This window comes from Triticum aestivum, chromosome 3A (assembly GCF_018294505.1).
Source record: "Triticum aestivum cultivar Chinese Spring chromosome 3A, IWGSC CS RefSeq v2.1, whole genome shotgun sequence".
NCBI classification, from domain to species: Eukaryota; Viridiplantae; Streptophyta; class Magnoliopsida; order Poales; family Poaceae; genus Triticum; species Triticum aestivum.
Genome location: NC_057800.1, coordinates 746,346,157 through 746,414,093, shown reverse-complemented (window position 1 = coordinate 746,414,093; position 67,937 = coordinate 746,346,157). Strand labels below are relative to the sequence as shown.

Sequence of the window (67,937 nt, the reverse complement as noted above, 5' to 3'; positions counted from 1 at the left end):
CGAGTGGGAGGGTCGCTCTCCACTTGGTAGGATTTTTCAAACTTAGGTGAGTACTGGACTGCAGCTAAGCCCCCGAGTGGGAGGCTGGCTCCCCACTCGGTAGGATTTTCAAATACTTAGGCGAGTACTGGACTGTAGCTAAGCCCCCGAGTGGGAGGCAGGCTCACCACTCGGTAGGATTTTCAAATACTTAGGCGAGTACTGGACTGCAGCTAAGCCCCCGAGTGGGAGGCTGGCTCACCACTCGGTAGGATTTTCAAATACTTAGGCAAGTACTGGACTGCAGCTAAGCCCCCGAGTGGGAGGCTGGCTCACCACTCGGTAGGATTTTCAAATACTTAGGCGAGTACTTGACTACAGCTAAGCCCCCGAGAGTGAGGCTGGCTCACCACTCGGTAGGATTTTCAAACACTTAGGCGAAACGGGTTCGCAGCTAAGCCCCCGAGTGGGAGGCTGGCTCACCACTCGGTAGGAAATTATTTTTACAAACTTAAGCGAAACGGATTCGCAGCTAAGCCACCCACTGGGGGATTTCTCATGCAAACAAAAACAATATCAATCACTGGGAAAATTATAACGCTCTTGTCTTTGATAAATAAACTTCAGAAGTTTTTCTTATTACATCTCATCTGAGTAAGAATTCAAGTATAAAAGGGGTAGAGCAGCTCCGCATTCCAGGCTCGTGGCTCATCAATCTGGCGATCGACATTATAAAGGTGGTACGCTCCATTGTGGAGGACTCTGGTAAATATGAAGGGACCTTCCCAAGTAGGAGCGAGTTTGTGTGGTTTCTGTTGATCCACTCGGAGGACCAAGTCTCCTTCTTGGGAGGCTCGACTCTTCACATTTCTGGCATGGAATCGATGCAAGTCTTGCTGATAGATGGTCGATCGGATCATGGCAATTTCTCTTTCTTCTTCTAGGAGGTCGACTGCGTCCTGCGGGCTTGTTCTGCTTCATCTTCAGAGTAGAGCTCGACTCGGGGTGCGTTGTGAAGCAGGTCACTCGGCAGAACTGCTTCGGCTCCGTAGACTAGAAAGAATGGGGTTCTTCCAGTCGATCGGTTCGGGGTTGTCCTCAATCCGCAAAGAACTGATGGAAGCTCGTCGACCCATGCACCTGCTGTGTGCTTGAGATCGCGCATCAGTCAGGGTTTCAGTCCTTTGAGAATTAAGCCGTTTGCTCTTTTCGCTTGTCCATTCGACTGGGGGTGAGCGACTGAAGCATAGTCGACTCGTGTGCCTTGAGAGGCGCAAAAGGCTCTGAATTTGTCGGAATCGAAGTTTGACCCATTGTCAGTGATGATGCTGTGCGAAACTCCATATCTGAATATCAACTCTCTGATGAAACTGATAGCAGTGCAAGCATCAAGATTCTTGATAGGCTTAGCTTCAATCCATTTGGTGAACTTGTGGACTGCTACTAGCACATGAGTGAAGCCGCTCCTGCCCGTTCTCAGTGGTCCAACCATCTCCAGTCCCCAAACAGCGAAGGGCCAGACAAGTGTAATGGTTTTCAGGGCTGACGCGGGTTTGTGCGACATATTGGAGTAAAACTGACATCCTTCACATTTGTCGACTATCTCTTTCGCCATTTCATTCGCTCTTGGCCAGTAGAATCCCGCTCGGTATGCTTTAGCCACAATGGTCCGAGAGGACGCATGATGACCATAGGTCCCCGAGTGGATATCATCAAGGATTATTTGACCTTCTTCTGGTGTTATACACCTCTGACTGACTCCAGTCGCGCTTTCTCTATACAACTGTCCCTTTATGACTGTAAAGGCCTTGGATCGACGGACGATCTATCGATCCTCTTCTTCGTCCTCTGGGAGTTCTTTCCTTAGGATGTACGCGATGTACGGTACTGTCCAGTCGGGAGTGATGACCAAAACTTCCATGATCAGGTCGACCACAGCTGGAACTTCAACTTCAATCGGATCCGTGGCACTTTTTAGCTGCGGGGCTTCTTCAGTGAAGGGATCCTCCTGAACTGATGGTGTGTGGATGTGTTCCAAAAACACGTTGCTGGGAATGGCTTCTCTTTTGGAACCAATTTTTGCCAAATCATCAGCTGCTTGATTTTTCAGTCGGGGTATGTGATGAAGTTCTAACCCCTCGAATTTCTTCTCCAACTTTCTCACTGCATTGCAATAACCAGTCATGGCCGGACTTCTGACGTCCCACTCTTTCATAACTTGATTAAGCACCAAATCTGAGTCGCCATAGACCATGAGGCGACGGACGCCGAGTGAAATGGCCATGCGCAACCCATATAAAAGTGCTTCGTATTCTGCTTCGTTATTGGAGGAATCAAAGTGGATTTGAAGAACATATCTGAGCTTATCTCCTCGGGGGGAGACCAATACTACTCCGGCACTGGAACCATTCAGCATTTTGGAACTGTCGAAGAACATGGTCCAATGCTCCGAGTGAACCTGAGTCGGCAGTTGTTGTTCAATCCACTTGACGACGAAATCTGCTATTGCTTGGGACTTGATAGCTTTCTTTGCCTCAAACTTGATATCTAGAGGAAGGAGTTCAATTGCCCATTTTTCCACTCGACCAGTTGCATCTCTGTTGTGCAGGATCTCTGACAATGGAGCGTCGCTGACGACCGTAATGGAATGACCAGAGAAGTAGTGAGCAACCTTCTTTGTGGTCATATAAATCCCATATACAAGCTTCTGATAATGAGGATATCTTTTCTTTGACGGGGTCAAAACTTCAGAAACATAATATACTGGGCGCTGAACTTTGGAGGCTTTTCCTTTTTCTTCCCGCTCGACCGTAAGTACCGTACTAACGACTTGTCCCGTGGCTGTGATGTAAAGCAACAAAGGCTCTTTGCTGATTGGAGCAGCAAGCACCGGCTGGATGGAGGGCAGAGCTTTGAGCTCTGCAAACGTTGCATCAGCTTCAGGAGTCCACTCGAACTTGTCTGACTTCTTCATCAATCGATAAAGAGGCAATGCCTTTTCACCGAGACGAGAGATGAATCGACTTAAAGCGGCCAAGCAACCAGTAAGCTTCTGGACGTCGTGCACTCGCACGGGACGTTTCATCCGGAGTATAGTACCGACTTTTTCTAGATTGGCGTCGATTCCCCGTTCGAAAATGAGAAAACCGAGTAACTTTCCGCCAGGAACTCCGAATGTTTACTTTGATGGATTAAGCTTGATATCATACCTCCTGAGGTTGGCAAAGGTTTCAGCAAGGTCAGTCAGCAGGTCGGAACCCTTCCGTGACTTGACCACAATATCATCCATGTATGCTTCCACATTCCGACTGATTTGAGTGAGCAAACACTTCTGAATCATCCTCATGAATGTGGCTCCGGCATTCTTGAGGCCGAATGGCATGGTAACGTAACGGAAGCACCCGAATGGAGTGATGAAAGCTGATTTGATCTCGTCAGGTCCATACAGACGGATCTGATGGTACTCGGAATAGGCGTCTAAAAAAGACAGTCGCTCACATCCCGCAGTCAAGTCGACTATTTGGTCGATGCGAGGGAGAGGAAAATGATCTTTCGGGCAGGCCCGATTGATATGTTTAAAGTCAATGCACATGCGAAGTGACTTGTCCTTCTTGGGGACCATGACAACGTTGGCGAGCCACTCAGAGTGGTAAATCTCTCGGATGAACTCCGCTGCTAAGAGCCGAGCCACCTCCTCACCAATAGCCTTTCTCTTCTAGACGGCGGACCGTCGGAGATGTTCTTTGACGGGTTTCACTTTTGAGTCGACTCGTAGGCGGTGCTCAGCCAGCCCCCTGGGAACACCCGGCATGTCAGAAGGCTTCCATGCGAAGATGTCCCAGTTCTCACGGAGGAACTAGATGAGCGCTTCTTCCTATTTGGAGTCGAGTGTTGCTGAGATATGAGTCGGTGCAGCACTGGGATCAGTCGGGTGAATGTGAACCGGCTTCGTTTCACCAGACGACTGAAAAGCTGATTCTGTAGCGGGCTTCTTGGCTCGCAACAAATCACTCGGGTCTGTAGTCTTCTGGTACTCCTGCAGCCCCACCACTGCCATCTGAGCATCAGCGATCTTTGAGCCTTTCTGAAAACACTCTTCTACTTTCTTCCGATTGCCCGTAACAGTGATCACACCTTTGGGACCAGGCATCTTCAATTTGAGATACACATAACATGGTCGAGCCATGAAGCGTGCGTAAGCTGGCCTGCCCAAAATAGCATGATAAGCACTCTGGAAATCCACAACTTCGAATGTCAACTTTTCTTTGCGGCAATTCTTGGAATCACCAAAAACCACATCAAGAGCAATTTGGCCGAGTGACTCAGCCTTCTTCCTAGGAATGACTCCATGGAAACTCATGTTTGCTGGTACTGAGTCTGGACATCGGAATGCACATCCCTTTCAACGTCTCAGCATACAGTATGTTCAAACCACTGCCACCATCCATCAAGACTTTGGTCAGTCGAGTGCCTTCAACAACTGGGTCGACCACCAAAGCTTGCCTCCCAGGGGTGGCAATGTGCGTTGGGTGATCGGACTGGTCGAATGTGATGGCAGTCTAAGACCACTTCAGATAACTGGGTGTCACCGGAGCAACCATATTCACCTCACGGTTGATAACTTTCAGTCAACTTTTGCTTTCAACATCAGCAAAAATCATCAAGGTGGAATTGACCTGGGGGGTATCCATCATCACTGTCTTCCTTGTACTCAACTTTGTCCGACTCCTTTTCCTTATCTTTGGGTTGTTTGCCCTGGAACTGCTGGATCAAGAGCCGACACTGTCGAGTGGTATGTTTCGGGTAAATGAGCTTACCCTCTTCATCTTTCTTGGTGTGGATGTGACATGGCAAATCCAACACATCATTTCCGTCTTGATCTTTAACTTTCTTGGGGTTCCAAGGCTTTTTGGGTTTCCCCTTAAACTTTCCTTGAGTTACAGCCAAGGCTTCCCCAGGAGTAGCTGGCTCGGCTTTCCGCTTCTGTTTCCGATTGGAATTTCCTCCTTCGGTTTCTTGGGCGACTGACTTGTGCTTGCCACTCCGGAGTTGATCCTCATCTTCACCATTAGCGTACTTGGTGGCAATCTCCATCATCCGATTCAGAGACATGTCTCCGGTTAGACCGAATTTCAGATTCAGTTCTCTCTACTTGACGCCTTCTTTGAAGGCACAGACTACTTGGTGATCAGGCACATTCTCTACCGTGTGATGTAACGTGATCCATCTCTGGATGTAATCCCTCAAGGTTTCATTCGGCTTCTGCATGCAAGACCGCAGTTCCGTCAGTCCTGCCGATCGCTTGCATGTTCCTTGAAATGTAGTGACAAACACTCGGGCGAGATCTTCCCAAGTGTAAATGCTGCTGGGTGCTAACTGATTCAGCCACGCTCTGGCCGAGCCCTCCAACATGAGAGGCAGGTGCTTCATGGCCACTTCATCATTGCCACCGCCAATCTGGACAGCCACTCGGTAGTCTTCAAGCCAAGTATCGGGTTTGGACTCACCAGTGAACTTACTGACTCCAGTCGCCAACCTGAAGTTGGGAGGAATCACAGCGGCCCTGATGGCTCTACTAAAGCACTCTGGCCCTGAAACATGTACTCTGCTGCTGGTAGGTGCATCTCTGTCGTGACCTTCTCGGCGAGCTCTGTTCCTGTCGACCAAACCTTGAACGAGAATGGATCTCGCATCAAAGCCTGGTTCCCTGGGGTCGACTGGAATCCTTCGCCCAACACTATGAGGGCGCCTGTCATCCTGCTGTCGAGGCACATACGATCCACTCCTCGGGGAAGGGGTGGGCACTCAACGTCGGTCGTCACGATCGAATCGGTGATCATACTGCTCACGGTTTCCGTACTGATCACGCCGGTCCCCACGTCCCTCACGCCTCGGGGGCGATCTTGGACTATGAGCCGACTGGACTGTGTCTGCAGCAATGGATCTGCTATGAATCCTGTTCCGCGACTGAGAAACAGCGGAATTCTGGTCTCCTGCTGCCCGGAGTAACGCTCTTTTCTGCAGCAAGCCTCTGCCAGCCTCTGATTGGGAAGGCTTGATCGACTCTGCTATACGGGCTGCAGCTGCTAAATTCTGAATCGGAGTTCGATATACCTGCGAGGGCGGAAAGAGCTGACGTCGACTGGATTCTGGAACCCGTTGTCGCGCACGCTCGTCAAGTGCTCGCTGGAGGTTCTCCAGTCGAGTGCGCTCAGCCAAGTTTGCCAGGCGCGCGTCCTCCAAGGCACGAGCTTCGGGTGTTTCTCCAACGATAAGAGTGTGTAGTGCATCCATGTTCCGGCGACGAAGTTCTTCTCTCTGCAGCGACGTGAAAGGCTCGGGGAGATATTCCTCATGGGGATGCGACGGGTCGCCTCCACCTGCGCCTCCGTCGGTGCGGGGAAATCTCCGGAGGACTGCGCGGTCCATCGACCATCAGAACCTTCGCCGCCAGATCACTGTTGTCGCACTCGGATGCGGTCTCTGCAGAGCCAGTCGATAGGTCGAGCAGGCCGTAGAGGGATTCGTCGGGCTCGATCGCCGTGACTTGAGGGGTGGCCGACTGGCGTGCCACCACGTGTCTCACCCACCGCCGAAGTCTCGACCGACCGGAGCGCTTGCGCCGGCGGGAAACAGGGAGGGAGGACAACACAGGGGCCGACCGATAACGGGTCGACGGTTGACGCAAGAGAACGCCGCGAACGCACCCGCGAAAGTGTGTTTCCCCACGGACAAGGAGTGCGTCGACGTTGAGCGGAGCCTCCTGAAGCCAAGCGGAGTCGTCGGCGATGAACGTGAGCGCGCCGAGACGGATCTCGCGGCCCTCCACCAAAACTCCGCCAGAAACCATGATGATTTGGATCGGAAAAGATCGCAACTCCTCCAACAAATCGCCAAGACACCTTCCCCAAGGTGGGCGCCAACTGTCGTGGTTCTAAGTCTGACAGTAATGTAGGGGGGGTAGGTATGGAGAGGCAAGATCTTAGCTATGGAGTAGTTGTAAGCACACGAGGTTTACGAGTTCAGGCCCTTCTCGGAGGAAGTAATAGCCATACGTCTCGGAGCCCGGAGGCGGTCGACTGGATTATGTGTGTATGAATTACAGGGGTGCGAACCCTTTACACTGAGGAGGGGGTGGCTTATATAGAGTTCGCCAGACCCCTCTGGCCCTTAGTTATGCAGGGTTTCAAATACATTAAGGTCGGGCGTTACTGGTAACGCCCCTAATAAAGTGCTATGATGACCATAAAAGCTACTTAATGACCGACCGTTAGCGTGCGGAGTGACTTTAGGTCTCCTGGCCGTCGAGTGGTTGGATCTTGGTCGAGTGATTGCTTCTTGGTCGAGTGTCTTCGAGTCTGTCGAGTGGAACACCTCCAAGTCGATTGAAAGGTGACTTCTTCTAGAGATGTCCTTGGGTGGGGCAGTTAGGACAGGTGCATGACCCTACCCTAGGTACATAGCTTCATCACATACCCCCTCCCACTAGGCACACATTTTGGGCCGGCCCAAGTACCTCATTTTCGGTTTTGGGAACGTTCTAGAACCTTTCCAGACCAGTTTTTTTCCTTTCGGGTTATTTTTGTTTCTTCATTTTGATTATTTCATTTCTATTTTTCTTTTTTGTTTTTACCTTATTTATATTTTTCCTATTTTCATGTCATTTTTTATTTTCTTTTTTCACTCTTTCTTTTTTTGAACTTCTTTTCAAATTTATGAACTTTTTAAGGATTTTTTAACATTATTTGAAATTCTGAGCATTTTCCAATTTCATGAACCTTGTTTTATTGTGATTATCTTTCAAATTCACGAACATGTTTAAAAGTTCATGAATTTAATTTAATCTTGAATATTTTTTGAATTCACAAATATTTTTTTATATCTGAGAACAATTTTTTAAAATTGTAAACACTCTTTTGAAACTCATGGACATTTGAATCGCTGAATAATTTTTGAATATAAATATTTTTTGAAATCTGGGAACAATTTTTGACACTCATGAATACTATTTGTTTGACAAATATTTTTCGAAATTAATTAACATTTTTTGAATCAACAAACATTTTTTGATTTATGAATATTTTCGTAATTGAGAATCATTTATTTAGTTTTTTGAACAGTTGTTTTAATTTGTGAACATTTTGTTCAAATTCTTGAACATTTTTGGAATATGCGAACATGTCTTTGGAAATCAAGATCTTTTTTGAATACATGAACATTTTATGATTTCTTTGTTTATTTCTTTCAAAATTGACGTTTTTTGAAATTTGAAATTTTTTGAAATCCTGAATTATTTAAAAAAGAAATAAACGAAAAATAAAAATAAATAAATAAAAAAGGCGTGTCCCGCCCCGCGCATGGGCCGACTCAAATGGGTGTGCAAGGGAAGGGGATGCGCACTGGCTTGACCGCTAGCGCTTAGCGTGCCAAATAGGAGCTCCGGGGGTAGGGTGGGGTGTTGTAGAGCACACCTCAAATTTTATATCAAGGAAATCATCAGCGAATCCTTTTAAATATTGTTTTACTGGTACAACATACATGAGGTTCACTCCCTCCGTTTCCATTTAACCTCCGAAAATGATAATTTGTTTCTTTGACATCACAAAAGAGCGTGCGATATAGGCACCACGGCATAAGTCACCAGGCCACCAATTTCATCAAGTTTTAATTGTTCATGATATAGTTGTCGCCGCTAGGGCACTGCTGCACTATTAGTAGAGGGGAACACACCCATCGTCAACCATGGCAATCTAGTTATGAAGTAGCTGGTGCAAATAGTACATCAAACTAAGACACGGTAATTTAGACACAACAGCACGTGTCTGTCTTTCCTCCTTCTCAAGAAAAGTTTCCTTTCTCATCCCGCTGCCGCCGGCGCCGATTCCCCGGAATGCGGAGGATCTTGGCCCCCCGGCAGTGGGAGGGACCCGTTCTCGTTTTTGTTAGGTTTAACGTCTTGGTTGGGGCTGTGTGACGGTAGCGATGTCCCTGGGTAGGAATAATGTCTCCCACATCCGATCCTCGTCCCGGTGGTGCGAATAACATTGGAGGAGGACATGTGGAGGTGCGTCCCTGCCGGATCTCACATGATTCTGTCGTGCTGGACTTTGGTGGATCTATTGGATCCATTTTTGTTTGTCTTCGTTTGTGTGGTTATAGGTTTGATCTTTCCAATCTACAACTCTTTTCATCGGCGATGGTTGCTACACTAGTGCGATGGTCTTTTAGAGTCTTAGCACGATGACTTACCGACTGTCTACTACAATAAGGTTTGCCTGACTCCGGTAAGGGAGGGGCGATAACGGTGACGCACGTTCGGCTCGCTCCAGTGAGTGTAGTCGTCGATAGGTGGTTCATGGACCTGGTTATAATTTTTGTACGGCCATGATTGATGAATAGATTAAAAAAAATTCTTGAAAAAAAAACTAAGGCGCGCAAAATAAGTTTTTTTTAGGGTTTAACCAAATTTTATTCATCGAAAACCACAAAGAGTGGGATACATATCGGATCATGGGGTTGGCCAAACCAGACGTGAGTACGTGACACCCTTTGACAAAGATTAAGCGAGAATTTGGCTAAACTATGTGTCTCATGATTGATAGCACGACTTTCAAAAGTGTCAAGTTTGTATTGTATGTATCTCATACTCAACTTCGGCCAGTAATATTCACACGTATCAAACACCCTTACGACCCTGATTCGACCCTCGTTTCACAGAGCAATACCCCTGTAAATTTACCCTTCTCCATCCATCGTTTTTCCCAGGTGTGGCCGATGATATACACCTGTAAAATAAATACATGTGTATAAAGAAAGATACACCGATTCCAAGCGGTGCATACGTTGCTTTAAGAGAGCATTCAGCTGGTCTATTAGCAACCCAGGCACCTCGCAAGTTGATAGTAAACATGGGCCAGAAGCTGGTCTATAACACAAACACATGTATAGGTTAAACCACGGGAGATTTTATTTAGGGGTCGGTTTACATGCATGGGAGTGCACCTGCTCTGCTCATGCTGGCAGGTGCTTACATACATACAAAGACCCTCGATCAGGTAGCGTTACATGGTACTAGATGGATGGATGGATCGATCATAGATATGATGCATGCGCGCGGTGCATGCATGATCGATGATCAATGATCTAGCAGCTGCAGCAGGAGCAGCCGCAGCTGGTGCCGCACTTGCACTGGGTGCAGCCGCAGCCGCCATTCTCCGCCGCCATCTCCATCCCGCCGGAGCTCCTGCACCCATCCATCCATCCTTAGTCCCATAGCAAGATCAACATATATAGTCATATTACAGCGAGGCGCATGATGTATGAGGAAAGAGAAGGGACGTACGCCTTGTGGGTGGCGGTGGCGGCGACGAGGAGGGTGGCGCCGGCGGCCTCGACCTCGGGGTACATGTTGCAGCCGCCGCAGCCGTTGCCGCACTTGCAGGCGCTGCCGCAGCTTCCTCCGCAGCAAGACATCTTCGAGGTTGCTTGGGATTGGATGGAGGCCTTGATTGGTGTTGGCTTCTTTTGTGCTTCTTGCTTGCTAGCTTGAGTAACAATGGCAGGCAGCGAGAGCTATTTATAGGCGAGTGAGCATCAAGAAAGGAGGAGGAGGAGAAGATGAAGAAGGAAATGAGAGATGCTCCACTTTTGGCAAAGGATGGACGGGAGCTACCGCTTGGAGAAGAGGAATATAGATAGGGCCGCCTCCTCCCATAATTTGATTCCCTTTGTCTCTAGTCACTACTAGCATCTTTCTTACATCAAAGGAGCCATGAAAGGAACTAGAGCCAGCATTTTGTGGGTATATCGAATTATTGGTGTACCTACTAACTCCCGTTTCAAAATACTAGCACGAATGCCCGTGCGTTGCAGCGGGAGAAATATACCAGTTCCTATGAACCATGGTTGGCCAGGTCGAGGAACTGTGTCATGTCACAACGGTTGATGATGAGAAAATAAAAAGATGCATGATTTGAGGATCACGACGTGAAGCTTAGGACATGAGTTATGATCTGGAGTAAATGCATCTGACTGACAATGTTTTCTTGGAAACTCTCGATCCGGTGTGTTGCAACGGTAGAGAAAAATTGGCCCATAGTAAGATTTAGTGAGAATTATTTGTCTAAACTACATCCAAAATTCAAGTAAAATTTAGCTTTATCAAAATATGTAGCAATAATCTTGTTATTTGATTTTGAGCATTGAATTGGATTCCTATCGAGTAAAAAGACACCCCAAAAAATAGACACATACTATGAGAACTTTAAATATACGTTCAATCTTTAAATTCGAAATCTCATATCTGCAGTTCAAACCTAAATTTTAACGTAATTGGAGTTTAGGTTGATAGAAATAAAAATATGGACTAAATACTAATGAAATATAGATTTGATGTAGGCTTGCTTTTAAGTTGCTGGTATTCTTCCATCGTGATGTGTGTTCGTACCACCATGTGTCATGTATTTGTATTGACAATTATGTTTCACATGTGTGATCATTTTCTTCTTCTTACGGATTGTTTCGGTCGATGGCGAGAAAGTTTATCCCTTCTTGAAGAGATGTTGCAGCAGAAGTCGACTTAGTTGTAGATGTCTATTTGATATCTAATGGTTCGACCCATGGCTAACTTTGCTAAAAATATTTGTGTGCATCATAATGAATGATGCAGAGGCCGAGGGTCTAATATCCTTTTAAAAAATTATTTATTGACTCAGTCGATTTCGTCCCAAGACCCAAGCGAACATGCCCCTGCACAATGCATGCCAGCAGCAATTCAACTGCTCGCTCGCCAAATGATCGCCAACATAGTATACTGTCTCTGCTGCTTGCTAGCATGTGTTGCTACTGAACAAGTAAAGATATATAATTATTTAATTATAAGCCTGTGCATTGCTACGACTTTCAAATCGCAGCCGCACACATATAGATACACATATCCAGCAATTTTGTAGCAGTGCACATGACGCACACGTCAACCCGAACCAGCGCCCCTAGGAGGCAGCTCTCCCAGCCTCCCCAGATCAACCCGCACCATCATAGTCGCTGGAAAGCCCTGCGACTCCTTGCTTCGCCCGCCAACTGATGCTCGAGCTCCTCCTGCGTGCCTCCACCAGCAGTAGGACTCCCTTGCCCTATCTCTCTTCATCCTTTCTCTCCGCAACGCCCTAGCATCGTGGTTGTCGCTCCGCTGCACCGCTCTTCTGCGCTATCTCGCCACCGAGCCTTGCCGACGTCGCCGCATGAGCTCCCTCGCTTGCCTTCAACCTCCCGAGCGGTCACAACTGCACCGGCACGTCCACTCGGCTGGCCGGCTCTTGAGCCTCACCTTCTTCCTCTATCGCGTGGCCGGCGGTGACACATCCATCATGGTCGCCTTTGACCAGAGCCTCTGCATCGTCCTCTAACAGCTCAGCCGCATGAGGTGACGGATCCGATTCAGTGACGACCTGGTCATGCTCGTGTAGCCCTTCCGAGTCCTCTTCAAATCCCCGGCTACCCCCCGTCCTACTCATCTTCCTCACCTTCGTCGAGCTGGGTGGGTTACCTACACCGCCATCGGCGTCTACCGCCTCTTCCCGTACGTTCTCGTCGGCGCCCTGCTGAGCTCCAACGCCGTCCTGCTCATCTTCCTCGCCTGCGTCGAGTTGGGTGACGCACACTATCGTTGGCATCTACTGCCTCATCCTGTATGATCTTGCCGGCGTTCGGCTCGACATGCCGCCGCACTCCGCAACCAGGCAATTGAGCTGGGGCTTCGTTTGATGGCGTCAATTTGTTTCTATATGTTCCTAGACCAGCCTGCGGAACCGCAAAGAACCTGTCGGGACACCCTATGGGTGCGTGCTCGAGCAGAGTTCGTCTCGGAGTCAAGTTGGGCCATCCGCAGCGGTAGAGAGAAGGGAGAACATGTCTGCCCCAGGAGCGCTCGTAGTAGAGAGCGAAGGGATCGAGAGGAGAGAAATTTTTTATGAGGGGTTCGAGAGGAGAGAGATGAGCGAGAGAGGATGCATGCCCGTTTATTTTTCAGGCCCATTGAATCGAGTGTTTCCAGGCCTACTTATTGTCTTGCTCCGGTGGGCCGATGAAGACTATTAATAAAGTTAGATGTATGGAGAACTATAAAAATCTCCGTCCTTTAATATTAGGTATAGATAAGTTGTACTATTTTTTTTCTAAAGTCAAATCTTCTATGTTTGTTTCCTGTCCTCAGCACGCCAACGTGATTACCGGGAAGTGGGTCTTCAAACACAACCTCCGTCCCGATGGTACCTTTGATCGCTACAAACCGCGTTGGGTCGTTCGTGGCTTCCGACAGCGTGCTGGCATCGACTTCATCGACACCTTCGCTCTGGTCGTCAAGCCCGACACGATACACACGGTTCTCCACCTTGCAGTCTCCCGTGCTTGGCCGGTGCACCAGATGGACGTCTCCAACGCCTTGCTCCATGGTCACCTGGAGTAGCAGGTCTTCTGCCAGCAGCACACCGGGTTTGTTGACCCGGCGCTTCCCGACCACGTGTGCCTGCTTTCGCGGTCCTTGTATGAACTTAAGAAGGCTCTGCGTGCTTGGTACCAGCGCATCGCAGCGTTTCTCCACCAGCTTGGGTTCCGCTCCACCCGCTCGGACGCCTCGCTCTTCGTCTATCATCAGGGCTCTAACACGGCCTACTTTCTGCTCTATGTCGACGACGTCATCCTGACGGCATGTATGGTTGGTCTCCTCGGTCAGCTCATGGCTCGTCTTCGCGCTGAGTTTGCCATCAAGGACTTGGGTCCTTTGCACAACTTCCTCGGTGTCGAGGTGGTGTGCCGTCCGGATGGCTTCTTCTTTCATCAGCGGAAGTATGCTCATGAGCTCCTGGAGCGGGCCAACATGCTTAACTACAAGCCCGCTGCTACGCCTGTTTATACAAAGGCCAAGCTTTCTGCCACGGATGGTTCTCCTGCTTCGGATGCTGCTTTTTATCGGTCTATTGTTGGTGCTCTTCAGTACCTCACTTTAACTCAACCAGAGATCCAGTATGTCGTGCAGCAGGTGTGTCTTCATATGCATGCTCCTCGAGATGCACTGGGCCGTTGTCAAACGGATTCTCCGCTATGTCTGTGGCACTATGGATCTTGGTGTCACGCTTCATGCCTCCGCCGACACTGCCCTCGCCGCCTACTTCAATGCAGACTGGGCGGGCTGCCCTAAAACTCGTCGCTCCACCTCGGGCTATTGTGTCTACCTTGGACCCTCACTTATCTCGTGGTCATCCACGCGGCAGCCTACGGTCTCTCGTTCCAACGCTGAGGCTGAGTATCCTGCGGTGGCCAACACCGTCGCCGAGTGTTCGTGGCTTCGCCAGCTGCTTCAGGAGCTCTCTTTCCCTGTTGACCGTGCCACGGTGGTCTATTGCGACAACGTCTCGGCAGTCTACCTCTCCGCTAACCCGGTGCATCATCGACGGACCAAGCATATTGAGTTGGATATTCATTTTGTTCGGGAATAGGTGGCCCTTGGCCATATTCGTGTTTTACACGTCCCTACTTCCCAACAATTTGCATATACCATGACCAAGGACTTGCCTACGGCATCATTTTGAGGAGTTCCGGTCCAGTCTTTGTTGTGCATATTTGTGTATTGGGCCCACCTCCTAGTTGCCTTGTATAATTGAGGTCGTGGCCTACTCCTGTACATCATATATACGTGCGTTTGCACCTGAGGAGTACAACACGTAATTCCCACATCATACACTTTTGCAAGGGGAGCTTATTGTCTCGTGTAACCAAACGTCGGACCAGAGGCTATCACCCCTGCAACAAGCAAATCGAACGAACATATTCAACAAAATAATGATGCACAAATGTCGACGCTGCTTGATCAAGCCAGGTGGATAGATCAAACATCCCTGAAGTCCGCCGCAACAGTGGTCGGCCACCACTCTACCAACCTAGTTCACATAACCATCCACTTGAAATAATCATCATTAAATTTGAACTAACATTCTTATAAGTTGAATCCGAAGGCCCTCATATAGACTAGAAACCTTAATTGTTAACCTCAAAAGGAAGGAAATGGGTCCCGACTTGATGTAATGAATAGCACCACAGTGACAGAGCGAGGGAGCAGACGGTTGGTTACACACGTACCTGGTCGTCGATGTTGTATCATCGAGTAGGGTGAGAGATGGGTGGTGCTCTTTGAGATCCGGTTTGGACAACAAAGGTTTCCCTCCCTTTTCCCGAAGGAGCAACCTTGAGTTATCGAATCCACGAGAGGATGTGCACTATGACAGGACTCTAACAAGTTCTTATAAGAGAATTAAATTCGAGTTTTTGTAACCGGACCTTAACAACCTTAGGGGTGTAAATACTAGAATTAAAACAAGCATGAGTATGAGTTCTTCATTCTTACAACCATATATTTGTGCTCGGTATGTGAAAATATATTTTATAAAACTGATAGGATATGAGGTTGTGCAAATTCTATAAATGGTCGCTGGAAAAAACCTGAAATCTGTAAATGGTCGTTAACTCCACTATTGGATTGGGAGATGAGATACTTAAGGTGGTCACTGCGAATGTTTTGTTTTGTACCTAACTGTTAATAGGGTTTTTTCATAAAATATACAAAAAGTGGCCTGAGATCGCTCCACCAGATCATGTGCTATCCATATCCAATCCAATGGCTTTTCTGTTCTTGCACCATAGGCTCAACTTCTATTTTAGTAGCCCCTCAATTTTGGGCTGGCTTGAGTAATCAGGATTTAGGAGGGCAATGCGATTGATATTGGCCGACTTAGATCCGAGTAAGCCACCCTGCTCCGCTCTTCTTTGTTTTCCCCCATTTCTTTCCTTTTTGTTGTGGCATAATACTAGAGCAACTTTAGCTTAATCCAAAACTCTACACTAACTAGAATATTAGAGCAAGTTTGATGAGGTGAGGTCAGTGCCCACCAAATTTTTTGGTTGTAAAATGTTAGATTTATGGGAATTTTTTGTAGTTACCATTCGTTGTTTTGGTATGCTGTGAACTCATTTGCGTCATACTACATACACATGTGTGACATGCTACAATGTAATGTAATTTTGTTAGTCCTAACACAAATGTTGTGCTCGCGTTGTTGCATACGTTAGTTTCTAAGTTGCACGGAATTCTTCAACAGTTTGTTGTGAGTGAGCATGTGAAATTCTTGGACAATAATAAATAGTACACATATGCATTTTTGAGGTATTTCCAAATGTCTTTACATGGGACCCACCGACTGTGAAGCATGCTATTGTTGCGATGGGTCTATATAATATTGTTGTGCCGATTTTTCTTTCATATTTTGCAACAAGAGAAAATATATTTTAGACCAATACTATATGATTCATGTGATACAAAAAATATATTGATATAGATTTCGAGGTGGATGCCAGCGTCTGGCAAGAGGCCCGGGCCAACTCAGCTTGCTTATCTTGTGGTGGTTTAAAATAGTGCAAGATTTGACATTGCATTGTCCCAGGCGCCGTGCAAATTGACACAGTTGACACAGTTTTAAACATTGTCTAGCCAAAAATGGTGATTTAGTCAACTCGAGACAACATACAATTTTAGTTTTAGTTGGTTACATATCAAGCATGCAATTCATATTGATTGTTTTGTTGAAGTCAACTGAATTTCAATGCACAATGGTGTTTGCAATTAAAGTGGCTATACATTTTTTTTTATAAAAAACCATGTTTGATCAATGTCACCAGCGACAAAAAGATGACTCCATTTTTTGAATGGTCATGCTTATTTTGTAGTCGAAAATTAAAGCCTTGATTATTGGATAAACATCACTCATATATTCTTTGCCTTCGTCATTTAATTTCTCACCCAGCATTAAGTGCTTCCATTTTTGGGGTGTGACTCACCTCTATCTCTTTTGCTAAGTTTAACAATCATTTAAATGCTTTTATTTTTGTCCCTTTCAATAAGTCTATATAAGACAACACTCCAAGCACTTCAAGACATAAACATTAGTCCCATAGCCAAATTAAAATAGACGAAGAGAACACATATTTTTCCTTCTAGTTCAAAAAAGGAGAGAACTCTTGGGATGGACACACGGGCTGCTATTGTTTGCTTCCTCGTGGTGCTAACACTTGTGGGTACTCCTATTTCTGCAGGTGTGTTTAATTGTGTTTGTCAAATACGTATAATCTAATCTAATGGGGGTTTGTCGCTAATATTCTAATATAATGGTTTGTGTTTTCTTGGTGTTGTGCAGCACAATTTCGCGGTCGTTGACGACGGCGGGGAGTTTTTCTGCACCAAGCCTCTATGCAAGGCCACGTGTGACGTGTTTGCACGTGATAGGAAGGGCAGCCTCAAGGACTACCACTGTGATAAGAAGAACGCCATCAAGGCTGTTTGCTATTGCAACATTTGCTAGTAGAGACTGAAATACTAGCTAGTACTTGTTACGTAATACTTACTTCAGGATGGACCAAAATATGTTATGTATAACCTCATATTAAGAGCAAGGAATAAACAATGTATTACTCGATCTGTTAATTAGTTTTATTTGGAAGCCATGTGAGCCGGTCGATGTTTGATTGTTCGCTTATATTTCGTTTGAGTTAGTTATTGTAACTATTTTTTATAGAAACCATTAGGAATTAAACGATTATCGAGTTGAATCTTACTAGATCTATCAAGTTGAACCGCATGCTTTAGTTAGGCAACTCCTAAGTACATATACCGACTTTTAGTTCAATAAGCGATTGGACTAGATTGGTTTCGTCAGCCAAATTGGTGTTCTGTTGCAATCTTGGGTGGTGACCGCACACTATAATTGAGGATATACATAATGCACTTACTCTCGTTCATCTCATACTCTACTCCTAGTAGCACTTTTTAGTATTTAACTCGACATATAATAGAACACCAGGGATTGGATTGTCAGTTGACCTGGTGTTCTATTGCAATCTTGGGTGGCAATCACACACTAGAAATAAGGAAAAAAAATTGCGAAACAGAAATAAGGATATATAATGCACTTACTCTAGCCTATGTCAAACTCTACTCCTAGTATCCTTTTGCTATTTAGTTGTAAGCGACAATGAGTTGCCTTTTATTTCAACTGTAAGCATCATTCATGTGTAGCAATGTAGAAACTATTGGTTGTGTACAATTCGGTGCATAGGAACGCTGGAGGTGTATGTGGGGGGGGGAGTGTTTGGTTTCTTTTTACTCTTTTTTTCTTTGGATCAAGGGAACGCCAATTTCATTAGGGGTGCTTGGGTACACCACTTCTGTTTAAAAAACAAGGCCTCGTGGCTCGTGCGATTTGAACACCGTGTGATGTGAATACAAGGGGCTGAGATGTCGTCATACTATGTCGGATGATGGGAATGTGAGGAGTAAGATAAAGTGGAGGAGTCTAATGTTGGGTAACATAGTAATTTAAAAAGAAATCCTACGCACACGCAAGATCATGGTGATGCATAACAACGAGAGGGGAGAGTGTGTCCGTGTACCCTTGTAGACCGCAAGCGAAAGCATTAGCACAATGCGGTTGATGTAGTCGTATGTCTTCACGATCCGACCGATCAAGTACCGAACGCACGGCACCTCTGAGTTCTGCACACGTTCAACTCGATGACGTCCCTCAAACTCCGATCCAGCCGAGCTTTGAGGGAGAGTTCCTTCAGCACAACGGCGTGGTGACGATGTTGATGTTCTACCGTCACAGGGCTTCGCCTAAGTACCGCTACAATATTATCGAGGTGGACTATGGTGGAGAGGGGCACCGCACACAGCAAAAAGATCCAAGAGATAAATTGTTGTGTCTATGGGGTGCCCCTCTCCTCCGTATATAAAGGAGGGGAGGAGAGGGCCGGCCAAGGGGAGGAGGTGCGCCCAAGGGGGGAGTCCTACTCCCACCGGGAGTAGGACTCCTCCTTTTCCTATTTGGAGAGGGAGAGGGAAGGAAGAGGAAGGAGGGAGGAAGGAAAGGGGGGGGGCTTCCCAGTTCGGGTTGGGCTTGGGGGGGGGGGGGCGCCCCCTCCCTTTCTCCTTTTACCTCCTTTCCACTAAAGCCCATTAAGGCCCATATACCTCCGGGGGGGTCCGATAACCTCCCGGTGCTCCGGTATTATCCCGATCTCACCCGGAACCATTCTGGTATCCAAATATAGTCGTCCAATATATCGATCTTTACGTCTCGAACATTTCGAGACTCCTCGTCTTGTCCGTGATCACATCCAGGACTCTGAATTACCTTCGGTTCATCAAAAACCATAAACTCAAAATATAGCCGTCATCGAACTTTAAGCGTGCGGACCCTACGGGTTCGAGAACTATGTAGACATGACTGAGACACGTCTCCGTTCAATAACCAATAGCGGAACATGGATGCTCATATTAGCTCCTACATATTCTACGAAGATCTTTATCGGTCAAACCGCATAACAACATACGTTGTTCCCTTTGCCATCGGTATGTTACTTGCCCGAGATTCGATCGTCGGTATCTCAATACCTAGTTCAATCTCGTTACTGGCAAGTCTCTTTACTCGTTCCATAACACATTATCCCGCAACTAACTCATTAGTTGCAATGCTTGCAAGGCTTAAGTGATGTGTATTACCGAGGGGCCAGAGATACCTCTCCGACAATCGGAGTGACAAATCCTAATCTCGAAATACGCCAACCCAACAAGTAACTTCGGAGACACCTGTAGAGCACCTTTATAATCACCCTGTTACGTTGTGACGTTTGGTAGCACACAAAGTGTTCCTCTGGTAAACGGGAGTTGCATAATCTCATAGTCATAGGAACATGTATAAGTCATGAAGAAAGCAATAGCAGAATACTAAACGATCAAGTGCTAAGCTAACGGAATGGGTCAAGTCAATCATATCATTCTCCTAATGATGTGATCCCGTTAATCAAATGACAACTCATGTCTATGGTTAGGAAACTTAACCATCTTTGATTAGCGAGCTAGTCAAGTAGAGGCATACTAGTGACACTATGTTTGTCTATGTATTCACACATGTATTATGTTTCCGGTTAATACAAATCTAGCATGAATAATAAACATTTATCATGAAATAAGGAAATAAATAATAACTTTATTATTGGCTCTAGGGCATATTTCCTTCAGTCTCCCACTTGCACTAGAGTCAATAATCTAGTTCACATCGCCATGTGATTTAACACCAATAGTTCACATCACCATGTGATTAACACCCATAGTTCACATCGTCATGTGATCAACACCCAAAGGGTTTACTAGAGTCAATAATCTAGTTCACATCGCTATGCGATTAACACCCAAAGAGTACTAAGGTGTGATCATGTTTTACTTGTGAGAGAAGTTTAGTCTACGGGTCTGCCACATTCAGATCCATATGTATTTTGAAAATTTCTGTGTCAACAATGCTTTGCATGGAGCTACTCTAGCTAATTGCTCCCACTTTTAATATGTATCCAGATCGAGACTTAGAGTCATCTAGATCGATGTAAAAAGCTTGCATCGACGTAACTCTTTACGACGAACTCTTTTATCACCTCCATAGTCGAGAAATATTTCCTTATTCCACTAAGGATAATTTTGACCGCTATCCAGTGATCTACTCCTAGATCACTATTGTATTCCATTGCTAAACTCAGTGTAGGGTATACAATAGATCTGGTACACAGCATGGCATACTTTATAGAAACTATGGTTGAGGCATAGGGAATGACTTTCATTCTCTTTCTATCTTCTGCCGTGGTCGGGCTTTGAGTCTTACTCAATTTCACACCTTGTAACACAGGTAAGATCTCTTTCTTTGACTGTTCCATTTTGAACTACTTCAAAATCTTGTCAAGGTATGCACTCATTGAAAAAACTTATCAAGCGTCTTGATCTATCTCTATAGATCTTGATGCTCAATATGTAAGTAGCTTCATCGAGGTCTTTATTTGAGAAACTCATTTCAAATACTTCTTTATGCTTTCCAGAAAATTCTACATTATTTCCGATCAACAATATGTCATTCACACTTCTTATTAGAAATGTTGTAGTGCTCCCACTCACTTTCTTGTAAATACAGGCTTCACCGCAAGTCTGTATAAAACCATATGCTTTGATCACACTATCAAAACGTTTATTCCAACTTCGAGAAGCTTGCACCAGTCCATTGATGGATCGCTGGAGGTTGCTCACTTTGTTAGCACCTTTAGGATCGACAAAACCTTCAGGTTGCATCATATACAACTCTTCTTCCAGAAATCCATTCAGGAATGCAGTCTTTACATCCATTTGCCAAATTTCATAATCATAAAATGCGGCAATTGCTAACATGATTCGGACGGACTTAAGCATCGATACGAGTGAGAAAATCTCATCGTAGTCAACACCTTGAACTTGTCGAAAACATTTTGCGACAATTCGAGCTTTGTAGATAGCAACACTACTATCACTGTCCGTCTTCCTCTTGAAGATCCATTTATTTTCTATGGCTTGCCGATCATCGGGCAAGTTAACCAAAGTCCACACTTTGTTCTCATACATGGATCCCATATTAGATTTCATGCCTCAAGCCATTTCGCGGAATCTGGGCTCATCATCGCTTCCTCATAGTTCGTAGGTTCGTCATGGTCAATTAACGTGACCTCCAGAACAGGATTACCGTACCACTCTGGTGCGGATCTCACTCTGGTTGACCTAAGAGGTTTGGTAATAACTTGATCTGAAGTTACATGATCATCATCATTAGTTTCCTCACTAATTGGTGTAGGAGTCACAGAAACAGATTTCTGTGATGAACTACTTTCCAATAAGGGAGCAGGTACAGTTACCTCATCAAGTTCTACTTTCCTCCCACTCACTTCTTTCGAGAGAAACTCCTTCTCTAGAAAGGATCTATTCTCAGCAGCAAATATCTTGCCTTCGGATCTGTGATAGAAGGTGTACCCAACAGTTACTTTTGGGTATCCTATGAAGACGCACTTCTTCGATTTGGGTTTGAGCTTATCAAGATAAACCTTTTTCACATAAGCATCGCAACCCCAAACTTTAAGAAACGACACCTTAGGTTTCTTGCTAAACCACAGTTCATACGGTGTTATCTCAACAGATTTAGATGGTGCCCTTTTTAATGTGAATGCAGCTATCTCTAATGCATAACCCCAAAATGATAGTGGTAAATCGGTATGAGACATCATAGATTGCACTATATCAAATAAAGCACAGTTATGACTTTCGGACACACCATTACGCTATGGTGTTCCAGGTGGCATGAGTTTGTGAAACTATTCCATATTGTTTTAATTGAAGACCAAACTCGTAACTCAAATATTTGCCTCTACGATCAGATCGTAGAAACTTTATTTTCTTGTTACGATGATTTTCCACTTCACTCTGAAATTCTTTAAACTTTTCAAATGTTTCGGACTTATGTTTCTTCAAGTAGATATACCCATATCTGCTCAAATTATCTGTGAAGGTCAGAAAATAACGATACCCGCCGCGAGCCTCAACACTCATCGGACCTCATACATCAGTATGTATTATATCCAATAAGTCAGTTCCTCGCTCCATTGTTCTGGAGAACGGAGTCTTAGTCCTCTTTACCCTTGAGGCATGGTTCGCAAGCATCAACTGATTTATATTCAAGTGATTCCAAAAGCCCATCAGCATGGATTTTCTTCATGCGCTTTACACCAATATGACCTAAACGACAGTGCCACAAATAAGTTGCACTATCATTATTAACTTTGCATCTTTTGGCTTCAATATTATGAATATGTGTATCACTACAATCAAGATTCAACAAACCATTTTCATTGGGTGTATAACCATAGAAGGTTTTATTCATGTAAACAGAATAACAATTATTCTCTAACTTAAATGAATAACCGTATTGCAATAAACATGATCAAATCATATTCATGCTCAACGAAAACACCAAATAACACTTATTTAGGTTCAACACTAATCCTGAAAGTATAGGGAGTGTGCGATGACGATCATATCATTCTTGGAACTACTTCCAACACACATCGTTGCTCCACCCTTAACTAGTCTCTGTTCATTGTCCAACTACCATTTCAAGTTACTACTCTTAGCAACTGAACTAGTATCAAATACTGAGGGGTTGCTATAAACACTAGTAAAGTACACATCAATAACATGTATATCCAATATACCTTTGTTCACTTTGCCATCCTTCTTATCTGCCAAATACTTGGGGCAGTTCCACTTCCAGTGACTAGTCCCTTTGCAGTAAAAGCACTTAGTCTCAGGCTTAGGTCTAGATTTGGGCTTCTTCACTTGAGCAGCAACTTGCTTGCCGTTCTTCTTGAAATTCCCCTTATTCCATTTGCCCTTTTCTTGAAAATAGTGGTCTTGTTAACCATCAACACTTGATGCTTTTCTTGATTTTTACCTTCGTCGATTTCAGCATCATGAAGAGCTTGGGAATCGTTTCCGTTATCCCTTGCATATTATAGTTCATCATGAAGTTCTAACAACTTGGTGATAGTGACTAGAGAACTCTGTCAATCACTATATTATCTAGAAGATTAACTCCCACTTGATTCAAGTGATTGTAGTACTCAGACAATCTGAGCACATGCTTACTGGTTGAGCTATTCTCCTCCATCTTGTAGGCAAAGTAATGTCAGAGGTCTCATACCTCTCGACACTGGCATGAGTATGAAATACCAATTTCAATTCTTGGAATATCTTATATGCTCCGTGGCGTTCAAAACATTTTTGAAGTCCCGGTTCTAAGTCGTAAAGCATGGTGCACTAAACTATCAAGTAGTCATCATACCGAGCTTTTGTCAAAATGTTCATAACGTCAGCATCTGCTCCTGCAATAGGTCTGTGACCTAGCGGTGCATCAAGGACATAATATTTCTGTGCAACAGTGAGGATAATCCTCAGATCACGGATCCAATCCGCATCATTGCTATTAACATCTTTCAACTTAGTTTTCTCTAGGAACATATCAAAAATAAAACAGGGGAGCTAAACGCGAGCTATTGATATACAACATAGATATGCTAATACTACCAGGACTAAGTTCAAGATAAATTAAAGTCCAATTAACCATATTACTTTAAGAACTCCCACTTAGATAGACATCTCTCTAATCATCTAAGTGATCATGTGATCCAAATCAACTAAACCATAACTGATCATCACGTGAAATGGAGTAGTTTTCAATGGTGAACATCATTATGTTGATCATATGTACTATATGATTCAAGCTCGACTTTTCGGTCTCGGTGTTCCAAGGCCATATCTGCATATGCTAGGCTCGTCAAGTTTAACCTGAGTATTCTGCGTGTGCAAAACTGGCTTGCACCCGTTGTAGATGGACATAGAGCTTATCATACCCGATCATCACATGGTGTCTGGGCACGACGAACTTTGGCAACGGTGCATACTCAGGGAGAATACTTTTATCTTGAAATTTAGTGAGAGATCATCTTATAATGCTACCGTCAATCAAAGCAAAATAAGATGCATAAAAGATAAACATCACATGCAATCAATATAAGTGATATGATATGGCCATCATCATCTTGTGCTTGTGATCTCAATCTCCGAAGCACCGTCATGATCACCATCGTCACCAGTGCGACACCTTGATCTCCATCGTAGCATCATTGTCGTCTCGCCAACTATTGCTTCTATGACTATCGCTACCGCCTAGTGATAAAGTAGAGCAATTACAGGGCGATTGCATTGCATACAATAAAGCGATAACCATATGGCTCTTGCCAGTTGCCGATAACTCGATTACAAAACATGATCATCTCATATAATAAAATATAGCATCATGTCTTGACCATATCACATCACAACATGCCCTGCAAAAACAAGTTAGACGTTCTCTACTTTGTTGTTGCAAGTTTTACGTGGCTGCTACGGGCTGAGCAAGAACCGTTCTTACCTACGCATCAAAACCACAACGATAGTTCGTCAGGTTAGTGCTGTTTTAACCTTCTCAAGGACCGGGCGTAGCCACACTCGGTTCAACTAAAGTTGAAGAAACTGACACCCGCCAGCCACTTGTGTGCAAAGCACGTCGGTAGAACCAGTCTCGCGTAAGCGTACGCGTAATGTCGGTCCGGGCCGCTTCATCCAACAATACCGCCGAACCAAAGTATGACATGCTGGTAAGCAGTATGACTTGTATCGCCCACAACTCACTTGTTTTCTACTCGTGCATATAACATCAACGCATAAAACCTGGCTCTGATACCACTGTTGGGTAACGTAGTAATTTCAAAAAATTTCCTACGCACATGCAAGATCATGGTGATGCATAGCAACGAGAGGGGAGAGTGTGTCCGCGTACCCTTGTAGACCGAAAGCGGAAGCATTAGCACAACGCGGTTGATGTAGTCGTATGTCTTCACGATCCGACCGATCAAGTACCGAACGCACGGCACCTCCGAGTTCTGCACACGTTCAACTCGGTTTCATCCCTCGAACTCCTATCCAGCCGAGCTGTGAGGGAGAGTTCTATCAGCACGAGGGCGTGGTGACGATGTTGTTCTACCGTCGCAGGGCTTCGCCTAAGCACCGCTACGATATTATCGAGGTGGACTATGGTGGAGAGGGGCACCGCACACGGCTAAAAGATCCAAGAGATCAATTGTTCTGTCTATGGGGTGCCCCTCTCCTCCGTATATAAAGGAGGGGAGGAGAGGGCTGGTCAAGGGGAGGAGGCGCGCCCAAGGGGGGAGTCCTACTCCCATCGGGAGTAGGACTCCTCCTTTTCCTATTTGGAGAGGGGGAGGGAAGGAAGAGGAAGGAGGGAGGAAGGAAAGGGGGGTGGCCCCCTTCCCTATTCGGATTGGGCTTGGGGGGGGGGGGGCGCCCCCTCCCTTGCTCCTTTTCCCTCCTTTCCACTAAAGCCCATTAAGGCCCATATACCTCCGGGGGGGAGGGTTCCAATAACCTCCCGGTGCTCCGGTATTATCCTGATCTCACCCGGAACCATTCCGATATCCAAATATAGTCGTCCAATATATTGATCTTTACGTATCAAACATTTCGAGACTCCTCGTCTTGTCCGTGATCACATCCAGGACTCCGAATTACCTTCGGTACATCAAAAACCATAAACTCATAATATAACCGTCATCGAACTTTAAGCGTGCGGACCCTACGGGTTCGAGAACTATGTAGACATGACCGAGACACGTCTCCGGTCAGTAACCAATAGCGGAACATGGATGCTCATATTGGCTCCTACATATTCTACGAAGATCTTTATCGGTCAAACCGCATAACAACATACGTTGTTCCCTTTGCCATCGGTATGTTACTTGCCCGAGATTCGATCGTCCGTATCTCAATACCTAGTTCAATTTCGTTACCGGCAAGTCTCTTTACTCGTTCCATAACACATCATCCCGCAACTAACTCATTAGTTGCAATGCTTGCAAGGCTTAAGTGATGTGTATTACCGAGTGGGCCAGAGATACCTCTCCGGCAATCGGAGTGACAAATCCTAATCTCGAAATACGCCAACCCAACAAGTACCTTCGGAGACACCTGTAGAGCACCTTTATAATCACCCAGTTACGTTGTCACGTTTGATAGCACACAAAGTGTTCCTCCGGTAAACGGGAGTTGCATAATCTCATAGTCATAGGAACATGTATAAGTCATGAAGAAAGCAATAGCAGAATACTAAACGATCAAGTGCTAAGCTAACGGAATGGGTCAAGTCAATCATATCATTCTCCTAATGATGTGCTCTCGTTAATCAAATGACAACTCATGTCTATGGTTAGGAAACTTAACCATCTTTGATTAACGGGCTAGTCAAGTAGAGGCATACTAGTGACACTATGTTTGTCTATGTATTCACACATGTATTATGTTTCCGGTTAATACAAATCTAGCATGAATAATAAACATTTATCATGAAATAAGGAAATAAATAATAACTTTATTATTGCCTATAGGGCATATTTCCTTCATCTAACACTTTTGACAGATACATGGACGACCGGGGTAGTGGATAAGGGTTGGGAAGGAGACGAATAGCTCCAAACAAGTCGCACTAGCCGCCATGGGTTTCTAGAGCGCCCGTTATCTTTTTTATTGCAAGTGTTTTTATAATGTGAATTTTTTATATTACCCCTTCTAAAGTAAAGGACATGTTTTAATCTAGACCATTGATCTGCTCAAAAGTTGTGAAGCTTTTTAGGGGGCTAATCCTAGCGCATACGCCCCTCCCACTAGGTACACATTTTGGGGCGGCCCAAGTACCTCCTTTTCGGTTTTGGGAACGTTCTAGAACCTTTCCATACCAGTTTTTTCCTTTCGGGTTATTTTTGTTTTTTCATTTTCATTATTTCATTTCTATTTTTCGTTTTCGTTTTTACCTTATTTATATTTTCCTATTTTGATGTCAGTTTTTCTTTTCTTTTTTCAGTCTTTCATTTTTTGAACTTATTTTCAAATTTATGAACTTTTTAATGATTTTTAACATTATTTAAATTGTGAGCATTTTCCAATTGCATGAACATTGTTTTGTTGTGATTATTTTTCAAATTCATGAACATGTTTAAAAATTCATGAATTTAATTTAATCTTGAATATTTTTTGAATTCACAAACATTTTTTTATATCTAAGAATTTTTTAAAATTGTAAACATTGTTTTAAAACTCATGGACATTTGAATTGCTGAATAATTTTTGACAAGAAATAGTTTTTGAAATCTGGGAACAATTTTTGACATTCATGAATACTATTTGTTTGACAAATATTTTTCGAAATTAATTAACATTTTTTGAATCAACGAACATTTTTTGATTTTTCAATATTTTCGTAATTGAGAATCATTTATTTAGTTTTCTGAACATGTTTTTTAATTTGTGAACATTTTGTTCAAATTTATGAACATTTTGGGAATGTCCGGACATGTCTTTCAAATTCAAGATATTTTTTGAATCCATGAACATTTTATGATTTCTTTGTTTTTTCAAAGTTGACATTTTTTTTAAATTTGAAACTTTTTGAAATCCTGAATTATTTAAAAAATAAATAAAAGAAAAATAAAAAATAAAAACGGCGTGTCCCGCCCCGCGCATGGGCCGACCCAAATGGGTGTGCAAGGGAAGGGGACGCGCACGGGCTCGACCGCTAGCGCTTAGCGTGCCAAATAGGAGCTCCGGGGGTAGGGTGGGGTGTTGTAGAGCACACCTCAAATTTTATATCAAGGAAATCATCAACGAATCGATTTAAATATTGTTTTGCTGGTACAACATACATGTGGTTCACTCCATCTGTTTCCATTTAACCTCCGAAAATGATAATCTGTTTCTTTGTCATCACAAAAGAGCGTGCGATATAGGCACAGGCATAAGTCACCAGGCCACCAATTTCGTGAAGTTTTAATTGTTCATGATATAGTTGTCGCCGCTAGGGCACTGCCGCACTATTAGTAGAGGGGAACACACCCATCGTCAACCATGGCAATCTAGTTATGAAGTAGCTGGTGCAAATAGTACATCAAACTAAGACACGGTAATTTAGACACAACAGTATGTGTCTGTCTTTCCTCCTTCTCAAGAAAAGTTTCCTTTCTCATCCCGTTGCCGCCGGCGCCGATTCCCCGGAGTGCGGAGGATCTTGGCCCCCCGGCAGCGGGAGGGACCCGTTCTCGTTTTTGTTAGGTTTAACGTCTTGGTTGGGGCTGTGTGACGGTAGTGATGTCCCTGGGTAGGAATAATGTCTCCCACATCCGATCCTCGTCCCGGTGGTGCGAATAACATCGGAGGAGGACATGTGGAGGTGTGTCCCCGCCGGATCTCACAGGATTCTGTCGTGCTGGACTTTGGTGGATCTATTGGATCCATTTTTGTTCGTCTTCGCTTGTGTGGTTATAGCTTTGATCTTTCCAATCTACAACTCTTTTCATCGACGATGGTTGCTATGCAGTGCGGTGGTCCTTGAGGGTCTTAGCACGATAACTTTCCAACTGTCTACTACAATAAGGTTTGTCCGACTCCGGTAAGGGAGGGGCGATAATGGCGGCGCACGTTTAGCTCGCTCCAGTGAGTGTAGTCGTCGCTAGGTGGTTCATGGACCTGGTTGTGATTTTTGTACTGCCATGATTGATGAACGGATTTAAAAAAAATTCTCGAAAAAAACTAAGGCGCGTCAAATAAGTTTTTTTAGGGTTTAACCAAATTTTATTCATCGAAAACCACAGAGAGTAGGATACATATCGGATCATGGGGTTGGCCAAACCAGATGTGACACCCTTTGACAAAGATTAAGCGAGAATTTGGCTAAACTATGCGTCTCATGATTGATAGCACGACTTTCAAAAGTGTCAAGTTTGTATTGTATGTATCTCATACTCAACTTTGGCCAGTAATATTCGCATGTATCAAACGCCCTTAAGTAGGGATGGCAGTTTTGCCCATGGGTATGGGTACCCGCGGGTACCCTACCCGAAAACAGTGGGCATGGATAAGACTTTTTACTACTTCATACCCATGGGTAATGGGTGTCCATACCCGCAAAATGCATGGGTAGGGTATGGGTATGAAATTATACCCATGGGTATCCTAATGGATACCCAGAAAAATTAATAAATAAATTAAACCCTATAATACCTACAGTGATTGGCATTGCAAGTTTGAAACTTGTTTTTTTAAGTTAGTTTGTAATGAAGATTAAGACATTTGTGTGTCAATCCACATTGTAAAATTTTGATGTAAGTGCAAACCGGATTGTGATGGCCGAGTACCTAAATTTAGTTTTAGGCCCTTTTCTTGGCTTACCTTTATCATGCCAATGTTAGATACTATACCCATTGGATATCCATTGGGTATAATATACCCGATAGGTATGGGCATGGGTACCAATTTGTGTCCATGGATATTGAAATAGATGGGTATAGAAAAAAGATTTGGGTATGGGTTTGGGCAGAAAAAAGTCGTACGCGCCCATACCCTACCCATTGCCATCCCTACCCTTAAGGCCCTGATTCGATTCTCGTTTCACAGAGCAATACCCCTGTAAATTTACACTTCTCCATCCATCGTTTTTTCCCAGGTGTGGCCGATGATATACACCTGTAAAATAAATACATGTGTATAAAGATACACCGACTCCAAGCGGTGCATACGTTGCTTCAAGAGAGCATCCAGCTGGTCTATTAACAACCCAGGCACCTCGCAAGTCGCAAGTTCATAGTAAACATGGGCCAGAAGTTGGTCTATAAGACTATAACACAAACACATGTATAGGGGGTTAAACCACGGGAGATTTTATTTAGGGGTTTACATGCATGGCATGGCACCTGCTCTGCTCATGCAGGCAGGTGCGTACATACATACAAAGACCGTGATCAGGTAGCGTTACATGGTGGTAGATGGATATATAGATAGATCATAGATATGAGGCACGCGGTGCATGCATGACCGATGATCTAGCAGCTGCAGCAGGAGCAGCCGCAGCTGGTGCCGCACTTGCACTGGGTGCAGCCGCAGCCGCCGTTCTCGGCCGCCATCTCCATGCCGCCGGAGCTCCTGCACGTACCCCACCCATACCAAGATCAACATACAGTCATATTGTTACGATCGAGTGCATGATATATGAGGAAGGAGAAGGGACGTACGCCTTGTGGGTGGCGGTGGCGGCGACGAGGAGGGTGGCGCCGGCGGCCTCGACCTCGGGGTACATGTTGCAGCCGCCGCAGCCGTTGCCGCACTTGCAGGCGCTGCCGCAGCCGCAGCTTCCTCCGCAGCAAGACATCTTCGAGGTTGCTTGGGATTGGATGGAGGCCTTGATTGGTGTTGGCTTCTTTTGTGCTTCTTGCTTGCTGGCTTGAGTAACAATGGCAGGCAGCGAGGGCTATTTATAGGTGAGTGAATACGAAGGAAGGAGGAGGAGGAGAAGATGAAGAAGGAAATGGGAGATGCTCCACTTTTGGCAAAGGATGGACGGGAGCAACCGCTTGGGGAAGAGGAATATAGATAGGGCCGCCTCCTCCCATAATTTGATTCCCTTTGTCTCTAGTCTCTACTAGCATCTTTCTTACATCAAAGGAGCCATGAAAGGAACTACAGCCAGCATTTTGTGCGTATATCGAATTATTGGTGTACCTACTAACTCCCGTTTCATAATATAAGTTGTACTATTTTTTTTTCTGAAGTCAAATCTTCTATGTTTGATCGAGCTTATAAAAATATAAATGGTTTCCAAACACAGAGACGTTTTATTTTAAATTTGGTCAAACATAGGGAATTTTGTTTTTTTTAATAAAAAATACACCTTGTATCTTGGAACAGAGGGAAATACCTTAGGCAATGACCAATCATTGCACTATAAGATCATTATTATTTTCCAAACAAGACCCCCCGCGCGCGGCCCTCGGCATACATTGATGCATGCAGCCATAACGGTCAAGTTTAGGGGTGCTTGACCTCGTAGTGGTATTTCTCGGTAAATTATGAACTATGAATTAAACCAATATCAAACTAAATTCTGAAAGCATTGCAAAATAATAATAGTCAACTCTCTTTTGTGCATGCCCTTAGTGAATATATTCAGCCGATACCCCTCACTCAGTGCTTTTGAATGTCAAGACAAGGAAAAAGCTATGTCTTCTTTGGGGGAGGTCGCCGAAAATATTTGTTATTTAAGAAATCTTGGCGGCTCTTGGTTGCCATAGGCTTGGCAACCTTTTCAATTTTAGTGTTATAAGCTGAATTTTACTGAAATTTTAGTTTCCATCCTACATGCATTTCAATAACTATCACACTCCCACTATTTTTAAAGATTACATGCCACATACTTTTGCAGCATTTTAAAAAGACAGGAACCGGAAAACTTAACACACAGATTTCAGGTCATGCTGTGTTGAATTCTGTGGGAATTGAAGATGGAGTAAATGCGTAAAATATGGATGTTGATTTATTGCAAGAGGGAAAAAATACAAGAATTTTCTCAAGCGTTAGGTGCAAGCACATAGTTGTCACTGAATCAACGAAACTATTTCCAAAAGATTTGGCTCAACATAAACATGTCAATTAGGCCATAGAAAATATCATTATGGTTCCCAGCCCTACTAGTCCTGTAGGAAAATATTCTAACAATTGGAATCTCCAAATTTTCTGTAATGATTCCTTTTAAGTTTGGACAAAAGAGATCATAATTTTTTGGAAGTCAAAACTGATCTTTAATTTCCAGCTGACCTCATTTGATTTTTCTTGTCATGCGTTGAAAAATCTCAAAGCCTATTGTCAATGTAGATCATTGAGTATTATGTATGCTTGTGGAAATTGATGATTTTTATGACATGCACAAACAAATACAAAATAAGTAAACATATGAATATATAAAATGCATTTGAATGTTTTTTTAACCCCCAACCGTCATCTTGTCATTTTAAGGCAGATCGCAAGTCAACTCACTATTTTGTTTTTGTTTTTTTACATATGAAAGCAATGCAAAAAGGTGAGAGGGAAATTGAGTGGGTGGTGCCAAATTCTTGTCCCCATCTGTAGAAAGCTCCATCTATGGCCAGACAGTTCTCTGAGTTATTTATTTTTCTTGAGGGTTTTTATGGTACCCTATACTGCTACTGGGGAGGGAGCAGTATATGTGACGGTGAAAGCTCTTCTTGTGTTCGTGAAGGGAATTGCTCTGGCGAATCAATATTTCGGAATGCATCGTGCACTCCTGTGAGTCTGTGACAGCGGGGTGACGACGAGGAAACAGGTATGTTGAGCCCTGCCTGGGTGAGCTTTTGAACAATGACGTGGTCGTCGACCTCACAGCAAAGGCAGATGAGTAGCTGCTCCACGTCCGGCAAGCTGAGGCTAAAGTAAAGCGTGATCCAGGCCATGAAGAGCTCGATCATGAAGGCAAGCGGTAGTAAAATAAAGGAGGACGGCCATGAGCGTAGCGAGGGCATGGTTAGCACAAAATAGGCGAGGTTCCGCCAGGCTCCGGCACTCTCGTAGCCGCAGCTCTCCGTGAAGACCACGACGTTGTACACATCCTGGCCTCATCGTCAACGCAGGGTGGTTTGGCATGCACTGTCGTCATGAACGAGGCAACACAATAAACGCGATGCTAAGGTGCTCACTGCTCAGCCATGCGGGGCGGCAAAGAACATCGCGGCCGTAGCGTGGAAGGGGGATGGGGCGCACGGTGCCATGCCAGAAGTCCAAAACCATAGAAGCATGCATAGCACAGCGGATTAAAGGCAGGGAGGAGGCGCCCCAGCGGGCATGGGGGCGAAGAGGAGGCGAGCCCCGGCGGGCGGCTGCCGGTGATGCAGAGTCACCGATAATGCCCTCCGAGCAGTATACCGGTGGACGTGAGACGTGCGGTACTAGCGATGCTGCTAATCCAGTTTCACCAGTACAGATAAGTACCCACCATTGGATCTTTGCAGATGGACGGTCAATATTCAATACAGGGTACCATAAAAGAGCTCTTTTTCTTACATAATTGTGTAAATATAGTGACTTGTCTACGTAGTGGAGTTAAAATAACACCGATATTTTGCGTGCTGTCTTGGGTGCTCCACACCGCCCATTACTTTGCATCCAGTTATATAGAGAAGTGAGCTATTGATGATTTTATTTTATAGGAGGGAATATCGATATTGTTGACACAATTTTTTACACAAGATATAGTGTTCCAGTTCAGAACATAGAAAACAATATTCGTTATCTGCACTCTGTGATGCAGAAGCCAAGCGTGAATTTTTTCATCAAAGGGAGGGATATCGAACTGTGGAAACAATTTTCCCACGAGATATAGTGGCATCGCTTAAAACATGGAGGACGTAATTTGGCCGTGTGGATTCGGTGATATGAATCAGTGGCGGAGAGTGAGTATTTCTGCCCCGAGTGCTTAGACGCAGCCATGGACATGACAGGTTGATTTGGAGATGCGCCTTGAGCAGTAATATATCATTGCCATTATTCGGTTGCTTGCGTATATGGCTTTATTATTATGTTGTTGTTGTGGGAATATTTGCGCACACATCACATCACAGAAAGTGAACACAATGACAGAAAAGGAGATTCCAACAGGGTCGGATACCTGCAACGTAGGCAGTGAAATGAGAAACAAGCCAAGGACGAAGATTTATTGCTGCATTTTGCATGCAAGGAAAAACAATGATAATTTGGCTTGACCATGAGACCTTAATGTATTTTTTTAATAAGATGCATAAGATAGACCGATCAATAAATCCTGCAAGATACACATACCGTCGTGTCTTGTTGAGATCCACCTTTTGCAAATAAATTCCTGCACTATATTTCGAGATGGATAGGAATAAACCACAAAACAAGGTACAGTCTGATACAACACTCGGCAACAGAAGAAGAAAATACTGCCGCACATGGAACCATAGAGAAGAGGAAAACGACAGTTTGAGGAGAAGACCAAGAACAAAAGACCGGCCTCTGATCCTGCTAGTGCATAAGAAGAACCCGAAAGCAACACTAATAGGAGGAGGATCTAACAACACGATGTAAGCAAAACCACGGGAGATTTTATTTAGGGGTTTACATGCATGGAATGGCACCCGCTCTGCTCATGCAGGCAGGTGCGTACATACTACATACATACAAAGACCCTCGATCAGGTGGCATTACATGGTAGTAGATGGATACGTAGATCATAGATATGATGCACGCGGCGCATGCATGATCAATGATCTAGCAGCTGCAGCAGGAGCAGCCGCAGCTGGTGCCGCACTTGCACTGGGTGCAGCCGCAGCCGCCGTTCTCGGCCGCCATCTCCATGCCGCCGGAGCTCCTGCACGTACCCCGCAAAAAAAAAAGATCGAGTGCATGATGATGTATGAGCTGTGGAGAAAATTTTGTCAAGAGAAGGGACGTACCCCTTGTGAGTGGCAGTGGCGGAGACGAGGAGGGTGGCGCCGGCGGCCTCAACCTCGGGGTACATGTTGCAGCCACCGCAGCCGTTGCCGCACTTGCAGGCGGTGCCGCATCCGCAGTTTCCTCCGCAGCAAGACATATTCGAGGTTGCTTGGGATTGGATGGAGGCCTTGATTGGTGTTGGCTAGGAGCTTCCTGTGTGCTTCTTGCTTGCTGGCTTGAGGAACAATGGCAGGCAGCGAGGGCTATTTATAGGCGAGTGAGCATCACGGAAGGAGGGGGAGGAGAAGATGAAGAAGGAAATGAGAGATGCTGCACTTTTGGGAAAGGATGGACGGGAGCAACCGCGTGGGGAAGAGGAATAAGGATAGGGCCGCCTCCTCTCATAATTTGATTCCCTTTGTCTCTACTAGCTTCTTTCTTACATCAAAGGAACCATGAAAGGAACTAGAGCCAGCATTTTGTGGGTATATCGAATTATTGGTGTACCTACTAACTCCGGCTTTCAAAATATAACCTGTACTGATTTTTTTTTCTCAGAAGTCAAATGTTTCTATGTTTCACCAGAAACATTTTATTTTAAATTTGATCAAACATAGAGAAGTTTATAGAGAATGTTTTTAATACACCTTGTATCTTGGAAATCTTGGAACGGAGGGAAATACCTTGGCAATGAACAATCATTCACTTTAGGATCATCATTATTTTCCCAAAAAAGAGCACCCCCCCCCCCCCCCCCCCCCGGCTCTGGGCATGGATTGATGCATGCAGCCATAATGGTCAGGTTTAGGGCTGCTTGACTTTATAGTGGTATTTCTCGGTAAGTTATGAATTTAAATTAAATCAAAGTCAAACTAAATTCTGAAACCTTAGCAAAAATAAAAATAGATAGCCCTCTTTCGTGCACGCCCTTAGTAAATATATTGGGTCGATAACCCTCACTCAATGTTTTTAAATGTCAAGACAAGGAAAAGTTATGGCTTCTTAGGGGGAGGTCGCCGAAAATCTTTTTTATTTAAGAAATCTTGGCTGCTCTTGGTTGCCAGGGACGGAGCTCCCGTACAAGCACTGGTGTCAACTGACACCAGTGCAGTTCAACGTTACTTCTAACACGCTTAACAAGTTTTACATTTGACCCCAGCCAGAAAAATCGATTGACCCCAGCCCAGATGCTAAAAAGCAGCACAGGCCCAAAGTGTCAGCCTGATTTACAGTCGTGCAAACAAAAAGGTAATATATTTTTTTTGCGGGAAAATTGGAGAGCTTTATTTCATGAGAGCACAATCGGTGCAGTCAGCCAACAGGCTAGTCACCAAGAAGCTAGGGGTTTCATCGAGCCAGCTTTCCGTCACATTCAGTGTGCAAGCATGCTTTGCACACAGATGCGCCGGAACATTTGCCGATCGATTTACATGAAAGATATCAAACGAAGAAAAAGAGGTACAGAGCTCTCCTATTTCTAAAAGTAAAGGAGCCACAATCGAGCGAGAATTGTGGCGAGATTGCCAGTACTTCACCAGCTCCAAACAGTCGACTTCCATAATCACATGTTGGAATCCTCGAAGTCGAGCAAACAGGACTCCATCTCGAAGGGACAGACACTCCATCATCAAGGGATCCGAGACTCCCGTGTACGGTTTGCACCATGAACCCATGAGTGCTGAGGAAGATCGAGCCACTCCTCCCGCACCGCCCCGGCCTTCATCGAACTGCAAAGCCCCATCCGTATTGATCTTGACCGACCCCTCCTCCGGGGGACGCCAACCATAACCTGGAAGAACCAGGGTATCCTTGCGTGGTAACTGGAGAAGGGAAATCGCCTCCTTAATGTGTTTGATAGTTGTTGTGGGATCTCTTCCTCCATCACCATGTTTCACTCGATTTCTAGAATGCCAAATAGACCACATGATAGTGGTGATCTTTGCACGTTCGTCGATAGTGAACTGAGGATCACAGGTTATGTCTCGAGCCCATGTGGTCGAGTGGAGAGGTGGAAGTCGTAGACCAAGCCATGTCCACGCCTCCTCCCAGAAACTCTGTGCATGTATACAATGTATTAGTGCATGCTTCAAATCCTCATCCATGGAGCGACAGACATTGCATTGCCGAGCACTCGCAATGTGACGATAGTTAAGGGTAGTTTCATCTGGAAGAATGCCACGTAACACTCTCCACCAGAACACTCTTACTTTTGGGATAACATTTAACTTCCATAAGGCTTTCCACAGCTGTTGATCGTCCGATGAAGCTTCGGTAACCGTCCCTTCCTCTAGAGCCAAATGCTCGTTATGAGTCACGAGAGTACGGTACGCCGTTTTAACAGTGTAGTTACCTGATCTGTCAAATGCCCATGCAAGGAAATCCTCGCCCCCGCCTTGCCTGATTGGAATATTTAGTATGGCTGTGGCATCCTGAGCAGTAAAATTGTCTCTGATCACATCAATCTTCCAGGACCAGCTTCGTGTGTCTATAAGATCTGACACCCGTTCAATGTTTGTCACTGCAGGTCTCTGAGTTGGGATCATTGCCACCGTACCTGGGATCCACTGATCCTCCCAGACCGAGATAGTAGTTCCATCTCCCACTCTGGTGATTAAACCTTTCTGCAGGGCGTGCCTTCCCGCCACAATAGCCTTCCAAGTTGCCGAAGCGGACTTGGGAACTGATGCATGCATAAAATCGGTGTCCGGGAAATAACGACCCTTGAGAACGCGTGCACACAGCGAGTTTGGTTTGGTGATTAGGCGCCATCCATGCTTACCTAGCATAGCAATGTTAAACAGGTTCGGGTCTCTGAAACCCATCCCCCCCTTGCACTTGGGTTTTGATAATTCCTTCCAGGACAACCAATGCAATGCCTTTTTATCAAGAGAGCTGCTCCAGAAATATTTTGCCATCGGAGAAGTCAGACTCTTACACACTTTTTTGGTGAGAAGGAACGTACTCATTGGGTAGGTTGGGATTGATTGAATGACAGACTTGAGCAATGTTTCCCGACCAGCACAAGCAAGTAGCTTTTCCGACCACCCTTGCATCTTTCCACGAGCTCTCTCGCTAATATGGTCGAATGTACCACTAGTGATACGTCCAACCGCAGTGGGGAGCCCCAGATATCTTTCGCTGAAGGCCTCGACCTGGATGTTCAAGGTCGTCTTCAAGACAAGCCTGACAGTGTCCGGGGTGTTGGAGCTGAAATAAATCGAACTTTTGTCCCGGTTCACGCACTGGCCAGAGGCATCGCCGTAGATCCTCAGAATTTCATTCAAACGACAAGCGCTCGGAGCGCTTGCATTAATGAAGATTAGGCTATCGTCTGCAAATAGCAAATGAGAGACCCAAGGTGACCTATAGCTCACTCTGAGACCCCTATCAATATAGCCACCAGTGAAAAACTTCAGTAATGAAGAGAATCCTTCTGCACAAATCAGGAAGAGGTACGGAGAGACTGGATCACCTTGTCTGAAACCCCGCGATGGTGTAAAGAAAGGGAGCAGCTCACCATTAACCCGAACCGAGAAACGAACCGAGGTGACACACTTCATGATCAGCCGAATGAACACAATGCTAAAGCCCAATCTGGAAAGAATTGCCTCGAGATAATGCCATTCCACTCGATCGTATGCCTTCATCATATCTAACTTGACTGCACAAGAATAGTTCTGTCCTTTCTTCCTTCTTCTCATCGTATGAATACTCTCATAAGCAACAAGTACATTATCTGTGATAAGACGACCAGGAACGAAAGCACTCTGCTCTTCACTGATAATATCGTCCATGATGTATCGCAAGCGATTAGTGATAACCTTGGCCGCAATCTTATACAAAACCGGGCACAAAGCAATAGGACGATATTGTGAGATTGACTGCGGGTGGCGTACCTTTGGGATTAAAGTGATGGAGGTATCGTTCAGTCCCGACGGTAGCTCGCCACCATTTAGAAAGTCTAGGACTGCTAAAGCCACATCATTGCCTAGCAAGTCCCAATGCCGCTGATAAAACCCTGCGGTAAAACCGTCAACCCCAGGGGCCTTCGAAGGAGCCATTTGAAACAACGCAACTTTGACCTCCTCGGCGGTATAAGGTTTGGTAAGATCATCATTCATACCCTGAGTCACCTTGACGGGTACATGAGATAATAAGTCATTAGCCTCACTAAAACCTTGTGTTTGATACAAGTTTTGGTAGAAATCTAGAACCTCAGCCTTGTCCTCCATCTCAGAATCACAAACTGATCCATCCACACGGCGTAAGCCCTGGATTTTGTTCATTCTTTTGCGCTGGGCAGCCTGTGCCTGAAAGTAGGAAGTGTTCCGATCGCCCTCGCGGAGCCATGGAACCCTAGAACGCTGACGAAGCCACACTTCCTCTTGGAGAAGCGCTTCCTTCAGCTTCTTAACTATGTTCTTCTCTTCGTCCGTTGGACCCGTTCCCATGGAACAGCACCTGACGCGCTCCAGTCTCTTCTGGAGTTTCCTTACTGTGCGTGCCAAACAACCGAATTCCTTTGAGCCCCACGGCTCAAGAATAGACTGAAGAGACCCCAAAGCTGTGGAAATCCCTTGGAGCCCTGACTTGTTCTGGATTCCCCGCCATGTATCACGTACTAGACGGTCGTAATCCGAGTGCATCGGCCATACATTCTCGTAGCGAAACTGTTTCTTGGCCCGTGTTCCGTATGACAATGTATCCCTGATTTCAGCTACAACAAAACAGTGATCAGATTCGACCGAGGGAAGGTGTCTGATCCGTATGTGTTGGAAAAGTTGCTGGAATTCCTCATTCGCGAAAGCTCGATCTAGGCGCGCCTTGACATTTGCATCTCCTCCTTGCTGATTGTCCCAAGTATAAGGCGTACCTGACGAGCCTAGATCTTGCATGGAAACCTCGTCCATTACGGACCGAAACGCTCTCATATTTGACTCCGACCTTGCTCTTCTGCTAAAATGCTCGGATGCATACAGCGTTTCGTTGAAATCTCCCATAGACAGCCAGGCTGTATGGGGTAAAGCATATAAATTACGCAGGAGCTGCCAGCTTTCACCGCGATCTGATGCTCTCGGCGCCCCGTAGAAGCCAGTGAACCTCCAAACCGATAAACTCCGATTATTGCTATGAACCAACGCATCAATGTGACACTTGCTGAAATTTTTTAACTCCACAGTCACCTCACGTGACCAAAAAAGACCAATGCCGCCGCTTAGGCCGACACTATCGACTGCAAAACAACCTCCAAAACCAAGAGAATACTTCAAAGCCTCTACTCTTTTTGCTTGAATTTTCGTTTCCATTACAAAGAGGAGAGTGGGTCCTTCCAGCTTCACTATACTGCGAAGCTCACGAACTGCCTCGGGGTTCCCAAGCCCCCGGCAGTTCCACCTCAAGCATGTCATTGTGCCTGGCAGGACCGCGTCGCGGTCTCTGCCGAATTTTCAGGGGTGGGCTTCTTTTTCTTAGACTCTCGAGCAAATACTTCACCTTCCACTTCATTACTAGCAGAAGTCTCTCCATCTTTACCAACAGTTTCAGCACCCTTGGCTGTACTAGGTTCACCCTCTGTAATCAGCAGTGTTTTCACCACCGGTCTGTATACTTGATTCGGGGCCTCTTTCGTCTTCGGTGGTTGCCTGTGCTTGATTGGGGAAACAACTTCTTCTCCCGGCTCCTTGTTGGTGCTTGAGTACCTGGTTGTAGGCTTACTGTTGGCACCCGTTTTTGGATCCTTAGAAGAGTTTTCTGAACTCGGTGGCTTCCGATGCTCGTCAGAAGCTCGCAGTTTTGGGCCAAACGGAAGCTCACCGTTCTCATCCCTGGAACCAGGAGTTGGGCAATACAGCTCTGAGTGCCCTAGTCTGCCGCAGGAGAAACAGAAGTACGGGAGGTTTTCATACTGGATATCGTACATGTCCACTTTCTTTCTCCTGGCAGAATCTATCAGGATCCAGCGCCTGATCGGCTTAGCAACATCGATGGAAACTCTCGCTCGCAGAAACCCACCATTGTGGTCAAATTTTACCAAAAGAGCATCCTTGTCCATCTGCTGAGCTATTGGTTTCCACCATGCCTCATCGCGCAGATTGTATGGCAGGTTAAGAACCCTAGCCCACACCTGCAGCTTATCGAACTTCACCTCATCCGGCCTCATGCAATCATCGAACTCCGCTAGCACCACCGCATTCTTGTTGATATGCCAAGGGGATCCTCCCCAAACACGATCCCTATCTCTCTGATTCTCGAACTCTGCCACAAAGATGTTAACTCCCGCAGATTTGAATTGGAGACCCCGTGGATTTCCCCATGCCGGCCGCAGGGCATTGGTGATCGTCTGGATATGTAGTTGGTTCCGGTGCAGAACCTTACCAGCCAGCAGCCACTTCACCGGACCTTCCTCGACGCGATCGTCGAGTATCAAAGGAGTCGCCTCTTCCTCAGAGATATCCAGTTTGCCCAGGGCTTCCTCCAGATGTTTCCTGGCCGCGCGACCCGCGAGTGGATCGTTCTCCGGCACCGCACCCCCCGCCGCAGAGTTAGGTCCTGCCATGTGCAAGGTCTCCCTCCCGACGGATCTCTCGCACCGGCGATGAATCACCGGACGAAAACCTTTTCCACGTCCAAACCCTAATCGCCACCAGCGCCGCCAGAGCGTTTTTAGGGTTAGGGGAAAAACGCAACACACCTCAAACAAAAAGGTAATAAGTAGCCAACACAAAGCCCACAAAACATTGATCTGATCGCTGCTTGGCCTCCGATATACGCGGCCGTACGTGCAGGTCGCACGTCCCATGTGCCTATTCGTCTCTTCGCCGCCTCGGTCCTGAATTCTCGCACCCTAAAAAACCGTAGAAATCTCCAATCTCTCTCTCACCTCTCAGTGGAACAACACAAGTGCGAATCAGCAACAGATTGTTTTGATGGCGGGCGGGCGGCCGCAGCGGCAACAACACAATTTTAATCTAATATAGTCGCTGACGGAAGTCCCCTAGTCCTTGTTTCCTGCAAGGTACACCATGATCGTACGTAGATACGCAAAATTTGGTGCATCTACTTCTAAATTTGGTGCTAATTTTGTTGATTGTCGATGATTTTTAAAAAATTAATATTGGCAACCATATTTTGCATAACAAAATGGGTGAGCAGATTATGAGTGATTGACTAATTTGCTACTCCGTATGTGGGGAAAAATATATTTTCTTCCATTACAAATGATGGCATGACTGATCTCTTTAAGAAGGTGAAAGTTCATGTTCTCGTAAAAGAAAGAGGTGAAAGGGCGTGAAGGGAAATGTGAGTCTGGAGTCACTTTATATTTTCGCTTGACGATATTCATTTTTGGTTGTCTGATATGTTTTGTTTGTTCATCTATTTCTCGAAATTACAAATCTAACTCCAAAGTAGCCATTTTTTTCTTAGATTTTTTTCTTCTTAATTTGTATGTAAGTGATTTCTTGAGTTTACTGGGTATGGCAAGCTTTTCTCATATTGTTTGCTGATTGCATATTTTCATTCTTTGTATTATCTTCGGATTTGTATGTTTTATTTATATCTCCCTGCTGTAGTTTAGTATGTAGTGGGTACTGGCTGACACCAGTGCCGATTTTTTCTAGCTTCGTCCCTGCTGGCAACTTTTCCAGTTTCAGTGTTATAAGCTGAATTTTACTGAAATTTAGTCTCCATCCTACATGCATTTCAATAACTATCACACAACCACTAATTTTGAATATTACATGCCGCATCTGTTTGTAGCATTTTAAAAGAAGGGAACTGGTAAAATTACCATTCATATTTCATGTCATGCTGCGTTGAATCCTGTGGGAATGAAGATAGACTAATGATTAAAATAAGGATGTTTATTTACTACAGAAGGAAAAAAAAGCAAGAATTGTCGAAAGCATTAGTTGCAAGCACATAGTTGTCACTGAACCAACAAAATTATTTCCGCGAGATTTGGCTCGACATAAATTTTCCTAACGAATACATGTCAAGGGGAAAGGAAAAAAAATACACGTCAAGTAGTCCATAGAAAACAACTTATGGTTCCCAGCCCTACTAGTCCCGTAGGTTGGTTTGGAGATGCACCTTGAGCAGTAATATATCATTGCCATTATTCGGTCGCCTGCGTATATGGCTTTATTATTGTGTAGTTGCTGTGGGAATATTCGCGCACACATCACACCACAGAAAGTGAGAAACAGTGGCAAAAAGGAGATTCCAACAGGGAAGGATACTTGCAAATATAGACAGTGAAATGGGCAATTAGACAATAATATAAGGCACAAACTGATTTATGGATCACTACCCCTTGTAATCAGCGTACAGATATATAACGTAAATATCTATAAAGAGCAACGTGGCCTATTAGCTCAGCTGGTCAGAGCGTCGTGCTAATAACGCGAAGGTCACAGGTTCGAGACCTGTATGGGCCAAATATATCTTTTTTTCTTTTTCTTTTTTTACTCGAAAATGCAAGCAAAAAAAAACTAATTCGATGGCTTCGCCCGGGTTCGAACCAGAGACCTTCAGTGTGTTAGACTGACGTGATAACCAACTACAACACGAAACCAGTTGACTTTTTGATCGGTAAAGCTTATAAGATCAGTATAAGCGTCCAGCAATCTCCAAAGACATGAATATCATCACTCACTGTTCAGTGGCGGAGCTTCACAGAAATAGTTGGGCGGGCCAGACAAACAAGTGCACATTTTTGAAAAAAAATATGATGAATCGTGCTATTTCATTAGACGTAAGTCAGTCCTCAGCAATTTTTTAACTAGATCAGCAGATATATACAGCCGGTAAACAAAGCGGTCGCTGGTGCTTTTATGTTTTTTGCTTTAGGGATGCCGCTGTTGCTCGGCTGCTCCTTGGAGCCAGTAGTTAATTACTTCTCTATGGCTGGGGTCGTGCGAATCTCCCACTAAATCGAGCTTAGAAGGGATTAGGGGTCTAGGCAATGTCCGATAGTAGACCAGGCTCATGGGCTACCTACCGATGCATAGTATATGAACTAAAAATCACAGAGATCCTGGGCGGGCCACGGCCACTTCGGCCTTGCCGTAGCTCCGCCAGTGCCACTGTTGACCACTATTTTTACAAGACGGTTGTCCTTTAAGTTTTCCATAGCAATAATTCACTGCATTATGTTCTAAGATTTATGGAAACAAACCTGCAATAAATTATACATCGGTGCCAAATGAAAGCACATGGAAAAGACACCCAAACACACCTGTCCAACATGAATACATGATGCTTCAGAAATCCCCTTCTACCATGATGTATCTGGGATAGTAGTCATTAGTGAAAGAACAATAGTTATACAAAAGAGTGAAGTAAACCCATCTCCAATAGTCCAACGATTCTTATCTTCAGACCATTCTGAGCGATTTATGAACATTATGGTGAATATGATTGCGACATTTATGGCTCCCACATAAATAAGAAGTTGTGCGACAGCTACAAAGTATGAATTAAATAATAAAATGGAATACGGATATATAAACAAGAACTAATCCCAACGAAAAGGCAGAATAAATAGGGTCGGTAACTAATACTACTGGTAAACCCCCTAGTAGAAGAAGAAATCCCCCAAATAGCATAAAAATCCAATATATTGGTCTAGATAAATCCATTATGGATAATACTAAATTAATAGTTTTAAATTTTTCATGAGCTAACTAAAACTAAAGGATTCAAGAGGAAAAACAGATCAAGGTAAATTTTCTGTGTATAAGTTGTATATAGTTAGAAATTATATTATATCACGAAAATCTAGTATGATTCAGACTAAGAAATAATTTCCAATAAGCAGTAGTTAGTTTTTTAGTTTAATAAATAATAATTATTTTTTATAACAAAAAGGCAAAATCAGAGTTTAGTAATCAGTAGTTGTTCTTGAATTCAAAGATTTTTCTTTGTTTATTTTACGTTCAGAAAAATTCCTAATTGTTTGAACTGTGTAATCTCCCACTATGGAGAGGTGAGACTACGAACCTACTTTGTGTTTATGTTTCTACACATGCATATGAGTTTTCCTCGGAATCTCACATTCAACAGCCATATCAATTCTAGCATAGAAATATGAATGACTTACAAACATGGAAATAAATAATAAGATTTATTATTGCATCTAGAGCATATTTCCAACATTAGTCGTGACGGAGACAACGCCTCACGGAGCAGCAAGAGCCCGGATTGGGGGGGGGGGGGGGGGGACTTGCAATGGATACAGAGGGAGGAGCGCACCAACTCGGTAATAGGAGGTCGCCTTGCGTCCGGTGATGATGTCTACCATGGATTATATCACCCCAAACATGTCTTCTCTTTTCAACCCACTTTTGCTAACTTTTTCACGCACTCTTTGTTAAAACTTGAATTATATATTTTAAAGCCCATAAGTGCAGTTAATGGCCTAAATATAGCAACCAAAACCGGAAAGATACCAAAATTTGGCATGAAATATGTGATGGTGCATGTTGGGCGTATAAAAGAAATCCAGGTCAACCGACGAAGCCACCGACTCTTGGCCTTAAAACCTGACTGGTTTCCTCTCGATACCATGATTCTTTCGGTTTCTGAGCAGTGTACGTTGCAACTTTTGTGAAAACCTTCTCAAAATTTTAGCACACCCTTTAGAGATGACATTGTGACACCATGGTAGGTTTCATATTTTCTGATTTCGCTACCATGTTTTATAATCAAATCCAGTAAGCTTCATGTTTGGGGTCGAGTCTGGGTACCCTGAGGTTTGGAATTCCTTTTTTTTCTTGGATAAGGCCTAAATATAGACCGCAGAGGATTACTAGTTACTGTATGCATTGTGTAGTTTCAAAAGTCTTCCCTACACTCAAATCATCTTAGCTAAGTATATAAAAAATATCATTCAATGTTAGCAAGTTGTTCTTCCGTGTTCTTGTTTGCTTCAAGAGGTGAACATTAGAGCATCTCCAGCTGCGCCCCCAACAGGCCCTCCTCATGCATTTTTGCCTCGCCGGCGCCGAAAAAATGGCCCAGCCGCGTCCCCAGACGCCCGTTTTTCGCCGGCTCGGGCCGAAACTGGTGCAGGCGGATCCAGGCCAAACCCGAAAAGGTCACGTGGGTCCGCCCTGTCGGCGAGTTGAGCGCCTCTTCCCGCCGTTTCATCCCGCTTTTCCCCCACTTCCCTCCCATTCTCTCCATCCCTCCCGCCAATCTCCCGCTCGCCTCCGCCGCCATGCCACCGAAGAAGTACGTCGCCCCCCACGCCGCGGCAACCGCGACCGCCCCCATCGCCCAGCCAAAGCAAAGGAAGCCGAGGGCGCCGCCGTCCAAGCCACTGGGCATGACAAACACCGAGTGGAGGGTGGAAGTTCAGCGACGGGAGGATGTCACCGCCGACCGGCGGAATAGGGCGATCGCCAAGAAGGCCCGTGACAACGCGGCGCGTGCGGCGGCGGCTTCGGCGGACCAAGCCGAGGCCGAGGTGACTCGCGCGGGGATGATGAATCCACTCGGCAGCCACGCCCAGTACGCGCCCTAGGGCTAGCAAGGCGTTGGTTATCCGTCGCCGCAGCCATGGGGATGCACGCCCTCACCGGGCTACGCCGACGGGGACGCGCACGGTGGGTTTAACCCCAACGTCACCTTCCCCCATGAACAACCGGCCCAGCGGACGCCCTCGCCCGCCTTCACCGGCGTGCAGTACTCTCCATACAACTACTCGCCGCCCGCCTACACGTCCTCCTCGACGCCCCCTCTCCGCCGTGGCGCGCTGCCCTTCTCGCACCTCGGCGACACCGACGAGACCGAGGCCGACATGGATGACATCATCGCGACAGGCTTGGCCGCGGCCGCCATGTCTCCCGGGTTCGCCACCCCGGACGACACCGTGGATCTGAGTGGCGGCATGGAAGGCGAGCTCGGCTACGTCTACGGCGAGGAGGAGCAGGAGGAGGAGGACGAAGAGGAGGAGGAGGAGCCGGCGACTGTTCCGGCGAGGAGGAGCAAGAAGAAGAAGTAGGCGGCCAGGTCCGGCGAGCCGCGCATCAAGTGGGCGTCCAAGAAAGAGAAATGTCTCGCCGAAGCATGGAAATTTGTCTGCCTCGACCCGATCACGGGTACGAACCAGAGCACCGAGGGCGAGTTCGACGAGCGAACCGGAGCATTGAGACCTGACCATTGACATAGAAAAAGGCCTATTAGCTCAGTTGGTTAGAGCGTCGTGCTAATAACGCGAAGGTCACAGGTTCGAGACCTGTATGGTCCAAATATATCTTTTTTTCTTTTTCTTTTTTTACTCGAAAATGCGAGCAAAAAAAACTAATTCGATGGCTTCGCCCGGGTTCGAACCGGAGACCTTCAGTGTGTTAGACTGACGTGATAACCAACTACACCACGAAACCAGTTGACTTTTTGATCGGTAAAGCTTATAAGATCAGTATAAGCGTCCAGCAATCTCCGAAGACATGAATATCATCACTCACTGTTCAGTGGCGGAGCTTCACAGAAATAGTTGGGCGGGCCAGACAAACAAGTGCACATTTTTGAAAAAAAATATGATGAATCGTGCTATTTCATTAGACGTAAGTCAGTCCTCAGCAATTTTTTAACTAGATCAGCAGATATATACAGCCGGTAAACAAAGCGGTCGCTGGTGCTTTTATGTTTTTTGCTTTAGGGATGCCGCTGTTGCTCGGCTGCTCCTTGGAGCCAGTAGTTAATTACTTCTCTATGGCTGGGGTCGTGCGAATCTCCCACTAAATCGAGCTTAGAAGGGATTAGGGGTCTAGGCAATGTCCGATAGTAGACCAGGCTCATGGGCTACCTACCGATGCATAGTATATGAACTAAAAATCACAGAGATCCTGGGCGGGCCACGGCCACTTCGGCCTTGCCGTAGCTCCGCCAGTGCCACTGTTGACCACTATTTTTACAAGACGGTTGTCCTTTAAGTTTTCCATAGCAATAATTCACTGCATTATGTTCTAAGATTTATGGAAACAAACCTGCAATAAATTATACATCGGTGCCAAATGAAAGCACATGGAAAAGACACCCAAACACACCTGTCCAACATGAATACATGATGCTTCAGAAATCCCCTTCTACCATGATGTATCTGGGATAGTAGTCATTAGTGAAAGAACAATAGTTATACAAAAGAGTGAAGTAAACCCATCTCCAATAGTCCAACGATTCTTATCTTCAGACCATTCTGAGCGATTTATGAACATTATGGTGAATATGATTGCGACATTTATGGCTCCCACATAAATAAGAAGTTGTGCGACAGCTACAAAGTATGAATTAAATAATAAAATGGAATACGGATATATAAACAAGAACTAATCCCAACGAAAAGGCAGAATAAATAGGGTCGGTAACTAATACTACTGGTAAACCCCCTAGTAGAAGAAGAAATCCCCCAAATAGCATAAAAATCCAATATATTGGTCTAGATAAATCCATTATGGATAATACTAAATTAATAGTTTTAAATTTTTCATGAGCTAACTAAAACTAAAGGATTCAAGAGGAAAAACAGATCAAGGTAAATTTTCTGTGTATAAGTTGTATATAGTTAGAAATTATATTATATCACGAAAATCTAGTATGATTCAGACTAAGAAATAATTTCCAATAAGCAGTAGTTAGTTTTTTAGTTTAATAAATAATAATTATTTTTTATAACAAAAAGGCAAAATCAGAGTTTAGTAATCAGTAGTTGTTCTTGAATTCAAAGATTTTTCTTTGTTTATTTTACGTTCAGAAAAATTCCTAATTGTTTGAACTGTGTAATCTCCCACTATGGAGAGGTGAGACTACGAACCTACTTTGTGTTTATGTTTCTACACATGCATATGAGTTTTCCTCGGAATCTCACATTCAACAGCCATATCAATTCTAGCATAGAAATATGAATGACTTACAAACATGGAAATAAATAATAAGATTTATTATTGCATCTAGAGCATATTTCCAACATTAGTCGTGACGGAGACAACGCCTCACGGAGCAGCAAGAGCCCGGATTGGGGGGGGGGGGGGGGGGGGCGACTTGCAATGGATACAGAGGGAGGAGCGCACCAACTCGGTAATAGGAGGTCGCCTTGCGTCCGGTGATGATGTTTACCATGGATTATATCACCCCAAACATGTCTTCTCTTTTCAACCCACTTTTGCTAACTTTTTCACGCACTCTTTGTTAAAACTTGAATTATATATTTTAAAGCCCATAAGTGCAGTTAATGGCCTAAATATAGCAACCAAAACCGGAAAGATACCAAAATTTGGCATGAAATATGTGATGGTGCATGTTGGGCGTATAAAAGAAATCCAGGTCAACCGACGAAGCCACCGACTCTTGGCCTTAAAACCTGACCGGTTTCCTCTCGAAACCATGATTCTTTCGGTTTCTGAGCAGTGTACGTTGCAACTTTTGTGAAAACCTTCTCAAAATTTTAGCACACCCTTTAGAGATGACATTGTGACACCATGGTAGGTTTCATATTTTCTGATTTCGCTACCATGTTTTATAATCAAATCCAGTAAGCTTCATGTTTGGGGTCGAGTCTGGGTACCCTGAGGTTTGGAATTCCTTTTTTTTTTCTTGGATAAGGCCTAAATATAGACAGCAGAGGATTACTAGTTACTGTATGCATTGTGTAGTTTCAAAAGTCTTCCCTACACTCAAATCATCTTAGCTAAGTATATAAAAAATATCATTCAATGTTAGCAAGTTGTTCTTCCGTGTTCTTGTTTGCTTCAAGAGGTGAACATTAGAGCATCTCCAGCTGCGCCCCCAACAGGCCCTCCTCATGCGTTTTTGCCTCGCCGGCGCCGAAAAAATGGCCCAGCCGCGTCCCCAGACGCCCGTTTTTCGCCGGCTCGGGCCGAAACTGGTGCCGGCGGATCCAGGCCAAACCCGAAAAGGTCACGTGGGTCCGCCCTGTCGGCGAGTTGAGCGCCTCTTCCCGCCGTTTCATCCCGCTTTTCCCCCACTTCCCTCCCATTCTCTCCATCCCTCCCGCCAATCTCCCGCTCGCCTCCGCCGCCATGCCACCGAAGAAGTACGTCGCCCCCCACGCCGCGGCAACCGCGACCGCCCCCATCGCCCAGCCAAAGCAAAGGAAGCCGAGGGCGCCGCCGTCCAAGCCACTGGGCATGACAAACACCGAGTGGAGGGTGGAAGTTCAGCGACGGGAGGATGTCACCGCCGACCGGCGGAATAGGGCGATCGCCAAGAAGGCCCGTGACAACGCGGCGCGTGCGGCGGCGGCTTCGGCGGACCAAGCCGAGGCCGAGGTGACTCGCGCGGGGATGATGAATCCACTCGGCAGCCACGCCCAGTACGCGCCCTAGGGCTAGCAAGGCGTTGGTTATCCGTCGCCGCAGCCATGGGGATGCACGCCCTCACCGGGCTACGCCGACGGGGACGCGCACGGTGGGTTTAACCCCAACGTCACCTTCCCCCATGGACAACCGGCCCAGCGGACGCCCTCGCCCGCCTTCACCGGCGTGCAGTACTCTCCATACAACTACTCGCCGCCCGCCTACACGTCCTCCTCGACGCCCCCTCTCCGCCGTGGCGCGCTGCCCTTCTCGCACCTCGGCGACACCGACGAGACCGAGGCCGACATGGATGACATCATCGCGACAGGCTTGGCCGCGGCCGCCATGTCTCCCGGGTTCGCCACCCCGGACGACACCGTGGATCTGAGTGGTGGCATGGAAGGCGAGCTCGGCTACGTCTACGGCGAGGAGGAGCAGGAGGAGGAGGACGAAGAGGAGGAGGAGGAGCCGGCGACTGTTCCGGCGAGGAGGAGCAAGAAGAAGAAGTAGGCGGCCAGGTCCGGCGAGCCGCGCATCAAGTGGGCGTCCAAGAAAGAGAAATGTCTCGCCGAAGCATGGAAAGTTGTCTGCCTCGACCCGATCACGGGTACGAACCAGAGCACCGAGGGCGAGTTCGACGAGCGAACCGGAGGATTGAGACCCGACCATTGACATAGAAAAAGGCCTATTAGCTCAGTTGGTTAGAGCGTCGTGCTAATAACGCGAAGGTCACAGGTTCGAGACCTGTATGGGCCAATTTGTTTTTTTCTTTTTCTTTTCTACACAATGGAAAACGCGAGAAAAAAAAACAAAAATCAAGAGTGGCTTCGCCCGGGTTTGAACCGGAGAACTTCAGTCTGTTAGAAGGACGTGATAACCAACTACACCATGAAACCTCGATGATTAGTATGTCCAAACTATTTAGAAGACATGCAGACCCACTAATCTTGCAGTGGCTTTCACCGTAGATGCTGGAAAATCATGCAACCTTTTAGTACTCCCTCCATTCACAAATATAAGTTTTTCTAGAGATTCCAACAAGTGATTACATACGAAGCAAAATAAATAAATCTACACTATAAAAATATGTCTACATACATCAGTATATTATAGTTTATTTGAAATGTCTAAAAAAACTTATATTTAGGAACGGAGGGAGTATAAGCTCAAATGCACTATATAGCTGGCTCAACACATCTGTAACTCAACGCTTCTTTATATCAACTGTTCCACTTTTCTGAGATCAATTTTTTTTCTTTCGTCACCATTTTGTACTCAACGCTTACAAAACAGGCAAATCCTCTAATCTTACAAGAATTTTCCACATCTTAGCTCTGTGAAGAACATCAGAAACAATCCAATGCTTGTTTTTGCTCAACAGCCTAGAAGGATCCAATCATTATACAAAGAACACTAATCTCCAATAAGTAGATAAACATGATATATCATATGTCAAAATGACACAGACTTCAAAGCAAAAAAAAAAAAAAACCACACAGCTTGGTTAACCTATTCAACAGAGCAAATGTTGGTCTCTGGTCTACAATTTCATACAAGTTCTTATATTCATCAGAGTCACACAAAGCTTCTTTATAAAACCAAACATCAAATCTTTCAACAGGAAGCAATTATGAGCAAATTGCACCACCTTTATTGGCATGGCATGCATTCAAACAACATCAAGTCCAAGCCATCTTTTAAAATAAGATGCTAGTTATATGAACTTTTTTGGTTGCATACATTGTTTTAACAATATCGTACACTCGTCCATGTCATACTACGCACACATCTGTGGCATGCTACCATGTAAAGTAATTTTGGGCGTCTACCACAATTGTTGTCCTCGTGTGTTTCCGCATTGCTGCATAAACTGGTTTCTAAGTGATGGGATATTATCACATATTTTATGTTTTGTTTACATATTTCTCTCGTGTTAGCACATACTTTATGTTGTTCTCTGAAATGCTTTTGTTCCGAGAATGTGATCTCCTCGAGCAACTTTCCCATATTTCATGGTTGTTATGTTTGGTGGACTCGCTTTCTCAGCCGGGATAATTTCACAGATAACTATTTTTTGTTCATTTCTTGTGTGTTTGCAAACCGTTTTATGCCGTCAAACAATATTTTACTGGAGAGATATTTTCTTATGGTGTGTCGGGTATCCTTTTTCAAGGTACTTCGATGTTAAAATGCCTTCATATATATCATCGATGATTTTGTTGTTGTAGATATCGTATTCGCTAGCAGCTATTGAATGATTTTGTGTGTGGTCGCAGTGTTCTTTGATGTCCTTGGATAAGATTTTGCTTGGTGGCTTTTGGTCGGAGATTATTTTATCATTGCTTATCGTTTTTTCTCAGTGATAGCAAACATTTTAATGTCCTCGCGCATTTAGTTAATTCCGCTTGAAAGAGTAGGATGAAGAGGAGATGCGACCCTTCAATAGGGAAACATAGTCCGCAAAGAAATTGGGAAGCCGTGACGGGTGGGGGTGAACATGAGATGAAAGGTGGTGCTCAAAGGAGAGCATCTACTTAGGGCCTGTTTCGGTAGCAAATACTCTGGTTAATCAGTTATCACCTCCAACAAAATCGATCAGAATACTGATCATTATCCAACCAGCAACATGAAAATAACTTAAAGTAAATAAAAAGGGTAAATGTTCAAGATGGTAAATTAAAGAAGAGCATATTATCAAAGCAAAGAAAGAACGTCTTTAGCTCTTCACCCGGCAGGGCACGTGGGCCGAAACTTATAGTATGGTTGAGTGCAATTTTTCCGCCGAACAAAACAGTGCAAGTGTGAGTCTCAAGCAAAACAACATATCCAGTTGTAGTTACTTCCACAAGATCAAGATCACCTGCAGACGACCTCCGTACTTGAGGGGGCTAATCACTAGCTAAGAGTATCTCTAGCTCTTCTCCTATTCTTTACCCCTCAAATGATTCCCTAAAACTTAACTCCTCAAATTTAAGCTTTTTGCATCTACCTCTGCCAGAGGCGGAGGCAGTGGGGGGGGGGGGGGGGGGGGGGGGGGGCGAGCGGGGGCCAGACCCCCCCCCCCCCCCATGGTTCGGCCCCCCCCCAACGAACTCCAGCGGGGACTAGTACTAATAGTTTAGGCATAATTATCCGGCCATCAGGCCATTAGTGCATGGGCTACACTCATGTCAAGCCCAAAACGCAAGAAGGGCCAAGGGCCGAGGCTGCAGCCTGCATACTACGCATGTATACGCTGGTAGCATCCACATCTCAATCGATCAACGATGAACGACACGCACGCGACTAGCTTCCTGGAGACCTGGACTCTTTCATCCGCGACGCGCCGCTAGCCGCTGGCGCTAGGGCTTCATTGACGCCGGCCGCCGGGCGCCGCGCCGCCGTGTTTCGCCCGTCGTCGATTGCTGATTCGCGAAGCTGCCGCCGACCGCGCATTAATCCAGTACAGGCAGCCGCACGGAATCGCCACAAGCCCACACCGAATTCCTAATTGATCCTGTCCCGTGATCAGAGAAGGAGGTATTATTGTCAGGTTCATACTACTCGTCAGTTTGATTCAATAAATCAATTGATCAACTGTTAGTACTTACTACTTAGTGGTTAGTGACTTAGTATATTTTGGCACTTGTCACATCAATTCCAGATTACATATCTGCTTTGTACTTATATAAGAACTGCATAGGTCATGAGGAAGAAGAAGACACCACTGATAAGTAATTTTTCAAGCCAATTGCTTCAAACTCTACAGTTGAAAATGCAAATGCAACCGTGGAGGTCGATGTCACAGAGCAACCCACTGATAATAGTGTCCCCAATCTCAGTTCAGTTGATATGCCACCCGCAAGCAAAATATTGAGGCATCTGTAGAAGTAGAAGTTCTAGAACAACAAAGAATCGGAAGCACACCATTTGAGCGAGACCCTGGAAAGCGCAAACAGATTTGGGAACTCCCTCTTGATAAGCAAAATGAAGCACGCCAATTCTATATTTCGGAAGGCCCATACATGCCATACATGAGAGAGTATCCATATAATGATGATCCACCAAAACATCGTCGGCGTTTCCAGTACAGTTGGTTCAAGGATTTTGAATGGCTTGAGTTTTCACCTTACACAAAGCGTGCATATTGCTTCCATTGTTTCCTCTTCTCAAGAAAGCCGATTGGGAAGTGCGGCTCAGAAACATTTACTGTTTTGGGCTTTGATAGGTGGAAGAAGGTGAATAATGGGAAAGAGTGTGCTTTTTTAACTCATATGGGTAAAGATGCTGGTTCAGCCCATAACTTCTCAGTTCGTTGTTATGGTAATTTCAAAAACAGCATGACTCATATTGATAAGTTGTATGGGAAAGCAACCGCAAAAACGATTTTAGATGCAAGGCTAAGGCTCAAAGTTACAATTGATTCCATCCGGTAAGCAATATTTTTCTTCCATCTTATGTTACAATAATTAAAATATTATATCTTGTAGTATCCTAACAAAACAATTATATGACATGATGCAGGTGGTTAACATTCCAGGCTTGTGCTTTTAGAGGGCATGATGAATCTCCGGGATCCATTAACCGGGGTAATTTCCTAGAACTGGTAAAACTTTTGGCTTCTTATAACAAGGAGGTGAAAGATGTTGTATTGGAAAATGCTCCTGGAAACGCAAAGTACACATCTCATCAGGTTCAAGAGGAAATTCTTGCTATACTTTCTCGAAAGGTGCAAAGAACAATTAGAGAAGAAATTGGTGATAGCAAATTTTGTATAATGGTTGACGAAGCTCGCGATGAATCCAAGAAAGAGCAAATGGCGTTGGTCCTCCGGTTTCCTGACACCGAAGGGTTCATACAGGAGCGTTTTGTTGATGTCATTCATGTGAATGACACTCTTGCATTGACTCTCAAGGAGACAATTTGCACTATTCTAGCAGATAACAATTTAAATGTGGAAGATATCAGAGGTCAGGCCTATGACGGGGCCAGTAATATGCGAGGGGAGTGGAACGGATTGAAGGCTTTAATTCTGAAGGCATGCCCTTATGCATATTACATTCATTGTATGGCGCATCAGCTTCAATTGGCCCTTGTTGCAGCATCACGAGAGGTACATGAAGTGCATAATTTTTTTCAACATGCCAATTTTGTCATAAATGTTGTTAGTGCTTCACCTAAACGCAATGATGAGTTACTAGCAAACCAAGCCACCGAAATTGCACGTGAAATTGAACTGGGGGATCTTGATACAGGAAAAGGGGCAAACCAGATAGGTTCTTTACATAGACCAGCAGCCACTAGATGGAGTTCGCACTTCAAGTCAATTCGGAGCTTGAGGAAGATGTTTGGTGCCACAATTACAGTCCTACGAAGTATAGCGAATGATCGTTCGGTGACACAATATTCCCGTGGAGATGCTGGAGGCGCCCTAAGGATAGTTGTTTCTTTTGATTTTGTGTTCATTTTGCACCTCATGGAGAGGATTATGAAAATCACAGATGTCTTGTGCCAAACACTCCAGAAGAAATCTATGGACATTTTGAATGCATTAGATACACTCTCTAACACTAAGGTGCTCCTCGCTGATCTAAGAGAGGAAGGATGGGAACCTCTCATAGAGGAGGTTAAGACCTTTTGTGTGAAGCATGAAGTTGAGATCCCCGATATGAGTCGCAAGTATGTCCCTTACTCCCTTTCCTCTACTGTATAATAGAATAATATTGATCACATATGCTTTACTCTAACACATATACTGTATTTGTAATTTACAGATATGTTGATGTGACTAAGTCTCGGAATAAACATAATAACATCACGGTGCTTCACCACTACAAAGCAGATGTGTTCAATGTGGCGATAGATCAACAACTGGTTGAGCTAAATGACCGTTTTAGCGTTCAGACAACAGAGCTAATGACACTCTGTGCATCCTTGGATCCAAGGCATGACTCGTTTGACATATCAAAGATTTGCATGCTTGTGGACAACTTCTATCCAGCGGATTTTTCTAGTCAAGAGCAGGCTCGCCTGGAGTCACAACTTCCACACTATCAGTTAGATGTTTGCAACCATCCAGAGCTGAATTCTTTGTCATCACTGGCTGATTTGACCGTTGCATTGCATAAAACAGGTAAAGCCTCTGTGTATCCAATGGTTGATAGATTATTGCGCTTGGTCATCACTCTCCCGGTGTCAACTGCAACTGCGGAGAGAGCTTTTTCAGCAATGAAGATTATCAAGACACATCTCCGAAGTAAAATGGGTGACGATTTTCTTCGACCTTACATGGTTGTATACATTGGGAAGGAAATAGCTGCAAAGTTCAATGTTAATGAGATTATTGATTTGTTTGATCGACCGGCTGGGGGGCGTAGATCTGCATTCAAACTAGTAGAAATGTAGTCTTTTTATTGTAAAGCTTATACTATTACATGTTTGATATCGATACAATATTCAAGACTTGAAATATTTTTGTGTTATGTCTCATGTGTGCTTCAATGTGTTCCTCGCCCCCCCCCCATGGTGAAATCCTGGCTCCGCCCCTGACCTCTGCCCCCATATTCTTAACTCCTCGAATGCTAAAATTTGCGCAAATACTAATTAAAACACAAGTTAAAACTAGATTTACATAACTTACTGCTTAAGGATACAGTACTTCCTGCATTAAACATAAAAGTACCTTAATTACACAATACTGGTCCTAGATTAAAGCTAAACTAAGCTAAAACTACTCATCATTGAATGAGAGGTTGATGAATTCCACGTTGCCGGAGCCCAACCCCTTGTGGTCGTGGGTACACTAGTGCAGAACCGGGCAATAGCACCGGTTCGTAAGGCCCTTTAGTGCCGGTTCAGTAACCGGCACTAAAGTGTGGGCACTAAAGCCCCCCCCCCTTAGTACCGGCTCAGCACGAACAGGTGCTAAAGGGCAACCATGTGGCACGAGCCAGCTCCGGGGGCAGGGAGCCCTTTAGTACCGGTTGGTGACACCAACCGGTATTAAAAGGTTGGGGGGTTTTGGGTTTATGATTTCTTTTTCATTTAATTTTGTGTTTTCCATTTAATTCTTTTTCGTTTGCTGGTATTTTACGATACTACATATTGTACACGTTATGCATATATATAAATAGAATTTCTAGTAGAACCGATCATATATATATATATATATATATATATATATATATATACACAATTAGCTAGCTATATACAATTTCTTCTAATTGGTGCCTTCGGAGCACGATAACAATTGGAAGTGGTTCATGGGGGCGATAGCGGGTAATAGTATTCTCCTTTGGGATTTATGACCTGGTCGAGCAAAAATCCCGCTATTTCCTCTTGAATTGCTTCTATGCGGTCCTCGGGTAGGAGCTTCTTCCGCACCTCTTTGAACTGTTAAGAAGGAGATCAATATGCATGTGTATTAGTTGTGTGACTAGATATCGATAATGGTGTAAAAATTGTGAATAGTGTTCTGACAAACGTACCCACTCCTGTCTTGGAGATCTGCTCCTTTCGGACGCCATCATGCGAATGTTCTCGCAAACGTAGTATGCACACAAATTATTCCCCGGCGCCTGCTTCAGGGCCTTTACGAGAATGGAATTTGATCAGATAATAATTAATCAAGCATGATAATTAAAGAGATGGCAGCTAGCTAGTACTACTTAATTACTTACCTGGGGTCGATACCATTTCAGATTTGGTTTCCATTGGCCTGGAGTGACGCTGATGAACTTTGACCAAGCCTTGCCCGCCGACAAAGAAAATGAATAAATGAGTTATTAAATAGTTGTTATCAGGAAATGACGAACTAATTAAATAGGCCGAGATATAGTTAATAATGATTGAAATTACCTGTTGACTATCCCCTTCACGATGGTGTAGTCAGCTGGTTTCTTAAGTAGTGGGTCTAGTACTTCAACTGTTCCTTCATCAACTTTAATGATTAACAAGATACAATGAAATCTGCATGCACACACGTTTGCGTGTCTTAATTAAGCGGGCATATGTAAGAAAAAACATGTAGCTAGCTAGTAGGCAAAAACAAAATTTGTAGTACAAGACAGTGTGACTCACTCGAAGTTGTAAGGAAGTAGTATATCTTCATTGTATTTGAGGCGCTTGAAGAACTCTAGCATGCTTTCGTCTACACTTTTTTCGTAATATGGATCTAATTTCCATGTGTATTCATTAATGGTATTTGGGTCGACCCAATGCCATAGTGTCCACCTTTTTTCATTTCATAAATCTTCATCCTGCATAATACCACAGAAAAGAATATAGTAAGGATAATTATACAGGTAATGATTGATCAAAATGATCACTACAACTAGCTTGAGACTTAAATTATAGAAAGAAATCACTTACAGACAATAGCAACTGACGATAGATTTGTCGAGTGCGTCTTGATTGTATAGCTGAAATAGTTCTGAATACTCAACGGACATAGCTTTCTCATGGTAGTAATGATCCTTCTTGACATTCACCATGAGGGACTTTCGATTGGAAATCTTGGTAATGTCCATGTACCATTGATGCAATTCATACATTCTCGTTGGGAGCTTCTTGACCTCGTCTGGCTCGACCAAAGGTTGGCCCAGACATATTTCCGTTTTATTTCCTCCTCTCTAGTCGGAGACATGGGCTCGATATCGAGGAGTTGTCCAACAGTGATCATGAGCGTTTCAGCCTGCTCAATATGCTCCTCGGTTATTACCACATCGCCCAGCCCGGGAAACATTAACGGTTTGCCCACAATAATATTGGGCGCGCCTACTCTCATGTGTTGTTGGCACAACAAGCGGGGGGATTGATTGCGCCGCCTGTTCTCCAGCTGGGGAACGGTTTTACCACTCCTTTTGCCAGCTGATTTGCTCGAGCTCGAGCTCGCCTCTTTCTGTAGACATGCTCGATTTAACTTCTTGATGTGGCGCTCATAGTCTGTGTCAACAGGCTTAGGAGCTGGTGCTCTAGCCATACGAATGAAGTGGTCAATCTTTTCCTCAGGCACTTTCTCCCTTGGCGGTGGTGGCGGTTTCGGTGCAAAATGGGCTTCCACCTCGGTCTTCGATATGGCTACATTTTCCTTCTCGGACTTGTCCTAAGGCCTCTGCGGAAGAGGCGCGAGGCTTGAACCATATTGAAATTGCTTGCCTCCGGCTGTACCTCCAGTACTACCTCGACTTGTACCGCTACGCACCATAGTTGAGGCAGCTCTCTTCCGTGATTGCTGAGGCGGCGAAGACGGCTGACGTGGCTGAGTTAGAGGAGGAGGAGGAGTGGCCTGAAGCTGTGCCGGACTTGGAGGAGGAGTGGCCTGAAGCTGTGCCGGACTTGGAGGAGAAGTGGTATGATGCTTTGCCGGACTTGGAGAAGGAGGAGTGGCCTGAAGATGTGCCGGACTTGGAGGAGGAGTGGCCTGACGCGTTGGTGGACTTGGAGGAGCGGGAGTCTGCTGACTCGGTGGCGGACTTCGATGAGGAGTCGGATGACGCGGTGTCGGTGGCCTTCGAAAGATGATGCAATCCTTTCTCCATAGGATGATACGATGGTTGGCCTCTCCCAGTGTGTGCTCATCGTCACCTTCAGGAATGTCAAGCTCTAGCCCCGAATATTTGTCCACCACCTCATCAACCAAGACACGAGCATAGCCCGCTGGAAACGGGTTGCAATGGAAGGTTGCCTCGGGGGGATTTGTAAAAGCAAGGGCGTCCGCCACCTTCATGGATATGTTCTTCATTTTGAAGTGTAGCTCGCAGTTAGTGTTCTCCATGATGTCATCCACTAGGTAGCTATCCAGCAATGCGTCGCCCGGGGCGGAACCCACGCTGCTTCTTGACGTGGATGGGACGGTGCTATCCAATGCTGGATCATCCGCTAGCTGCTGTAGCTGCTAAGACCCCCTTTGCTGGCTAAGTGAGTCGATCTGCTCCTGCCGCCGCTAGAATTTGACTGCCAAGTCCGCGTGCGCTGATTCTAGTCCTTGAAGGCGTTCATAGTCCAGCTTCCTCTGCTCCTCCTCCATCTTCCTCTTCTTCTCCTCCGCAATCTTCTTTCTCGCACGGGTTCTGTAGTCGGCATTCCAGTCCGAAAACCCCTCATACCACGGAATAGCGCCCATGCCTCGTGTTCTTCCCGGGTGTTCAGGATTTCCCAGGGCACGCGTAAGCTCGTCGTTCTCTCTCTTGTACTGGAACACCCCCGATCGAGCCTCTTCTATTGCAACAAGTAGCTTATCTTCGGCTCCGTCCAGACATGCCTTCTTCGAAACTTTGCCTGTCTTCGGGTCCAACTCCCCCCCATGCGCATAGAACCAAGTCCTGCACCTGGGGGCCCAGCTCAATGTTTTTGGAGTGACACCTGCATCCTCCACCTCTTTCTCAGACTTATCCCACTTAGGCATTCCCACCGCATAGCCACCTGGCCCCAGCTTATGGAACTTACCCTTTTTTGTGGCATTGGCCTTGTTTATTCTCGACCGTTCCTTAGATAATTCCGAATCCTTGAATTCCACGAAATCGTCCCAATGAGCACTTTGCTTCTCTAGTGTTCCCTCGAATACCGGAGTCTTCCTTCCTCCCTTGACGTACTTGGCCCATTCACGATTCTTGTGGTTGTTGAATGCAACCGCCATCTTCCTAAGAGCAGCGTCCTTGACTTTCTCCACATCTGCATCTGTGAAATGATCTGGTAGGGTGAAATGTTCCATGAGCGTTTCCCAAAGCAGAAGTTGTTGTCTGTCATCGACAAAAGTAACTCCTGGACGTGGCTTTGCTGGCTCTCTCCATTCTTGAAGGGAGATCGGGAGTTGGTCCTTCACAAGAACTCCGTACTGACGAATGAACTTGTCCGCAATCTTCTTAGGCGCTAATGGTTCGCCATTAGGTTTGATGGCCTCGATATTGTACTTTACGCCCTTCTTCAATTTTTTGTTCGGGCCTGGTTTCCTGTTGCCTGCATATTTGCTCGATCCAGATGGCTGAAAGAAGAAAGATTGATTCGTTAATCTATATTCAAGTCATTTAAAACATGTGATGATCACCAGATGCCTGCTTATATAAATATATATACCTCGCCGGTCTTTGTTTTTTCAAGATCAACATTTTCTTCGTCATGTTCATAGTTCATGACTTCATCAATTTGGTCGTCGCGATCGAATATCATATCACCCTCCCCGGTGTTGTTTAGATATTCGGAGCCGTCATAATCTTCTTCATTCTGATCATCATCTGCCCCGCGAGGATTGCGTATGATATTGAACAGGGCCTCTTCTCCCTCTCTGCCGGTATTGTCCGCCATAGGTTTTATTTAACTAATCCAAAAGATATATATTCAAATTACAATGCATGGATGCAATCAATTAATAAGGAAAAACAGAATCAATCATAGTACATAATAAGCATCATCGAATATAATCTCGGATACGTCGTCTCGAATAATATATATAATCTCGAATACATCGTCTCGAATAATATATATAATCTCGAATAAATCATCTCGAATATTATATATCGAATACATCACTAGCTAGCTAGCTAATAAAGATCCAATACTAGAGAGTAATCTAGGCGGTGGACAACCAAAGTGAAGGAACCATCATTGGATCATAGCTCGGGTGATCTCCCCAAAAAACCTGCCAGGTATTGGAGAACCTGACGTCCATAGCAGCCATGTAGCGATGGACGTGCTCGTCCTCCTCCCTGATACGGCGACGTACCACCTCCGGCGGGGCCGGCTCCCTCCGCACCGAAAGTGGCCCACGCGAACGCCACCAAAGGAGATGAGGGTCGACGACGGGACCCGGGGCCGGGTTCCTCACCAAGCGTCACGCCCCTGAAGGTAGCACCTCCCAGTGCTAGCCCGGCGGAGCCCAGTCCCGGACATGGGTCCTCTGAAGCAGGATGTCATCGCGAATGGGTCGACGGCGAGGATGCGGGCCAGACATCATCGACAACAAATACTATATGCCGCAAAAGTAAAGTAACATTTTTAAATGAAGGATTGTGATTTCATATATGCAAATTCTAAGTTGTATAACTAAATCTAACATTTCTAATATTTCTATAACTAAAACTAACATTTCTAATATTTCTATAACTAAAAAACATTTCTATAAGTAACATTTCTATATAACTAACATTTCTAATATAACTAACATTTCTTATATTTCTATATAACTAACAATTCTATATAACTAACATTTCTAATATTTCTATAACTAATAGGTGGGCTTTTTTTTCTTATTTTTTGCTTTATTTATTTTTGTTTTATTTATTTTTGAATTGTTTTTTTGCTGTATTTAGAGTTTCTTTGTGAATATTTCTGCTTTAGGTACAAAAAATTACAAACTTTCTGTTAGTACCGGTAGTTTACAAATTTGAATAGTTTAAATTTTGAATTATTTGAAATTTGTGTGAATCACTAGTTTGTGAATAACTTAACTTTGAAAATAGATTTTTTAGTGATTCTTTTTTTATGTTTAATATTAGTATGTTTTATCATTATATTCAATTTGGTAATGCTTAGGTTATTTAAAAAATGAAATGCCTTTGTAACGGATGAGGTTTCATCCGAAACACTGATACTTCGAAATAGATTGTCCATTTTGTACACGAAGTGCATCTAGTTTTTGCGGTAACCCTCTCTACTTTTTTGCACATAATATGTGGGTGAAATTATGATACCATGCCAAATTTCAACCTTTTCTGAGTTCATTTGAAATGCTTTTCAATTTCAGGGTCATTTAGCTGAAAAAATCAGTAAATGCATGAAAGAATTTGCTTGCACATAAAATTTCTTCGCGTTTCAAATGCCAAAACACATAACTAGCTACCCTAACTATTACAAAGATTCCCTCCTGGGTGTGAAACAAAGAAGAAAGTGATGATAGTGAAGCCGATCACATCCCAGATCTTTGGATGTGAAACTTTTACTTCGCGTGTGTCCCTTTCCGCCGTAGCCATGGAAAAACTTCATCATTTAACTGGATGTTCAGGTCAATATTCACTGTGAATGGAGCAATTTCATCAAACTTTTCATAATCTCCTGACATGTCTGTCTTGTCATCCACTCCCACGATGTTTCTCTTCCCAGAAAGAACTATGTGCCGCTTTGGCTCATCGTACGATGCATTCACTTCCTTATCTTTACTTTTTCTCGGCTTGGTAGACATGCCTTTCACATAGAAAACCTGTGCCACATCATTGGCTAGGACAAATGGTTCGTCTGCATACGCAAGATTGTTGAGATCCACTGTTGTCATTCCGTACTGCGGGTCTTCCGTTACCCCGCCTCGTGTCATATTGACCCATTTGCACCGAAACAAAGGGACCTTCAAACCACGTTGATAGTCAAGTTCCCATATGTCCTGTATATAACCATAACATGTTTCCTTTCCCGTCTTGGTTTTGTTGGGGAACGTAGTAATTTCAAAAAAATTCCTATGCACACGCAAGATCATGGTGATGCATAGCAACGCGAGGGGAGAGTATGATCTATGTACCCTCATAGACCGACAGCGGAAGCGTTATGACAATGCGGTTGATGTAGTCGTACGTCTTCACGGCCCGACCGATCAAGCACCGAAACTACGGCACCTCCGAGTTCTAGCACATGTTCAGCTTGATGACGATCCCCGGACTCCGATCCAACAAAGTGTCGGGGATGAGTTCCGTCAGCATGACGGTGTGGTGACGATCTTGATGCTCTACCTTTGCAGGGCTTCGCCTAAGCACCGCTACAATATTATCGAGGATTATGGTGGAGGGGGGCACCGCACACGGCTAAAAGATCTCAAGGATCAATTGTTGTGTCCATGGGGTGCCCCCTGCCCCCGTATATAAAGCAGCAAGGGGGGACGAGGCCGGCCCTAGGAGGGGCGCGCTAGGGGAGTAGGATTCCTACTCCTAGTTGGACTAGGTTTCCTCCTTTCCTTGTCCAACTAGGAGAAAGGGGGAAAGGGGGGAAGAGAGGAAGGAAGGGAGAGAGGGGCCGCGCCCCAAACCCCTTGTCCAATTCGGACTGGGCTTGGGAGGGGCGCGCGCCACCTCCTGGTCCTTTCCACTAGGGCCCATTAAGGCCCATTGCTTCTTCCTCGTATTCCCGTAACTCCCCGGTACCTCCGAAAATACCCGAATCACTCGGAATCTTTCCGATGTCCGAATATAGTCGTCCAATATATCGATCTTTACGTCTCGACCATTTCGAGACTCCTTGTCATGTCCCCGATCTCATCCGGGACTCCGAAATCCTTCGGTACATCAAAACATATAAACTCATAATGAAACTGTCATCGAAACCTTAAGCGTGCGGACCCTACGGGTTCGAGAACAATATAGACATGACCGAGACACGTCTCCGGTCAATAACCAATAGCAGAACCTGGATGCTCATATTTGCTCCCACATATTCTATGAAGATCTTTATCGGTCAGACCGCATAACAACATACGTTGTTCCCTTTGTCATCGGTATGTTACTTGCCCGGGATTCGATCGTCAGTATCTCAATACCTAGTTCAATCTCGTTACCGGCAAGTCTCTTTACTCGTTCCGTAATACATCATCTCGCAACTAACTCATTAGTTGCAATGCTTGCAAGGCTTGTGTGATGTGCATTACCGAGAGGGCCCAGAGATACCTCTCCGACAATCGGAGTGACAAATCCTAATCTTGAAATACGCCAACCCAACATGTACCATTGGAGACACCTGTAGAGCTCCTTTATAATCACCCAGTTACGTTGTGACGTTTGGTAGCACACAAAGTGTTCCTCCGGCAAACGGGAGTTGCATAATCTCATAGTCATAGGAACATGTATAAGTCATGAAGAAAGCAATAGCAACATACTAAACGATCGGGTGCTAAGCTAATGGAATGAGTCATGTCAATCACATCATTCTTATAATGATGTGATCCCGTTAATCAAATAACAACTCTTTTGTTCATGGTTAGGAAACATAACCATCTTCGATTAACGAGCTAGTCAAGTAGAGGCATACTAGTGACACTATGTTTATCTATGTATTCACACATGTATGATGTTTCCGGTTAATACAATTCTAGTATGAATAATAAACATTTATCATGATATAAGGAAATAAATAATAACTTTATTATTGCCTCTAGGGCATATTTCCTTCAGTCTCCCACTTGCACTAGAGTCAATAATCTAGTTCACATTGCCATGGGATTCAACACTAATAGTTCACATCACCACGTGATTAACACCCATAGTTCACATCGTCATGTGACCTACACCCAAAGGGTTTACTAGAGTCAGTAATATAGTTCATATCGGTTATGTGATTAACACCCAATGAGTACTAAGGTGTGATCATGTTTTGCTTGTGAAATAATTTTAGTCAAGGGGTCTGTCACATACAGATCCGTAAGTATTTTGCGAATTCTATGTCTACAATGCTCTGCACGGAGCTACTCTAGCTAATTGCTCCCACTTTCAATATGTATCTAGATCGAGACTTAGAGTCATCCAGATCTGTGTCAAAACTTGCATCGACGTAACTTTTTACGACGTACCTTTTTTCACCTCCATAATCGAGAAATATTTCCTTATTCCACTAAGGCTAATTTTGACCGTTGTCCAGTGATCTACTCTTAGATCACTATTGTATTCCCTCGCTTAACACAGTGTAGGGTAATACAATAGATCTGCTACATAGCATGGCATACTTTATAGAATCTATGGCTGAGGCATAGGGAATGACTTTCATTCTCTTTCTATCTTCTGCCGTGGTCGGGCTTTGAGTCTTAATCAATTTCACACCTTGTAACACAGGTAAGAACTCTTTTTTTGACTGTTCCATTTTGAACTACTTCAAAATCTTGTCAAGGTATATACTCATTGAAAAAACTTATCAAGTGTCTTGATCTATCTCTATAGATCTCGATGCTCAATATGTAAGCAGCTTCACCGAGGTCTTTCTTTTTTAAAAACTCCTTTCAAACACTCCTTTATGCTTTGCAGAATAATTCTACATTATTTTCGATCAACAATATGGCATTCACATATACTTATCAGAAATGTTGTAGTGCTCCCACTCCCTTTCTTGTAAATACAGGCTTCACCGCAAGTCTGTATAAAACTATATGCTTTGATCAACTCATCAAAGCGTATATTCCAACTCTGAGATGCTTGCACCAGTCCATAGATGGATCGCTGGAGCTTGCACATTTTGTTAACACCTTTAGGATTGACAAAACCTTCTGGTTGCATCATATACAACTTTTCTTTAATAAATCCATTAAGGAATGCAGTTTTGTTTATCCATTTACCAAATTTCATAATCATAAAATGCGGCAATTGCTAACATGATTCGGACAGACTTAAGCATCGATACGAGTGAGAAACTCTCATCGTAGTCAACACCTTGAACTTGTCGAAAACCTTTTGCGACAATTCTAGCTTTGTAGATAGTAACACTACTATCAACGTCCGTCTTCCTCTTGAAGATCCATTTAATCTCAATTGGTCGCCGATCATTGGGCAAGTCAATCAAAGTCCATACTTTGTTCTCATACATGGATCTCATCTCAGATTTCATGGCCTCAAGCCATTTCGCGGAATCTGGGCTCATCATCGCTTCCTCATAGTTCGTAGGCTCGTCATGGTCAAGTAACATGACCTCTAGAACAGGATTTACCGTACCACTCTGGTGTGGATCTCACTCTGGTTTACCTACGAGGTTCGGTAGTAACTTGATCTGAAGTTACATGATCATCATCATTAGCTTCCTCACTAATTGGTGTAGTAGTCATAGGAACAGATTTCTGTGATGAACTACTTTCCAATAACGGAGCAGGTACAGTTACCTCATCAAGTTCTACTTTCCTCCCACTCACTTCTTTCGAGAGAAACTCCTTCTCTAGAAAGGATCCATTCAAAGCAACGAATATATTGCCTTCAGATCTGTGATAGAAGGTGTACCCAACATTTTCTTTTGGGTATCCTATGAAGACGCACTTCTCCGATTTGGGTTAGAGCTTATCAGGTTGAAACTTTTTCACATAAGCATTGCAACCTCAAATTTTAAGAAACGACAGCTTAGGTTTCTTTGCCAAACCATAGTTCATACGGTGTCGTCTCAACAGATTTAGATGGTGCCCTATTTAATGTGAATGCAGCTGTCTCTAATGCATAACCCCAAAACGATAGTGGTAGATCGGTAACAGACATCATAGATCGCACCATATCTAATAAAGTATGGTTATGATGTTCGGACACACCATTATCCTGTGGTGTTCCAGGTGGCGTGAGTAGTGAAACTATTTCACATTGTTTTTAACTGAAGTCCAAACTCGTAACTCAAATAATTTACTTCTGCGATCATATCGTAGAAACTTTTATTTTTGTTACGATGATTCTCCACTTCACTCTGAAATTCTTTGAACTTTTCAAATGTTTCAGACTTGTGTTTCATCAAGTAGATATACTCATATCTGCTCAAATCATCTGTGAAGGTCAGAAAATAACGATACCCGCCGCGAGCTCCAACACTCATTGGATCGCATACATCAATATGTATTATTTCCAATAAGTCAGTTGCTCGCTCCATTGTTCCGGAGAACGGAGTCTTAGTCATCTTGCCCATGAGGCATGGTTCGCAAGCATCAAGTGATTCATAATCAAGTGATTCCAAAAGTCCATCAGCATGGAGTTTCTTCATGTGCTTTACACCAATATGACCTAAACGGCAGTGCCACAAATAAGTTGCACTATCATTATTAACTTTGCATCTTTTGGCTTCAATATTATGAATATGTGTATCACTACGATCGAGATCCAATGAACCATTTTCAT

General features: G+C 44.7%; 2 protein-coding genes and 5 non-coding genes across 9 annotated transcripts; 3 read left to right on the top strand and 4 right to left on the bottom strand.

Annotated features, from left to right (window-relative positions):
* Window positions 1-9,924: 9,924 nt before the first annotated feature.
* Window positions 9,925-30,853, bottom strand: LOC123063711 (metallothionein-like protein 2C). 3 transcript variants are annotated; one of them, XM_044487609.1, is made up of 2 exons: window positions 30,592-30,823; window positions 9,925-10,222 (listed from the first exon to the last, which is right to left on the bottom strand). In XM_044487609.1, exons 1-2 carry the CDS (start codon window positions 30,726-30,728, stop codon window positions 10,123-10,125), a joined length of 237 nt encoding a protein of 78 aa, XP_044343544.1. In that variant the 5' UTR covers window positions 30,729-30,823; the 3' UTR covers window positions 9,925-10,122. The 3 variants fall into 3 exon arrangements, with proteins under 3 accessions (XP_044343544.1, XP_044343545.1, XP_044343543.1); XM_044487610.1 differs by lacking the exon at window positions 30,592-30,823 and adding an exon at window positions 10,322-10,601; XM_044487608.1 differs by lacking the exon at window positions 9,925-10,222 and adding an exon at window positions 30,216-30,502 and having other exon boundaries at window positions 30,592-30,853.
* A 3,618-nt stretch (window positions 30,854-34,471) lies between these two features.
* On the bottom strand, window positions 34,472-35,099 carry LOC123063709 (metallothionein-like protein 2C). Its single transcript, XM_044487607.1, has 2 exons — window positions 34,843-35,099; window positions 34,472-34,757 (listed from the first exon to the last, which is right to left on the bottom strand). Exons 1-2 carry the CDS (start codon window positions 34,977-34,979, stop codon window positions 34,658-34,660), a joined length of 237 nt encoding a protein of 78 aa, XP_044343542.1. The 5' UTR covers window positions 34,980-35,099; the 3' UTR covers window positions 34,472-34,657.
* An 8,087-nt stretch (window positions 35,100-43,186) lies between these two features.
* On the top strand, window positions 43,187-43,260 carry TRNAI-AAU (transfer RNA isoleucine (anticodon AAU)). Its single transcript has one exon. It is a non-coding gene; the product is annotated as a tRNA-Ile (tRNA).
* Window positions 43,261-43,323: 63 nt separating this feature from the next.
* TRNAV-AAC (transfer RNA valine (anticodon AAC)) lies at window positions 43,324-43,397 on the bottom strand. The gene has a single exon. It is a non-coding gene; the product is annotated as a tRNA-Val (tRNA).
* Window positions 43,398-47,001: 3,604 nt separating this feature from the next.
* On the top strand, window positions 47,002-47,075 carry TRNAI-AAU (transfer RNA isoleucine (anticodon AAU)). Its single transcript has one exon. It is a non-coding gene; the product is annotated as a tRNA-Ile (tRNA).
* A 62-nt stretch (window positions 47,076-47,137) lies between these two features.
* Window positions 47,138-47,211, bottom strand: TRNAV-AAC (transfer RNA valine (anticodon AAC)). Its single transcript has one exon. It is a non-coding gene; the product is annotated as a tRNA-Val (tRNA).
* A 3,610-nt stretch (window positions 47,212-50,821) lies between these two features.
* Window positions 50,822-50,895, top strand: TRNAI-AAU (transfer RNA isoleucine (anticodon AAU)). The gene has a single exon. It is a non-coding gene; the product is annotated as a tRNA-Ile (tRNA).
* The last annotated feature ends 17,042 nt before the right edge of the window (window positions 50,896-67,937 follow it).

Excerpts from the sequence above, each read along its gene's own strand:
- LOC123063711 (XM_044487608.1), bottom strand. The coding sequence starts at position 30,728 with ATGTCTTGCTGCGGAGGAAGCTGCGGCTGCGGCAGCGCCTGCAAGTGC. Across the intron at positions 30,503-30,591 it reads GCCACCGCCACCCACAAGGC|GAGCTCCGGCGGCATGGAGA; the intron begins GTACGTCCCTTC and ends GGGTACGTGCAG.
- LOC123063709 (XM_044487607.1), bottom strand. The coding sequence starts at position 34,979 with ATGTCTTGCTGCGGAGGAAACTGCGGATGCGGCACCGCCTGCAAGTGC. Across the intron at positions 34,758-34,842 it reads GCCACTGCCACTCACAAGGG|GAGCTCCGGCGGCATGGAGA; the intron begins GTACGTCCCTTC and ends GGGTACGTGCAG.